Source organism: Nicotiana tabacum, chromosome 13 (assembly GCF_000715075.1).
Source record: "Nicotiana tabacum cultivar K326 chromosome 13, ASM71507v2, whole genome shotgun sequence".
Classification (NCBI taxonomy): Eukaryota; Viridiplantae; Streptophyta; class Magnoliopsida; order Solanales; family Solanaceae; genus Nicotiana; species Nicotiana tabacum.
In genome coordinates, this window is record NC_134092.1 from 22,671,012 (window position 1) to 22,743,100 (window position 72,089).

Genomic DNA, 72,089 nt, shown 5'->3' on the forward strand with positions numbered 1-72,089 from the left:
GTACGCGTGGTTGAAATTTAATTTCGGGAAGTTCGGAGTCGATTTGGGAAGAAAATTCTAAATTCGGAAGCTTTAAGTTAGAAGAATTGACTAAGGTGTGACTTTTGAGCAAACGACCTCGGAACGGGAATTTGATGGTTCAAAAAGGTTTGTATAATGATTTCAGAATTGGGCGTATGTTCGGGTGGAGTATCGGGTGGCTATGGAGTATATCAGCTCTTATTACTGAAGGTTGACACTACCAAAAAAAAAAAAAAAAACATTTTTAGTGGCAATTATTTAGTGTCAAAAAACTAATTGACGCTAATTCATTTTATAACGCTCAATGTTAGTGGCAATTAAACATTTGTTGGGAATGTCTTTACCGACAACAAAAGATAATGGCCACTAAAATCAATAATCTTTTACTACTATTATTTTAGATCTTTCCTTCATTTCCCCTTTAAAAAAATGTTTTCTTTAAAGAATACTTTATTTCTCTTTACAAACAATTTACTCAGTTCTTCATTTCTGCCAAAGATGTGATTAGGGCAGTTTTTCAGCCGACAAAGATTTTTTGCCCTAGCAAGCTAATCAATTCATTCCGACGTAAATTTGTGCGACATAGACCGTTTCTCCGTCAAGCACCCTATCTATTTCTCTGTTGAAAATGACCCGTAAGTATTTTTTTTATTTGGTATCCTCACTCTCTTTCTCGAAGCTATTGGTGTAGTATCTTCATCTTGTATGTGATATGACTGCTTGTGCATTTCCATTGGTTTCCTCATGTAAGTATTCTTTATTGTTTTCCAGATGAAAGGTTATTTATCATATTGGGTGAGAAATCTAAATTATAAGTTTTTAGGACTAATCATTTTATTACTTCTTTAAGGGCGTGTATTTCATTTAGTGTAACTCTTGATTGAACCTGATGTATCATGTTCTAACATTTATAATTTTACTATTTCTGATTTCCTATCGTTTGATTTTAGGTTTGGAATAGTTTTAATTTTTTTTAAACTTAAATTTGTTGTTTCTCTAGCTAGAATTCAACCGTACAATTTTAGGAGTAGTTACTTCTCTTACATGGTTTTTATAGAGATGCTGGATAGATCAATATATTTTTCGAGTTTTGAATACCGATTAAGAGTCAGATTTGAATGAAATTAGTATGGTTGAACTCGTAATTGAATAGGTTGTCGGATTTTGTGAGTTTCGTCGGGTTCCGAGACGTGGGTCCCACTCCTAACTTTTCGAGCGGTGTTGAGAATTTTTATAAATTGTTAAATTTCAAGCATTAGAGTATATTTTTGATTAATTTGCACGTTGTTTGACTAGTTTCGTATTGAACGGCACCAATTTGGGGCTTTAGAGCGAAATTATGGCCGGAAAGTGGGATTTGAGACGAGGTAAGTCTCTTGTCTAATCTTGTGAGGGAGAAATTACCCCATATGTGATTAAATTAAATAATTGTTGCTAATTGTGGGGGTTACATACGCACGAGGTGGCGAGAGTCGGTGCGTAGCTACTATTAATGCTAAAGTCCGAGTAGTTTAGGACTCAAAAGCATGAATTACTTGTGTAAATTTTAGTCTTTACTTAATTAAATTATTTGATATATTTATATATATGTTGTGAATTGTTAGATAAAAATATTAAAGGATGGAAATCTCATATGTTTGAATTTCTGTTTAAATTAATTAATTGTTAAGAGAAATTATTCTTCCTCCCGAATTTATCTTCTAATAAATATACTCTCATTCCGGAGGTACATAAGAAAATGTCCTCCTTTCTTGTGAAGCGGACCGAACGTCTCGGCAGGATAGATGCATCTATGGATCGTGCCGCACATCCCTCGGCAGTGTACACGATACTCTGGATCGGGCCGAACGACCTCGGCAGAAATCGTGCTTGATAATAATAATAATTACACGATACTGGGACAGTTTATTGCAGCTTGTAAAGCTATTTGATTAATTGAAAATTTATTGAAATTGAATTGCAGTTTGTAAAGCTATTTGATAAATTGGACGTTTTATTGAAATTGAAGGATTTAATTAATAGATTGGAAATTGTTGCATTTGAAGGATTTTTATTATTTCTGCTAATTGAATAAAATTATTGTTAACTCTGTGAATCATGCTGATTTGAATAATTATAATTTATTCCATTTATTATTGTTGACCCTTAGTGAGTGTCAAAGTCGGCCATCTCGTCTCTACCACTTCGAGATTAGGCTTGATACTTACTGGGTACACGCTGTTTATGTACTCATGCTGTACTTTTTGTGCAGGACCTGAGACAAGTACTAGTGGGGGACCTATCGTCTTCACCCACATTTTTCAGGGGCATAGTGGTGAGCTGCTTTCTGAGCCATCCTGCAGCTACCGGTGCCTCTTCTTGTATTTTTAATTCTGTCCATTTTCATTTCAGGCAGTATTTGGAGTTTTGTATAATCTACTAGATGCTCATACACTTGTGACACCAGGTCTTGGCACATACATTGGTAAACTTTGGTGTCTTATTATTTTTCTTGGATTTTAATTTTATCGATATATGTTTAATTTATTAGTTGGCTTGCCTAGCTATAGTGTTGGGCGCTATCACGACCTATAGGTGAAATTGGGTCGTGATATGGGGGGTTGGGAATTATGATTTCCATTTATTTTAGTTAGTGTGTCTTATTTAAATTGGGTGGGCGGGTTAAATTATCTTAAATAGGTGACTATATCTAAATTGGAAGAAAAAGAAATCCACATAGGCGCCATGTAGGAAAACAAAGGTGGGACATGGCGATCTAACGGATGAGGGAAAAATATGATCCTAAAGTATAATTGTAAAGATAAATATGTCAAGAAAGTATAACGAAGGGAAAATGTAACCCTTTTTGAAGAGTAGAGGGGTAAATATGATCCTAAAGTATAACGAAAGGCAAATGTAACCCTTTTTAATATTTAAGGGGTAAATATGAACCTAATGTATAACGGTAAGGATATTTTTAATAAAAAATTTAAACGGAGGGTAAATAAAACCTATTTATGATAGTAGAGGAGCAAATCAGACCCTTATCCGAAAGATTTATTAAGTCAGAATTAAGAGAAAGAATGCAATTACAAAATTAAAGAAGCATGACTGGACAAATTTCTAAAACCTACTTATTTTAAAAAATATTTTTTGTAAGAAGTGCTTTTAGAGAAAGTATTTTTGGATAGTAACAGTTTGTGTTTGATTAACCAATCTGAAAAATATTTTTAATAATATTAGATTTGTGCTTCACCAAAGTTCCACAAGCACTTTTGAGAAAAAATAAATTTATTCAATTTTTTAAAAATAACTTCTGCTCTCAAAAGTACTTTTTTTCCCTTAAAATTTTGATCAAACACTTGTTTGCAAGGAATTGCAGACTATTCATGGGTGAGTGAATTATGCTATTCTATCTTCACTGTAAAGTTGGACATGTAAATAGGGTGGGTTGTCATTTTTCAGTTCGGTATTTAAAGTGAAAAAATTAGCCGGATTTGTCACTCTTTGTGTCGGCTATTAGAATTAAGCCATATTTTTAATTGTAATAATAAAGTAGCTACAGATCATATTAAATTGACGTTTTTGCTTAAACTAAAATACGAAACACAACTTCAACAATCTGTATTGAAGTTCGAAACCCCTTAAACGCTTCCTATTTTTTTAGCCTTTACTAGTGTAAAATCCAGAAACGATTCCTGAAATTTAAAATAATTTGGTTCAAACCTTCATGGGTGAACCAATATAAAAATGATTCAAACCACTGTAATCGTTACCAGGTTTGAATTTATAAATATTTGAAACTCAATAATTGTTGCCGAAATTTGAAACTAAAATACCTGTGGTACCTCTTTCGAACTCAAGGATAATGTCTTGTAGTCTTGTGGAAGATAGAACTTTGTGATTATATCATGGAGTTCAAATTAAGGTAGTTTTGGATGAAACAATATGAGAAAGATTCAAACCCCAGTAATCATTGTTGAGGTTTGAAACCCAGTAATCATTGTTGGGTTTGAACCTATAAAGGTTTGAATCCTAGTATTTGTACTGGGGTTTGAACTCCAATACATTGTGCTAAAATTTTACCTTTAAAAGCTCTTGAAGTCTGATACCAAGCTGTCACGATCCAAAATTCACTGTAGGCCGTGATGGCACCTAACGCCGTCGTCAGGCAAGTCAACAGTAATTTATTAATTTAATTACCCATTTTAGTATTTTGAAATCATAATTTTCCTTAATTGAATAGTATAAAATAGAATTTACAGAATAATGAATATATTTACACGAACCGCAATGATGAACAACCTGAAGGAACTCCCAAAACCCGGTGTCACAAGTACATGAGCATTTTTTAAGAAGTACAACAACATTACAACATCTGCCGAGAATGTAAATAAGACAGGATAAAATAGTTAGTACGATGTAGACTCGGTGGACTGCGCTGCGTGGCCTGGGTTGCACCTCATATAAAGTCTGCTAAACAGATGTGCCTACGAGCCAAGATGATAATCCAATGAACCTGTCAGATCCTGCATATTTAGTATAGAAGTGCAGCAAAAGTATGTAAATCAACGCGTATCCAGTAAGTATCTAGCCTAACCTTGGAGAAGTAGTGATGAGGGGTCGACATCGATACTTACTATAGGTCCAAATAAATAACATGATAATTCATAACAGATATGAAGTGCACAACAATAGTGGAGTAAATCTGAAATTTATTTATTTTTTTAATTATTTCCTTTAAAGTATAAATTTCTCGATCTTGCAATATACCTTAATAGCTCAAAAAATGCCAAGTGTCAATACCAAATAACTAAGGAATATAATAAAAATGTCGGGCATCATGTCACGATCCAAACAAACCCCTGTTGTGATGGCGCCTATCGTAGAATTAGGCAAGCCGACTCATTTCCAAAACAAACCGATATTTTCATTTCAAAGATAATTTCAATGCTATTTAATATAAAAACCTTCGCAAAGGAGTTCAAATCAAAATAAAAGTGTGAAAAAGAAAAGCCCGAATAAGCTTCACATCAACCGAATGGCATACTCTTCAACAATAGCAGTATGGAGCCAATCAATCCGGATCGGTGTAGAATAAACATCCTAATTGAGCCTACCAATGGCCCGCAAATCAACTATGGTCAGCCACCAATAGATAAATAACCTCCGAAAGTCCACAATGACGAAATCATAGTACTTTCTATCATCTGGCTAGCACCGGCCAAAACTTCACAGTCCACAACCATGAAACAATCTGCTCCTGAGAACTCCCAATCTCCAATTCCATAGAACACATGAATCACCATATTTGATTCCACCTCCACCGCCCGAATGCCTAACACCTCTCTCATACACAATCATCCCACGAGAAATACTTAAAAAAAAAATCTTCAGTGCCACCTCGCAAAAATTTGAATATCAACAGTCGATCAACCAGGAGAGTGCCGCAATACCAGTGAAGTACCCATAAATTAAAATACATTGCCCCTTCTGAAATGTATACTCTCATCAAGCTATACCAGATAGTAATATCATTTACCTAGTCATCGGAAATCGTTCATGCTGCCTAAGAATTTATGTCCTTCCCTTCAAAACTGAACTGTGACCTTGTACATGTAAATCCTATTCCCACACAATACACCACATCTATTATGCCATCATGTGACAAGCATAAGAATTCCATTATCAACTCTGAGTCACTAGCAAATTACATACCTTATTAGTCAGAAACATCTTTCTCGCTTCTTTCTAGGAGAAAATCATAACACACAACACGCTACGTACATCGGTAGAAAATATCCGATTCAAACCATGGTAGAACCCATCATGAATACTTTGAAATCCATTTGCACATAACCAAGCTATCTAAACTGAATTTCTCTAACTCTACCAAGCAACACAGGTTGCCAAATTCGAGAGCATTGCCACGAAATACTTGTAGATACTAGCCACATCATAAGTACCCAAAGAACCGATCATACCTATTATTGTGCGAACCCAACCTACTACCAAGCTGTCCTATTTCTCCAAGTTCTTTCTAAATTGCCTTCAAATTACTACTTTTTCCTTGTTAGAACACTATTATCCTTAACTAAAACTTACCCCACGAACTCTAGCATAGAATCACACCGCCCTAAGGCTTATAAGCCGTTGTATTCCCTTTTTATGTATCCCAAAGGTTCCATAACCAAAAATGCTTACTCCGAAGAGACTTTATGTGAACCTAAAACTGTTTCCTTCACCTTCTTGATACTGAAATGCATAATTCACAATGATATAAGATGCCACGAGTCTCAACACCGTTCAATGCAACTCTCAGTTTTCTAGCCATATTTATAAATCTTGAATCCATTGGAACCATTCTCGAGAGTCATCCACTCTACTCAATTCTCGAATTAACCGACCAAACGAACCGAAATGACCTGTGCCCCATTAGTACACCAACACCCAAGGGAATAAAGAGTAACCCACACTCCTACGCAACCGAGCAAAATCCCGCTCCATGTACACTACATTCTCTGTGAATAACCACTCAATTATTTTATGGTCCTCCTATAACCATAGAGTATAATACAACCTGTGTCCAGAAATTTCTTTTCCCGAGTCATCCTCGATCTCGACCTCTGCAAGTCATAACTGATTCACCGGTATACCCCGAACCGAAACTAATACGACCCATAACCGTGCAATCAACTCGTCGATAGCAGACTCCCTAACTTAGCCTTAAGTTGCAATTATATAAAATTAGAACCCATAAGGATTCCTCCTTCTCAATTACTAAGGTCTCGCACCGTTAACCTGCCAGACTTCTCGAAGTCTTTTATTAAGCCTTTTATGAACATTCTGAATCTCCATCCAAAATCACATACGCGACCTCCTACCGGGTAGCAAGTAATATTCCTCTCAAAAGCTTCATCAACATCACGCCACCGCTAGGTGCACACAGGAGATAACCCACATGTGGAATTCCTTACCGACATCTTCCAATGACACTGCACTGAGTGCAACGACCACTAAATCCGTAAATTCTCCCGAGTTCATGCTCACCCACCATTTGTATAAGTCTGCACTTTCCCTATTGATATCAACTGTACGTCAACAATACCTTCCGAACTCAAGTCATATTGCACCCGACACGATAATCAAATCTTTACGCCTTTATTCATTTCAAACACACTCCTTTATGCCATATTCAATTTTCCTTTGTACACTAACCATCACTCCAAATAGAGTCTGCAGGCCGATTCACATATTAACATGATTCCAAACCATTCTACACTTTCTCAAGGCCACGACTACCCTACTAGTGAATTCATATGCTAATCTGCCACTCTTACTTCGGTTAAATCATCTCCTTTAAGAAACTTCTCAACCTCTACTTCTCCTACTTGACCTGCCAGTACTTCAACCACCGCAAAACACTTCCCGTCATGTCTTCCCTCATACTTTGCTACCCAACTTCTGCATCAAATCGAAATGTATCTCTGTCGCACCTGAACCAATAAAATGTTGCCGACTCTAAGTCTCTTCGAAGATCATCTCTCTCGAGCCATAAACATCAAAAATACCCATTCGCAAACACAATTACTACACAATCACTTACTCTTCTTGAGTCTAAACTCATTGACAAGACATGACAATTTAATTTGCCCCAAAATTTAACAACGTGAAAGACCCTTCAAAACATTCACACTCGAGACCGTACGTCACATCAAAACGAAAATCAAGCGCCCAATGGCCTTCCTTTACATCTCAAGGAAACACTTCTCATCATATTCAAATCGTCTTAACATATCCCGCAGTTACATCATACTCATCACAAAGCCATTCCATCTCTCATCGAGCCACGAATTCTACTCGTAGGGGCATTACCGGACATATGAGTCCAAATGTACATGTTACAACTGAAGCTACCAACGTGACTAAATTGGTCCTAGTTACTCTTCGGGGCGGAGTGGAAGAAGGGGGGGATTCTCGAACGCGGAAAGGATCCAATGAATTCGAAAGAATTGAACGAGGAGCCGTATGAGGTGAAAATCATTAAACCTGGCCTCAAGTCCTCCAGACTAGCCCATCACCAAAACACATAATATACATCTCGAACCTCGATCATAGAATCACAAGCCGGCAATGCACAACTGATACCGAGCGCTCATGTGTGCATACGAATGCGTGGAAGGAATTCAAAGAGTTATGTTTCAAGCTGAATCAATTTCGCACGATAGAATACAAGAAAGTGAAATTTTCCTAAGGGTTCTGCAGCCTCTTGAAGATAAGTACAGACGTCTCCGTACCAATACGCAAGACTCTAATAAACCCGCTTATGACTCATGAGACCTATGTAACCTAGGCTCTGATACCAATCTGTCACGACCCAAACAAACCCCTGTCGTGATGGCGCCTATCGTGGAACTAGGCAAGCCGACTAATTTCCAAAACAAACCGATATTTTCATTTCAAAGATAATTTCAATGCTATTTAACATAAAAACCTTCGCAAAGGAGTTCAAATTCAAAACAAAAATGCGGAAAAGAAAAGCCCGATATCGGGGTGTCACTAGTCATGAGCATCTACTACAATCTGTCTAACAATATCAAGGCTAACTCAGCCTGGAAAATAGCTAAATACAACTAGAGGAAGATAAGAGGGAGAAGAGCAGGGGCTTCGGTCGCCAAGCAGCTACCTTACTATCCCCAAGAAAATCTGCAACCAAAATAATCAACAACCGCTACCGTGTCCAGCTACACCTGGATCTGCACACAAGGTGCAGGGAGTAACGTGAGTACGCCAACTCAGTAAGTAACAACAATAAATAAAGACTGAGCAGTAGTGACGAGCAATAAAGCATATAACGTTCATATCGAGAAATTTCAGTAAAATACCACATGCTTTAAAAATTAGGATTTGAATCAAAACATCTCGTTTAAACCCAGTTCCAGTAAAAATCATTTAAAGATATTTTTCAACAGTTTTCAAACAGAGGAAAAATGCAAAGGTGAGCAAAAATGATGAAATCATAAATAGCCCCTCGGGCAAAACATCACTCATATACAGCCCCTCGGGCAAACCTCACAGTCACTCGTGCCACTCGGGCATACCTCACAATCACTCTTGCCACTCGAGCATACCTCACAATCACTCATGCCTCCCAGTCACTCAGCACTCGGCACTCGCACTCAATAGGTACCTGTGCTCACTGGAGGTGTGTACAGACTCCGAAGGGGCTCTTTCAGCCGAAGCGCTATATCAAGCCAAATCATGGCATAAATCACTCAGGCCCTCGGCCTATATCAAACATGCTGCGGCGTGCAGCCCGATCCCATAAATATGCAACATGCTGCGGCGTGCAGCCTGATCCCATAAATATCCTCACAAATCAGGCCCTCATCCTCACTCAGTCATAAACCTCTCAAGCCACTCGGGTATTTCAGTAAAAACAGGGTGCTCAGCCCAAAACAACATTTATATGCATCAAAATCGAGTAATAAAACTGAGTTATGCAGTAAACAGGTATAACCATGACTGAGTATAGATTTTCAATCGAAAACATTGAGAGGATAACAAAGTTAAAATAAAATAAAACCCCTAAGGGTCCAAACAGCACTGGCACAAGGCCCAAACATGGCATTCAACCCAATTTACAGAAACTCTTTCTAAAACATATAAGTATCATATAGTTTCAACAAAGTATGCAATTTTACAGTTACTACGGGACGAACCAAGTCACAATCCCCAACAGTACATGCCCACACGCCCGTCACCTAGCATGTGCGTCACTAAAAATAGTAGAATGATACAAAATTCGGGGTTTCATACCCTCAGGACTAGATTTACAATCGTTACTTACCTCAAACCGGCCAAATCTCTACCCCGAAATGCTCTTGTCTCTGGACTCGGCCTCCAAATGCTCCAAATCTATTTACAATCAGTACAATACCATCAATATACGCTAATGGAATGAATTCCACAAGAAAAACTATTAAATTAGACAAAACCCGAAATTGGCTCAAACCCGGCCCCCGAGCCCATGTATCGAAATCTGACAAAATTTACAAAACTAGAAAGCTCATTCACTCACAAGTCTAACCATACCAAATTCATCAAAATGCGACATCGTTTGGTCCTTCAAATCCATAAATTAAACTCTAAAACAACTCTTAACCCTAACCCCTCACTTTTACTAATTACAATAATTAAATAACGGAAAATCACCATGTATACAAGTATTAGGGCTCAAGCAACTTACCTCACTGATAGCCCTTGAATCACCTTTCGAAAATCACTCCAAAAGCTCCAAAAACCGACTTGAAAATGGTGGAAATGAACCAAAATTCGCGAAGTGCTATCTATACATTCTGCCTAGATTTTCGCACCTGCGACCTATTCCAAGCGCCTGCAGGACCGCACCCGCGGTCAAAAATCCTCGCACCTGCGAGAATCACTTAAACTCTCAGCCTCCGCACTTGCGCCCAGGTCTCGCACCTGCGGGCTCGCAGGTGCGTCCAAATCCTTCGCGCCTGCGCTCAAGCCTTGGCCTCCCATTTTTTGCATCTGCGCTTCAAATTCTCGCGCCTGCGGTAGCGCACCTGCGCATTTCTTTCCGCTTCTGCGAAGCCTGCCCAACGCCCACTTTTCTGCATCTGCGGACTCCCCTTGCGCACTAGCGACCTCGCACCTGCGACTCCTCTTTTCGCAGTTGCGAAAATAGTAGTAGCAGCAGCTTCAACTTCATTTTCCAACTTCGACAAATCCGTTAACCACTCGGAATCACTCCGAGGCCCTCGGGACCTCAACCAAAAATACCAACATGTCATATATCAATATACAAACTTAGTCGAACTTTTGAATCACTCAAAATAACATCAAATCACCAAATTACCGTCGGATTCAAGCTTAAGAACTTCTAAATTTCCAAATTCGGCAACCGATGCCGAAACCAACAAAACAACGTCCGAATGACCTCACATTTTGCACACACTTCACAATTGACGCTTCGAATCCATTTCAACTTCCGGAATTCCATTCCGACCCGGATATCAAAATTTTCACTGTCGACCAAAAATCGCCAAATTTCCAATTTCGCCAATTCAAGCCTAATTCTACCACGGACCTCCAAATCACATTCTGGATACACTCCTAAGTCCAAAATCACCTAACGGAGCTAACAGAATCATCAGAATTCAAATCCGAGATCGTTTACACATAGGTCAACATCCGGTTGACTTTTCCAACTTAAGGTTCTAAATAAGAGACTAAGTGTCTCATTCCACTCCGAAACCACTCCGGGCCCGAACCAACTAACCCGGTATATCATAATATAGCTTAAGAGCATAAAGGAAACAGAAATGGGGGAAATGAAGCTATAACTCCCGAAACGACCGGCCGGGTCGTTACACATCAGTGGGAGGTTTATCTCGTGAATATTCAGACTAATAGCGATAAAATGCACTATTCTGCCTAGGTCGTCCGGCCCGATCCAGAATAACATGTACATTGCCGAGGGACGTGCGACATGATCCATAGTGAATCTATATACTGCCGAGGCGTTCGACCCACTCCACAAGAAAAGGAAGGAGTTACCGAATTACGAGGCACGTGTTTACAATACAACATATGAGCACAAAATAAATTTAATCTTTACCATTTCTCAAATGACTCGCCCACAACTCAAAGTGTTAAGGCTTAGCCTAGTGCACATATATTTACTTCTAAATCAATTTCAATAATAACTTCAATTAATTAAGCCAGCAGAATGAGTTTAAATAATTCAAATATTACGTGATAAGATCCTAAGTCTACCCGGACATAACATGTTGTAGCTACGTACGGACTCTCGTCACCTCGTGCGTATGTAGCACCCACAACTAGTTGCACATAACAATAAATATCACCTAGGGGTAGTTTTCCCCTCACAAGGTTAGACAGGAGACTTACCTCGCTCCGAAATTCCATAACCAGCTCCAACATCACTCAACCACCTCAACCCGATGCTCGTCTCTTCAAAACTAGCCAAACAACGTGCGAACCATTCAAAATACCCATAATTAATAGTTCATAACAATCCCCAACTCCGCTCTAAAAGTCAATAAAGTCGACCCTCGGGCCCACGTGCCCGAATTCTAAAATTTTCCAAGATAAACTTTACCCATAACACCACGAATTAAAATATATAACCTATCCCAAATTTCATGTCCAATTTCGTGGTCAAAATCCAAAAATACCAAATTCTAGGTTTTCTACCAAAATCCCAAATTTCTACTAATTTCCATGTTTCAACCCATATATAAACTATATATTTAACTTGTAATAGGTGGGAGTCACTTACCTTGTGTTGCTTGATGAAAATCTCACCTTGAAGCTCTCCAAAATCTCCCCAGCCAAGTGAAAATGAGAGAAAATGGGTCAAATCCCGTTTTCAAAAGAACACCTCTACCCAAACGACTTTTCGCACCTGCAGAACACTAGCCATACCTGCGGCTCCACACCTACTGAAAAATCCATCGCAGGTGCGGTTCCCTCCAAGACAGGAAAAAATTCGCTTCTGCGGACCTATTTCCGCTCCTGCACGACCGCTTCTTCGGTCCCCCACACGCTCTTGCGCTTCCACACGTGCAGATATCCCTCCGCTTCTGCGACCCAGCTACCCCTCTCGTTTTCCTCTTCTGCGGAGTACCCTTCGTATCTGCAGGATCACAGATGCGGAAATAGCCTCGCATCTGCGGCCACCCCAGCTCAATATTATTGCCGCTTCTGCGGCCACAATGCCGCATCTGCGGCCCTTAACACGTAGGTGCGATTGCACCAGTAATTGGCCAACACCAGCATTCCTCAACTTTAAATTTTTGATCCGATTCTAATCCGAAACTCACCCGAGGCCCTCGGAACCTTAACTAAACATACCAACACATCCCAAAATATAATACGAACTTAGTGGAAGCCTTAAACCACGTCAAACCACATCAAAATCATGAATCGCGCCTCGAATCAAACTTATAACTTTTCGAATTTCCAAATTCTATATCTTGTGCCGAAACGTATCAAATCAATCCGGAATGACTTCAAATTTCGCACACGAGTCATAAATGACATAACAAGGTTATTCCAAAGCTCGTAACCCCAAACGGACATCGATAACATTAAAATCCACTTCAAGTCAAACTTAAGAATTTTTTAAACTTTTAAAATACCAACCTTCCATAGTAAGCGACGAAATGCTCCTGGGTGATCCAATACTCAACCCGAACATACGTCGAAGTCTAAAATCATCATACAAACCTATTGGAACCTTCGAATCCCGATTTCGAGGTCGTTTACTCTAAAGTCAAACCGGTCAATTCTTCCAACTTAAAGCTTACGAAATTAGAATTTTCTTTCCAAATCAATCCCGAACTTCCCGAAATTCAAATTCCGACCACACGTACAAGTCATATTACCTTAAGTGAAGCTACTCAAGGCCTCAAACCACTGAACGACGTGCTAGAGCTCAAAACGATCGGTCGGGTCGTTACATTCTCCCCCACTTAAACATACGTTAGTCCTCGAACGTGCTAAGAACTGTTCAGGATTTGTCCAAAATCACTCTTTAACACCTCGTGCACCTACCCGTGCCACCACATTCCAGTTGAACACACTAGCTCAAGCCAGACTGATAATCCTCCTTATAACCTTAGCTAACAAGCTTTAGAACCAAGTTCCAACTTCCGAATTTCTTTACAAGGCTTGATTCTAACACACGAACACCGTACCAATCACCACACAATGTACCAAAATATTATCATGCATCTATGCTGAAATCACACCATGCACCACATAAATCGGTTGCCCATAATAACATCCTTCGACCACAATAGCTATAATTTCACGAATCCACTGCCCGCAATATATCTCATGACGCATATAAATCCTGTCCCAACTCTCGCAATACTGCCATGACGAAAGAGATGTGTAGAAACTCATAACCACCTGCCAGATCAATAATTCATGGAGTCTCTCCTCCTAACAAGAACCATTACCTCATTCTGAATTGAATAACGATATTTTATCTTTAATGTACCTTATATAAATCAGATTGCACTAATTTCAGGTCCAATAATCTCGTCTCACCCAGTACAAGCTGCTCAGGCAATAAGCCGTCTCAGACACTACCAAAAATTCTTATTTGGCGCCCACAACGCGCCAACAAACTACAACTCGAATGCGATACATAAGGAAAACGAACTCTGGAGAAGGACTACCCAGCTCGCGTAACGAATGAATCGACCGAATAGATGTTGTGAACCTACCTCAAGGATGAAAACAAGGCACACAAAATATGTGTAAGGAGCTATACTCAGCCTTTCGTTGTTGCGGCATGCAACCCGATCCGACATGACATTATTGCGGCGTGCAACCCGATCCACATAACATGCCCATGGTGGCATGCCACCCGATCTGCACATAACAATCACGAAGAAAACACCCATATCAAGCGGTAACACTTGTACATATGAAATGCCCGAATATCGACCACAAGTACGCCAAATGCATAATACCAAATACTGGGGACACAGATAGCGCCATACGTTATGAACCCCAAGCACAACTAAGGTGCAATAAATGACCTGCATCTCAAGAGCCATCTTGCTCACATAACACCACAAGCTACACGGGACCTCAACACGTGTTCAAATAACCAAACCGTCTCACAACCCATATCGCACAATAGAGATTTATATGGAATAACTGACGATGGGAATATCATCCAATGCCCGACGACTCCTCCGTATGTAATGCTATGACGAATGAATACGTCCCACTTGATGTAGAGCACACATTCTCATTAGACCCATCAATGGGCCTCAAGCTAGTTCTGATCATACCATACTGGGATAATAACCTTCCAAAGATCCACAATAGCCCTATTCATGACACATAAGAACAACCGTCAAATCCGAAACAAACTCACACTGGCCATCACCCAAGGAATAGGGCGCCTCTCAGGCATAAGCTCTAGCATTTGCGATATTACCATAACCTTCATACTTGGTCTTAATTTTTAATAATCAAGTGACTAACATCCCACACTTATACAAATATCCCCGTGGGGTACGCTCCCATGACCTTCCGCTCAGGTAGCAAAGTCCGCACATCCATACCACCAACCATACTAATTCTTCAAGGCAAATCACAATTCGCCAATCAATACACAATGCCTCTTCCACAGAACACCATTATCAGGCGATACTAAGATAACTCCAACTCACTCTAAACATCTAATTCTTTCCTGCTCATCCGAGATCGCGACATTCTTATCAACACCGAACCGCAACCTTGATCCTCAACTTCTAATTTCCATGCCGCTCACTACACCTATTATGCCGCAATGCAAGAATACACAAATTCATCATAATCCCTGAACTACCAGTAGAATAACACTTTATTGGCTAGAAACCTTTCACTTAGCTCATCTCCGAAGAGCCCATGCAACACGCAACTGAATTACTAAACCGCATAAAATACAACCTCAAACCGTTATTTAAACCGTCATAACTCTTCCGGAATCCATTTACACAACAAACCATTTGAATCAAATACCCCCCAAATCAATCAAGTTATGGTGGTTGTCAACCCCGCACGTACAACCACAAACCACATGTATAACTTCACACACCGAAGGGACTGATCATTGCCACGATCATACTAATTCAACCATTACCAACCGACCCCACTTCTTTCAATTTACTCTTGATCTGACTTAGAAATATAATAGCTCTATTCACAACATAACGAACTCCACCCACACTCATCCCAGTGACACGAATCGCGAGACCACGTCATCTTAATACCCATTAATCCTCTCATACCTCTTTATGCGCACAATAGCATCTCCAACTGGTGCACCCATTTTGCGAGACCTTCCGCGCATCTGAAGCTATTTCTTCCTTTTCTCCAATACTGCACTGAATACCCGATGATAACATAGAACCTTCCAAGTCTTGTCCGCAATCCTCTGTGAAAACTCTATCCTTACCCACACAATGGACCCGAAATCCTTAGGCACTGCACTTCAGTTCATGAACCCACTAGAATCGTTGTTAAGAGTCACCCACTCTGACCTGATCCCGAATGTCACCAAAACTTCAACGCTTTGCTAGCACATGAACACACTCTCGAAGAAGCAACCAACTGAATTCTTTTCCTTGTACATTACATCCATATGAAGCATACACTCGGAGTCTTCCCAAATCCTGCACCTCAATCGATAAGGCAAAGTATAGCACACATTCATCGAGTTCCTTGTTCGACTTACTCCTGGAATTTTCTTTTCCTTAATCATAAATAATCCACCAATACACCGATAACCAGAAATCACACAAGCAGACAACCACGCGATCCAATCGTAGACGGTGGGGCTCCCCCACTTAGCTTTAAGCTACCATCACATACTGTAGAGCCCACAACGATTCCCCCTTCTCATTTACCATGATCCCGTACCGTTAACCCACCAATTTTTCTTAAAGTCCTTTGTTAAGATTTTTATGAACATTCCGAATCATCAGTTACAATCACATATTCGACCTCTTGTTGGGTAGCAAGTAGTATAATTCGCAGAAGTTTCATCAACATCACACAACCGCTAACCTACGCACAGGAGATAACCCACCTGTGGAATTCCTTACTGACATCCCCCAACGACGCTGCACTGGATATAACTGCCACTTAATCAGTAAACGCTTCTAAGCCCATGCTCGTCCACCAACTACACAAGTCCGTTCCTTCCCCGCTAACATCAACGGAAAGTTCAACAATACCTTCCAAACTCAAAGCTATGTTGCATCCATAACGATAATCAAATCTTCTCACCCCTCTTTATTGCAAGCAAACTCCTCTCTGCCATGTTCAATCTTCCTCCGCACAATAACCACCATTCCAATTATAATCCGTGGACCTAGTCACTCCCACCATGCCTCCCAAAATTGCTCTAATCTTCCTCGAGGTACGTGGCTATCCTACCACAGAATCCATACGCTACCCGACCACTCCCACTTTGGTCAAACCATCTCCTTTAAGCAACTTCTCGACCTCCGATTCTCGTACATGACCTGCTAGTAATTCACCCACCGCGAGACACCTCCCGCCATGTCCTTCCTCATACTTCGCTTCCCCAACGTTGCCTTAAACCAAATCCATACTTGTAGCACCGGAACTAATGAATTACTACCAACTCTAAACCTCCTATAAGATCATCTTTCTCGAGCCATCAACATTAGAATTACCAATTCTATTCGGAACCACTACACACCGCTATCTATGACAACCGACCCTCAGGCACCATTTCACAACACCCTGCCCCGAAGGAAAAATCAAGAAGACCATACCACCGGTGAACCTTAATGCATTCAAACAAAGAAGACGACACCGCATCACAATGAAAATTCCACCACGCTCGAAAATACCAAGTCTCTTTACTCCATCAACCAAAACCTGAACATCCATAGTCCAATTGCCTTTCCTTTGTTGGAATAAATGTTGAACCTTTAAATAATGCACTGAAAAACCCTTCTTTCAAGTCATTCACTGCCTCAACACATAAACGAGCACCCCATCATTACATTGATACTGTGCGACATCGTCGCATGAACATCATTGAAATCTGTGTATAGCCTCAACCCATAAAAGATACAACTACTGAGCTGAAATGACAGAACATCCTTCCACAAGGTGACGATAATAGCCTGCCTGAATATGCAGGGAGAGCATCATGCACCGCGTCTGTAGTATCAATACAACTCCTCGATGCCCAACTGATAACAAGCACTTCACGTTGCATACGATTGAGTAAGAAGGAGATAAAGGCACAAGCCTCATTGAAACGAACCGCACGATGAGAAATCAAGAAGGGAAGTGCTCCTAACAGCCTTGTAGCCTCTCGAAGAAAAGTATAGACGTCTCCGTACCGATCCTCAAGACTCTACTGGACTTGCTCATGACTCGTGAGACCAAAGTGAACCTAATGCTCTGATACCAAGCTGTCACGACCCAAAATCTACTATAGGCCGTGATGACACCTAACGTCGCCTTCAAGCAAGCCAACTGTGATTTACCAATTTAATTACCTATTTTAGTATTTTGAAATCATAATTTTCCTTAATTGAACATTATAAAATAGAATTTACAGAGTAATGAATATATTTACACGAACCACAATGATGAACAACCTGAAGGAACCCCCAAAATACGGTATCACAAGTGCATGAGAATTTTTTAAGAAGTACAACAACAATACAACATATGTCGAGAATGTAAATAAGACAGATAATATAGTTAGTACGATGGAGACTCGGTGGACTGCGCTGTGTGGCCTGGGTTGCATCTCATATAAAGTCTCCTCAACAGATGTGCCTACGAGCCAAGATGATCATCCAATGAACCTGCCAGATCCTGCACATTTAGTATAGAAGTGCAGCATGACTACGTAAATCAACGCGTACACAGTAAGAATCTAGCCTAACCTCGGAGAAGTAGTGACGATGGGTCGACATCGACACTTACTAGAGGTCTAAATAAATAACATGATTTTCATAACAGATATGAAGTGCACAACACTAGTGGAGTAAATCTGAAATTTCAAAATTTTCCAATTCTTTCCTTTAAAGTATAAATTTCTCGATCTTGCAATCTACCTTAATAGCTCAGAAAATGCCAAGTGTCAATACCAAATAAATAAGGAATGCCATAAAAATGTCGGGCATCAGTGGGAGGTTTATCTCGTGAATATTCGGACTAATAGCGATATAAAGCACGATTCCGTCGAGGTCATTCGACCCGATCCAGAATAACGTGTACATTGCCGAGGGACGTGCGACACGATCCATAGATGCATCTATATACTGCTGAGGCATTCAGCCCGCTCCACAAGAAAAGGAAGAAAGTTATCAAATTACGAGGCACGTGTTTACAATACAGCACATGAGCACAAAATGAATTTAATATTTACCATTACTCAAATAACTCACCCATAATTCAAAGTGTTAAGGCTTAGCCTAGTGTACATATATTTACTTCTAAATCAATTTTAATTATGAATTTAATTAATTAAGCCAGTAGAATGGGTTTAAATAATTCAAATATTACATGATAAAATTCTAAGTCTACCCGGACATAATATGTTATAGCTACGCACGGACTCTCGTCACCGCGTGCGTACGTAGAAACCACAATTAGTTGCACTTAACAATAAATATTACCTAAGGGTAGTTTCCCCCTCACAAGGTTAGACAGGAGACTTACCTTGCTCTAAAGTTTCATAACCGGCTCCAACGCCACTCAAACACCTCAACCTGATGCACGTCTCTTCAAAACTAGCCAAATAACGTGCAAACCAATCAAAATATACTCTAATACCCAACAACAACAACAACATACCCACTATTATCCCATACCGTTGAGTCTGGGGAGGGTAGTGTGTACGTAGACCTTACCCCTACCTTGTGAGGATAAAGAGGCTGTTTCCAATAGACCCTCGGCTCAGGCAAACAGAATACTCATAATTAATAATTCATAACAATCCCCAACTCCGCTCTAAAAGTCAATAAAGTCGACCCTCGGGCCCACGTGCCTGGATTCTAAATATTTTTGAAGATAAACTTTAACCATAAGACCACGAACTAAAATATATAACTTATTCCATATTGCATGTCCAATTTCGTGGTCAAAATCCAAAAATACCAAATTTTAGGTTTTCTACCAAAATCTCAAATTTCTACTAATTTCCATGTCTAAACCAATATATAAACTATGCATTTAACTTGTAATAGGTGGGACTCACTTACCTTGTGTTGCTTGATGAAAATCTCCCCTTGAAGCTCTCTAAAATCACCCCAACCAAGTAAAAATGAGAGAAAATGGGCCAAATCTCGCTTTTGAAAGAACACCTCTGTCCAGACGACTTTCCGCACCTGCGGAACACCAACCTCACCCGCGGCTCCGCACTTGCGGAAAAGTCCATCGCAGGTGTGGTTCCCTCCAAGCGAGGCAAAAATCTGCTTCTGCAGACCTATTTCCGCTCATGCGCGACCGTTTCTGCGGTCCCCCACACGCTCCTGCGCTTCCGCACGTGCAGATATCCCTCTGCTTCTGCGACCCAGCTGCCCCTCTCGTTTTCTGCTTCTACGGAGCACCCTTCGCTTCTGCGGGCTCGTAGATGCGGAAATAGCCTCGCATCTGCGGCCACCCCAACTCAGTCCAATTGCCGCTTCTGCGACCAAAACGCTGCACCTGCAGGCTCGTACCTGCGGCCCTTAACGCGCAGGTGCAATTGCACCAGCAATTGGCCAACACCAACTTTCCTCAACTTCAAATTTTCGATCCGAGTCTAATCTGAAACTCACCCGAGGTTCCCGGGACCTTAACCAAACATACCAACATATCCCAAAATACAATACGAACTTAGTCGAAGCCTTAAACCACGTCAAACACATCAAAATCATGAATCGCGCCTCGAATCAAACTTATAACTTTTTAAATTTCCAAATTCTATATCTTGTACCGAAACATATCAAATCAATCTGAAATGACTTCAAATTTCGCACACGAGTCATAAATGACATAATGAAGCTATTCCAAGGCTCGGAACCCAAATGGACATCGATAAAATTAAAATCCACTTCAAGTCAAACTTAAGACTTTCTTAAACTTTTAAAATACCAACCTTCCATAATAAGCGCTGAAATGCTCTCGGGTGATCCGATACTCAACCCGAATATACACTCAAGTTCGAAATCATCATACGAACCTATTGGAACTGTCGAATCCCGATTCCGAGGTCTCTTACTCAAAAGTCAAACCTTAGTCAATTCTTCCAACTTAAAGCTTCCGAAATTAGAATTTTCTTTCCAAATCAATCCCGAACTTCCCGAAATTCAAATTCCGACCACACGTACAAGTCATAATTACCTTAAATGAAGCTACTCAAGGCCTCAAACCTCTGAACGACGTGCTAGAGCTCAAAACGACCGGTAGAATCGTTACATACCATGTATTTGGGATTACATCTGTAGAGAGTTTTTAAAACTCTAATTTATTATCCTGGAGTTTCACTTGTACATTGTTTGAAATACAGTACTGATTGCTGAATTTCTTTCGTGTTTTAAATAGAGGTATTTTTGAGTGGTTACTTTGCCAATGCAATTGAAAAGGTGGCCAAACACTAATATATAGTCGACCCAAAAAGTGGCTATTTACCAATATTACACATTTAAAGTTCAGCTATTATTTTAGACATTGAGCAAAATGGCCAGCTTTCAGTTGCATAAGCATTAAAAACAGTTGCCCTTTTCTCTTCATCTATTTTAAATCTCGATTTTCTTAACCCATTAAGTATCTGTTAACGTGTTCACAATTCTTTTTGGTCATCGATGCTCCTAGTGACAATTTTCGCTAATACTTTGTTGCTACTGTTACTCTAGTCATAGACATGACCATTTGTCATGTATCTTTCACAAAATACTCATGTTATACACAATTTACTTTTGGTTATAGCCAATATGAAGTATTTGATAGGTACTAGAACTAATGTCTGCATTTATCCGAAGGTGAAATAGTAAAAATTTCAAAGGAGTAGAGATTTAGTGCTTCTATTTATGCTTTGTCGTCATTACTGGCCACTGCAACCATTGACACTCATGATCGGCAAATTAGGAATACTAATAATATGTCCTTTCAAGGATACAATCCTTAAATTTATTTTTAAAGAGGATCAAGAAAAAATGTTTAATTAAGGAAAACTAAACAAAGGATGTTGGAATTTGGGCTTATGTTAATTGTTTATCGTCTGAAAAGATAGTGACGTGTCTATTGGGTAAAATATATTCATATTTAATGATCGCATGAGAAAGCAACACGTGGAGCCGAAGACAGAATACAGTCAGGTCTGAAGACAACGATCTCGAAGAGAGTGTTATTCATAAAGACGAATTAAATATCTGCTACCCGATAGCATTTAATGAAGAATATTCTATAGAATTAAGTGCACGGTCCGTTACAGAGAATATGGAATTCACTGCCTACCATTACACATTCTTCAATGACCCTCATAATTGTTATTTAAGAGGGGCTTGATCCTAGGACCTTGTTCCCTAGGTGCTGCTATAAATAGTGAGCTCCCAAATCATTGTAAAGGACACGAATTTTCTAACAAGAATATACTATATTCTATCAAAAGCTCAATAATATTTTACTGTCTTGTTTATTCATATTGTTATTACTGCCTTCGAAAGTTCTGCTCCCGGAACCGAGATTTCTGCTGTTTTATCCCAACTTCAAGGCTAAGTTTTACATTTTTTGTATAATTTTTTTTTATCATTTTAGGATCAAATCGATTCACTTATCTATAAATCATGTATAAATTCAACTGTACTGTTTTACGAGTAAACAGTTTGGCGCCCACCGCGAGGCTTAGATAGTTGTGTAATTGAATTGATCCTTGCATCGATTACTAACTTGTTTGATTCTTTATTCTTAAAAAAATCATTAAAAATGGCAGATAACGATGTCAACATCACACACAACATTAAGGCCCAAGGAAATCAGCCTCAGCATGAAGATTTCATTAGTGATACCCACAACGAGAGGGATGAGGCTACGCCGGTGGGAAATATCCATGACATGTTCGAGAGGCAACTCCTGATGATGCTGAAGACGAGCACGTAGTTGAAACAGTAAGGATCCTGAGGGAGCAACAAAAGGCCTTTATGGGCCATCTCTCACGGCAGGGTCAAGTCATGACCGAATTAACGCAGACATTGTCAGGTGCTTCCAATAACGCGAATAGATGAGGTCCAGTTCTTCCGGGTGCTCCCGCAAATCAAACAACACAGAGGGTCGATAATAACACCCCGAGGGCCGAAGTCGGCTTTGACAGGGCCATGGGAAACAATAGCAGATCCAGAAACAACAATGAGAATGATTCCTTCAAAACCAAACTCATGCGGTTTATGAGGGAAGTAAACGCCCGAATGGATCTAATTTCGGGTGCACCACCAGTATTGAAAGGACCGGATTCAAAGAAGTACACCCAACTATCGTTCAAACCAAGCGCAATACCAGAGTTGATCTCGAAGTGGTTCAAAATGTCAGACGTGCTGAAGTATGATGGGACTTCAGATCCTCAAGAGCATATCACCACCTATACAACAGCGGTGAAGGAAAACAATTTGGCTCCACACAAGATTGAGTCAGTCTTATTGAAGAAATTCTGAGAGAACCTCACGAAGGGGGCCCTGACATGGTATTCACTCTTGCCCGAGCATTCCATAGATTCCTTCGAGATGCTCGCGTATTCTTTTATTAAGGCCCATGCCGGGGCCAGAAAGGTACATGCTCTAAAGGCCGACATATTCAGGATTGCATAAGGAGAGTCCGAATTATTGCGGGAGTTTGTGATCCGATTCCTGAAAGAAAGGATGCTGCTTCCGGCCATACCAGACGAATGGGCAGCAAAAGCATTTACTAAAGGGTTGAATATGAGAAGTTTCGATGCTTCACAACCAATACAAGTCAAAGATAAGAATTGAAGATGATCAGCTTGGCTTTCCGGCATAAGCCAAAGGCCGGTACTGGGAAAAGAATAAGGAGAAATTGAAGGATGATGTCGATACAGATCGACGGTCTTCAAGGGGTCAATTTTTACCGTATGAGCGGGCCAAAGGACACGGCAGAGATTTCCGGTCGGTGGATAGATTCGCTACCGATAGGAGAACTGATAGCAACGGGAATAATAGGTCATTGCAGGACAATGAGACATCGGGTTCTCAAAATTCTTTCTACCCCATGCTTTCCAAATACAACTTTAACGTCAGCGTAATGGAACTGGTGTCGACTTTGAGGAACATTAAAGAAGCGCGGTTCCCGAAGCCAATGAGATCTGATCCCAGCCAAAGGGATCCTAATTTGTGGTGTGATTACCATAGAACCAACGGTCACCGAACAGGGGACTGTCGGCATCTGCGTGAGGAGGAGGAGACATTGTTGAAAAACGACCATCTCAGAGAATTTTTAAGCGACCGAGCTAAAAACAACTACGGCCGCAATCGTGATAATGCAGAACCTTTAAAAGCAGGAGATAATCCCCTACGTTTGTCGATCAACATGATTTTCAGGGGGAACGAGATTAATGTGTGACATTTTCTGCGACAAAAAAGACGAAGGTGTCACTGATCCACAGTAAGAGGCTCCGGGAAGTCACTGAGGATGACATTACTTTCACGGAGGAAGACGCAGATGGACTGTTGCTTCCATACAACGATGCATTGGTAATTTCTTTAAATGTCTTAAATTTTAAAATTAAATGTATTTTGGTGGATCCAGGAAGTTTGGCCAATATCATCCAATGGAGAGTGTTGGAGCAAGCCAAGCTCAACGAAAGTATCATTCCGGCCACAAAACTCCTCGTCAGGTTCAACCTAGCGAGCGTGAAAACCCGATTAGAGATCCTGATGCCCACAAATGCCGAGGGGGTGATGAAGATGACCCTTTTCGAGGTGGTGGACAGCGATATGGGCTATAATATTATCATGGGGAGGCCGTGGTTGCACGAGATGAAGTTTGTGCCATCAACATATCATTAGTTGCTGAAATTCCCAACTCCTGAGGGAATTAAACAAATAAGAGGTAACCAACCGACAGCAAGGGAGATGAATGCAATCTCAATTTTCAGTAGCAAAAGGGGAGGAGTCATCGGAATCCTATCAAGTACCAAGATATTTTCAGGTACCAGAAGAAACGGATGCAACAAAATCCACATCAGAAGAACTTGAACAAGTCGCGTTGTTCGAAAAGCTCTTGGAGAGAAAGTTCCTCTTGGGGACAGGACTAAACCCCGAGCTCATGTCTAGATTAATTGAATTTCTTAAATTTAATGTCATTTATTTTGGGTGGTCACATGCGGATATGACAATTATCCCGCCAGAAGTGGCCGTGTACAAACTAAGCCTGGATCCCAACATCCCTCCGGTAAGACAGAAAAAACGTCATACTGCCAAGGTCGGAAACAAATTTGTCAAAGAAGAGGTAACTTGCTTACTTGATATCAGTTCAATCAGAGAGGGAAAGTATCTTGACTGGCTAGCTACCATAGTAGTAGTTCCAAAAAAGAATAATAAATATCGCATGTGCGTAGATTATAAGGATTTAAATAAGGCGTGCCCAAAAGATTCATTCCCATAGCCAAACATTGATCAACTTATTGATGTGACGGCCAAACATGAGTTAATGAGTTTCCTCAATGCATATTACGGGTACAACCAAATTAAGATGAACCCGGAAGATCAGGAAAAAACTTCGTTCATAACGAACTTCGGCACATATTGTTAAAATGTGATACCTTTCGGGCTAAAAAAATGCCGGAGCCACTTACCAGCGTCTTGTAAACAAAATGTTTGAGAAACAAAGAGGGAAAACTATGAAGGTTTACATAGATGATATGATGGTTAAGTCTTTGAATGCAGGTGATCATCTTAAACACCTGTAAGAAACCTTTGACATCTTAAGAAAACACAACATGAAGCTTAACCCCGAGAAGTGTGCATACGGGGTCAGCTCCAGTAAGTTCCTAGGATTCCTTGTGTCGCAAAGGGGGGATCAAAGATAATCCCGACAAAATTAAAGCCATCAAAGACATCCCGGACCAGCTATCAAGCGTAAAAGAGGTTCAAATGCTAACAGGGAGATTGGCCGCTCTGAACAGATTCATTTTCCAGTCATCGAAAAAATGCCATCATTTCTTTGCACTCCTAAAAAAGAAGAATAACTTCGAATGGACTCCAAAATGTCAACAGGCTTTGAATGATTTGAAAAGGTATTTGTCAAGTCCTCAATTACTGTCAAAATTGAAAGAAGGCGAACAACTGCTGATCTACTTAGCGGTCTCGGAGGTAGCGGTAAGTGTCGTTTTAGTTCGTGAGGATGAAGGTACGCAATCCCCTATCTATCGTGTACGTAAAATTTTGACGGGAGCATAAACTCACTACCCACATCTGAAAAAATTGGCCTTAGCCCTCGTAGTCGTCGCTCAAAAATTAAGGCCTTATTTCCAATTCCACCTGATAGTTGTGGTCCCCCCCCCCCCCACAGAGTTTTCTTCATAAACTCTCAGGTAGGCTGGCCATGTGAGAAGCCAAAATGAGTGAATTCGACATAGAATATAAACCTAGGACTGCGATTAAGTCACAAGTTTTGGCCGACTTTATGGCCGATTTCAGTTAGGGACTGGTAGCTTTGGCTACTAAAGAAGAAGTAATGGTGTCATAATCGACATCGGGTGTTTGGACCTTGTTCATGGATGGAGCTTCCAATGTGAAAGGGTCCGGGCTCGGCATATTGCTAACCACGCCGTCGGGACAAACCCTAAGGCAGGCCATAAGAACCGTTCCTCTAACTAACAATGAATCAGAGTATGAAGCTTTGATTGAAGGGCTCGATCTGGCCCGGGGACTGGACTCCGAGGTCATAGAAATCAAATGCGACTCCCAATTGGTAGTAAATCAGGTCTACGGTATCTTTGAAGCCAAAGAGGAACGCATGCAACAATACGTAATGAAAGTCTAGGCTCTGCTTGCTCGGTTCATGTAATGGTCAATTATGCACATCCCAAGGGAAGAGAATGCAGAAGCAGATGCACTTGCCAATCTTGGATCGTCTACGAAAATGAAGGGATCAGACTCCGGCACGGTCGTACAACTTATGCATTCTGTATTAGACGTGGATAGCTATTACGAGGTGAATGCAACCAATTTGGTCTGGGATTGGAGAAATGAGATCATTGACTATCTCGAGCATGGACAATTGCCTGAAGATCCTAAGGCATCTCTGGCGCTGCGCATTAAATCAACTCGATACAACTTCAAGGGAGGTCAATTGTACAGGATATCTTTCCAAGGCTCGTTGGCCCGATGTTTGGGAGCTTCCGAAGCTAACTGTGTTATGCGAGAAGTCCACGAAGGGATCTACGGAAATCACTCGGGCACGGATTCCTTATTGTTCTAATTAATTAGGGCAGGATACTACTGGCCCCGGATGGAACAAGACGCCAAGGCTTATGTTAAAAAATTTGATAAATATCAACGCTACGCACCGTTGGTACATCAACCGGCAGAGCTACTGCACTTAGTTTTGTCACCATAGTTATTTATGAAGTGGGGGATGGATATAGTCGGACTACTGCCACCAGCCTCGGTAAGGTAAGATTTCTTTTGATTTTAACTGACTATTTTTCTAAGTGGGTTGAAGTAGGTCCTTATCAGAAGAACGACGAACATGAAGCGGTATATTTCTTGTGGGAGAATATAATTTACAGATTTGGGATACCAAAAGAGATAGCCCCCGACAACAGGCCATAATCTATAGGTGCAAAGGTCATAAAGTTCCTTGAAGACTTAAAAATCAAAAGGATCACATCACCACCCTATCATCCGAGCGCAAACGGTCAAGCGGAATCAACAAACAAGGTGATTATACAAAATCTCAAAAAGAGATTAGAAGCGGCTAAAGGTAAATGGCCCGAAGAGCTACCAAGAGTGCTATGGGCATATCGGACAACGGCCAAGTCAAGCACGGGGAAAACTCCTTTCTCTCTTGTGTACGGAGCAGAAGCCCTGATCCTGGTGGAAGTAGGAGAGCCTACCCTGAGATACTTCCGGGCGGCCGAAGAAACAAACAATGAAGCAATGTTGGTCAAATTGGAGCTGCTCGATGAACGCAGGGACTTGGCGCATATAGGGATGGCGGCCCAAAAGTAGAGAATAGAACGATATTACAATCGAAGAGCCAACCTCCGTTATTTCAGAGTATGAGACTTGGTTTTAAGGAAAGTAACTCAGAACGCCTGGGAGCTCAATGTAGGGGAGCTAGGTTCGACATGGGAAAGCCCCTACCAGGTTTCAGCTGTCACCGGAAAAGGGTCATACGAGTTGGAAAATCAAGATGGAGAAAAGTTGCCGAACAACTGGAATGTGGCACACCTTAATAGATACTATTACTGATGAGCCTTACCTATACTGAAAGTATATGTTGCACTCTTTTTCCCTTCGTCCAATTTTTGTCCCAGCTGGGTTTTTCTGGCAAGGTTTTTAACGAGGCAGCAATGGAAAACATAGTACGAAGGAAGCTTCGTCAGCAGAAATAGGACCTTTAAATGACAAGGCACACAAGCAAAGAGCCACTACAGAGCGGTTAAATAGTCTTTTGCTCGGTAGCAAAGTTTCGACCGGGAAGTAAAGTTTGCTGTTGAACAAAGATTACTCGACCGTTCACAAGTGCAAGCCACTGGGGGATTGTTAGATAGTCTTTGGCTCGATAGCATAAATTCTTAAGGGGAAGTGAAGTTTGCTACCGAACTGAAGATTATCTAACCATTCACAAGTGGAATCCTCAAAAAGGTGCAAAACTTTCAGTGTTCGAATTCGCATGCTTCGCATTCGAACACTGGGGGGAATGTTATGAGGATACGGCAACAATGACTGCCACATCGACCGGAATACGAAACCCGGAAACAAAGTTGTATCATCAGGACCGGGGAATGCGCAGCTAGCCCCGTAGAATTAAGTTGTACAAGCTAGCCACAAGTAATGGCAATTTCTTTTTAGCACAATGAGTGCTTATGTACTTTTAAAAATGGAAGGAATAAAGTAAAGTCCTTTTATTTTTATCTTGTTTCTTGTCTGAACGATGAATTAATTTTATCATTTGAAAGTTAAACAATTACTTCAAATGCTAGTGTCGTAATGAACATAAGACGTACTCTTCAAGAGTACCGTAAACATAAGAGGGCCCTCTCTTATGAAAACCTCACGTTAAAGAGTTGATTTTGGAAGAACTTATGCCCGGAATCCAATTATTACCAGGGAAAAATACATCTGAAACTTCGCATATCTCAGCGCGGAATACTGGCGAGAATACTTAAGCAAAAAAAGAACGTAGAAAGAAAAACTTGCGCAATACTTAAACAGAAAGTACACAAAGAGAAAAACTTGCACGATACTTAAACGAAAATGATGCTTCTATTCACAACAAACGTGCCAAACGTCACAAGTACAAAGATACGGGAAAGAAAAGAAAGCAAAAACTAAGCTACTGCATCTCCGGAACCCCGAAGAAGAGAAGCATTTGCACCCCCAAGAGAAGTGGGTGGATCCACCGCCGGCTCAATATCTTGGCTTTCACCATTTTGGCCTTCAGCATCATCACCTTCCGGTTCTTCTTCAATTCCCGAAAATGCGAAACGAGACATAGAAGAGTCGGTAGTATCAGGTCGGATTGGGAGACCCTTTCGGGGAGTTGACTTCAGCTCGCGAGCCTTAGCGATTTCCGCATCAAAGTTAATGATATCCGCTTTGGCCTCTTCCAAGATTTTTCTCCTCATACTATGCATAGAATATATTTTTTCAACAATGAGGGAATCCGTTTGGTGCTGAAGTTCTTCTTTAAGTTGGTTAACCTCAACAGAAAGGTTGTCTTGCTCGGATCTAGTGGCCCGGAGACTGATATCAAGGTCACGGACAGCGGAGCTAAAAACCTTATTGTGCTTTATGACCCTCTTATGCCTCTTCTCCAATTGGGCATACTTCTCCTCGGCAGCAGTAACTTCTTCAGCTTTGGAATTTAAGGCTGCCTCCAAATTACTCATTCTTTCAGTAGAGGCAGCCTCGCGATTGGATGCAACAAGGGCGACATTATTAACTTCAACCCATTTGGACCTAGCTTCTTCAAATTGTTCCCTTAACGGGGCAATCTCTTTTCTAAGGGTCACTATCTCTTGCTTGCTTTGCTGAAATCGAGACCCTAATTCAGCAGCCTCAACAGCTCGTGCTTCATATTCCGGAAGGTGGGTAGCAATATGATCCCACTTGACCAATAATTGATCCCGCTTGGAGGTAAGTTCCTTCTTATCAACTCAAAACCTTGCCATAACAATGATAGAAGAAACAACAAAGGAAACAAAGATTATACCGCCACTGCGTTGTGCATAGCATTATTGAACAAACACTCTCCCGGGAGAGTTTGTGTTTTATTCCTATATTTTTCTGAAGCCAGAGGCTTCAGATAATTAGCAAGTTTCACTGATCGGGACAACAAATGGCATCCGGTAGAAATCTAGAGGGTGACGCTCCTCCTCCTCTGGGGATCTTCGGAGGGGGTAACATATTTTTTCCCCAAATTCCCATGATCTGGGGACTGGGGAAGAGGGATATCCTCCTTTCGGGAAACTGCGTCCGGTGGAGATGATGTAGCAGTTACTGGTGGTAAAGGCAGAGTTGGTGAAGAAGGAGATGAAGCTCATGGCGTTGTAGGTTGAGAAGCAGTTGTGGAAAATGCAGTGTTGATTATTGGTTACTCATCAACTAAAGACGGAAGGGACCCCGTACTCAGCCACACGGTACCGGGCACGGTGACTGGGACTCGGAAGCGAGAGTAAGCATTTTCCACCATATCATACTCCCCTCAGAGTGCCGAGGCATCGTCCTCGATTGGTGTAACTAGCTCAACAAATTGAGCATTTTGTTAAGCTGATGAAGGTCGTCGTTTTCTATGAAGAGAAGCCCATCATCACTAGCTTCTCCATCATCGTCGAGCACCAGGGTGTCTATGGCCGGTTTGGGCGCGGAGCTTATCACCACAACATTCGAGGATGGCTCGGGCGCTGCATTCTTTGCTTTTTTAGTTTTTTCCCTGGTTGCGGAGGAGCTTCGTCTTTTTTGTTGCTTGTTCTCCTGCCGGGGACTCCGAGAAGCAGCACTTGCACCGGATGCAGTATCGACTACACCCGTTCGGGAAAAGGCCTCCTATAACAGCCTCGTCGCATATGAAGGATCAACCAAAACATCCTCCTCGGGGATGACAATTAAGCCCTGGGGTAGACCTGAATTCAATAGGAGAAAAAGGTTAATCAGTTTTCTTATACGAAAGGTAAAAATAAGATGAGTTCAATCTACCATGATTATTGGCCTTCCACCCATATTTAAGGGCCAGTTCTTTTCATGTGCGGGTCTCGGGAGTAGTGACATAGAAAAGCTTTTGGACCTACTAGTCCAAGCCTTCAACCACCGGTGGAGTCCACCGAGTTGCTCATATAAGTGAAAGAAGAGGGATCGGTAACAACATGGGGTGATCTTTAACTAGAAGAAAAGACAAACGATGAACTTACAAGTAAGTTCCACAATTCCAGAAAGGATGAAGTCGTGGCCGGAATGATGTCTCTGGTGGCAACTGCAACTAATTGTTCCATCCACCCGCAGTCGTTGTCATCATCCATGCTGGTTAGTAGAGCATGGTGGTCACGTTTGCTAAAATGTATCATTCCCCTGCAGAAAATCTTGGGGGAATAAAGGTTTATTAATCGAGCCAGGGTTAGCTCTTCTCCCATCTCCTGGCACAGACGCCGAAGACAAGCAACTGTCCTCCACACAGAAGAGCTTACTTGTGCCAGGCATACCTGGTAACGGATGTAGAACTCTACGATAACGGAGTCAAGCTCCCCGCTGAAAGAGAACGACCCCAAAGGAAAGTGATAGGTATAAAAATACGTGAAACCCTTCTTGGATAAGGTTATCCACTCCGCTAGGTTAGGAGCGACGATATTTAAATCATGGCAATGGCAGTCTTCCTTCACAGCATGAATGCTGGAAGGACGGATGGAAGAAAGATATACACCAACAGCCCACGTGCGAGGGTTAGCAGAAGGATATTTCTCTTCGAAGTCCTTAGTTATGACAAGACTTCTTGGAATAATGATGCTCACCGTAAGAAGAGCATCATCATCAGCTTTACCTTTGTTCTTTGAGAAACTAAGGTTTCTGGAAGAAGAAGCCATTGTTATCAGAGGAAGAAAAGGGTTTTCTCTGAAGAAGAAGGTTAGAGAAAGTTGAAGACAAATACGTGTTGAGTAAAGAGAGTTCGAGAAAGTTTGTAAAATTATGAAGTGTAAATGAAGAAGTTTGATACGTGTAAGTAAAGGAATATGCGGCTAAAATGGTAGCCATAATTACCTCGATAACCAACAAAAGTGGTGCTGAATCGTGGGATGATGCGTATTCGGGACATTAAATGCGGAGAGATGTGTGTCTAATCAACCGTCAGAAACTTTTCAAAGGGGGTCAAAGAATTTCCCGCCAAAAAGGGTATCTCTACCAACTTCCTAGTGACACAAGGTTATGCCACCGGAAAGCAGGTGGATTATCTGTATAGGGTAAAATATATTCATATTTAATGATCGCATGAGAAAGCGATACGTGGAGCCGAAGACAGAAGACAGTCGGGTCTGAAGGCAATGATCTCAAAGAGAATGGTATTCATAAAGGCGAATTAAACACCTACCACCTGGTAGCATTTAATAAAGAATATTCTATAGCATTAAGTGCACGGTCTGTTACAGAGAATATGGCATTGACTGCCTACTGTTATACATTCTTCAATGGCCCTCATAATTATCATTTAAGAGGAGCTTGATCCTAGGATCTTGTTCCCTAGGTGCAGCTATAAATAGTGAGCTCCCTAACCATTGTAAATTACACGAATTTTCTGACAAGCATCACTATATTCTATCAAAAGCTCAATAATATTTTACTTTCTTTTTTATTCATATTGTTATTATTGCCTTCGAAAGCTCTGCTCCCGGAATCGAGATTTCTGCTCTTTTATCCCAACTTCAAGGCTAAGTCTTACATTTTTGTATAATTTCTTTATCATTTTAGGATCAAATCGATTCTCTTGTCTATAAACTACGTATAAATTCAAATGTACCGTTTTATGGGTAAACAACGTGGCCCAAGTGGTGGATAAATAAAAGGCCTAATATTAAGTATTTTGTGTGTGGATAAGTGATGCCCAATAACAATTGGCCTGTGATGGGTAGACACTTTTTATAAATAGAGGCAAACCTCCCTTTCCCTAGTTATTAGAAAACTCTAACGTATTATGTCTCTTGAATGCGTGGTAACGGTAGACATCCCATCACTCAAGTTCTCCGGATTGTAAGAGCAGGTAGCTAGTGGATTATGGAAGTTGGTCTCAGGCTTAATCATCGTTTGTTGTCGATGTTGAATCGATAGAGTTGAACAGTACGCTTTCTTAAACTCTAACTCTAGATTGATTGCATAATTGTGTGTTCATCTCTATTATGGTTGCGAATTAATTATCTTAAAGGTTGTATCAGAGCCACCATAGTTAGGGATTAAGATCAATAAAATTAATCTTGAATTTCGAAATATATACAGTACTGCTTTCAACTTTCGAACAGCAGTACAACACAATGAAATTTTGTTCACTATGCCATTGTTTTGGGTGATCTTCTCGTCGGCGGGTAGAGAAGTATCTACTATTTTTGTAACATGAATTTTAATATATTGTAGTTGAAATTAGAGTATTGGAATCGTCAATAAGTGACAGGGTTAGGAAGAGATAAATGGGTGGCGGCGGCAAAAGTGGGTTTAACCACTGGATTGACAAAACCAGAGAATCTTTTCTTTCCCTTGGTTAATTGTTGGATGAAACCAAGAAGACAACATTAAGATTGAGAGGGATTCTGGTGGGATTATGTTTTGAAATTGATCAATTCAATTTGAAAGAATTTATTAAAGCCCAAATGGGTTTTTGTTTACAGTTGCTGCAAAAAGCAGCATACCGTTCTCTTTATTTCTGTTTACATTTTATTAACCCACTTTGTCCCAAAATCCTTTCAATTGACCTTGCCGTTTGACCAAAGATTATAGATTTTGGTTCAAATAATTAAATTTATATAAACGAGGGTTAATATTAGCTAACAATAATATTGGTAAGATGGAGTTATTGACAAATCAACAGATACTATGTAGGTATAGCCGAACAGTGACGGTAGCATGCAATAAATATTCTAAGAATCAAAGGCAATAATGTAGCATTCAATATCAATAAATAGTAATAAATGACATTTAAGTAAATAGAATGAATGAGTCACCCAAGAAAGGATGGAGTAAGTGGATGTTCTTTCTGACAATGATTAATGATAGACAATCCCTTAAATATTTGAGTTATTCTCAGATCTAGTGAAAAAGCATAGACAAGAATCTCAGTGAAAATGTTATGTTTGTATCTTCGCAATGAGATCTGATTCTCTTTTTCAAGTCAAAGTGTGTTTTTTACAAATGAATATCGCATGTCCCCTATCAATGTGTCTTTTTCTATTTATACAGAATATGTTCCTAAGAAACTCTAATAGTACAAGTGCAGAGAATATCCACTAGAATATTCACTTTTATGTCCTATCTTGAAACTAGCTAGCCGTTATAACTCTGTCAAAAGTACTCGACCCCGGCCTCGACCTTTGTTGACTCCTCGACTTCGACCCTTGTTGACTCTTCGACTTTGGCCCTTGTCGACTCTTCGACCACAGACGTCGCAGCTTCTCGGGTCATTTCGACAAACGACATTCCCTATAAATAGAAAAAGACACAATGATAGGGGTCATATGATATTCATTTATAAAAACACATACTTTTACTTGAAAAAGAGAGTCGGATCTCATTGCGAAGATATAAATATTACCTTTTTACTGAAATTCTTGTCTATGTTTTTTCACTAGATCCGAGAATAACTCAAATATTCAAAGGATTGTCTATCATTCATCAGAAAGAACATCCACTTACTCTATCCTTTCTTGGGTGACTCATTCATTCTATTTACTTAAATGTTATTTATTGTTATTTATTGATATTGAATGCTACATTATTGCCTTTGATTCCTTGAATATTTATTGCATGCTATCGTCACTGCTATACCTACATAGTATCAGTTGCTTTTTCAAGAACTCTATCTTTGGGATATTATTGTTAGCTAAGATTAACCCTCATTTATATAAATTTAATTATTTGAACCAAAATATATATTTTTTTGATGGCTGCTGCTTTTACTATTTGGTTTGCCGGTGGATTAATTATTCTAATTCAAGATTACGTTTGTCACTTGTATGTCGAACGTCAAGTGTCAGAAGTTTTTGTTATGTACTTTTGCTGATGTAGTCAGAGAATGGATTTAAAATTACTATAATAAATAAATAGAAGGGTCTATGGGTGTTATTTTATAACATGTATTAACGTGTATAACTAAGAAAATGTGATTAATAAATAGTGTCACCAAAGTGGTATACTTATTTGGAGTCACAGAATTTTTTTTAATATTATATACATATAAGATCATTTAATATATGGATTGAGAATTATGATTAATAGATAATTTCCACCAAAGTGGTATATTTATTTGCGTTATTGAAATATTCTCAATGCACCATGTCTAAATTATCCTTTATAAGTGTACACTAGTGTTAGAGGTTTTTCTTTTAATACTAGTGACGCTAAATTAATTTATGAAATACGATATTATATTTCAACACAAAGGATGAAGCTTATATATATATATATATATATATATATATACGCTAAATTAATGCTAAGGATAAGTTATTGTAAGAGGAGGTTTTGTGTCTCTTACCTAAAGGAAGGACACAATGTATGCCTTGTACTCTTGGATAATAGGGGGAGGAGATTTATCTATTGCCTAAAGGTGAGGATGCAATGAGTGTCTTGGACTTCTTGATTTTTAAAGAGGGAGACAATTGCATCTTCCACCCAAAGGAAGGGTGTAATGAATGTCTTTGACTCTTTTGATTTATATATTCTTTCCCATAATTTTATCTAATTTTTGTGTTATTTGCTTATACAACTGTTAATAACATGGCTACTCAGTTGAATTCCATTGAGACTCTGACTAGTAGCAACTACAAGAAGTGGAAATAGGATGTTGAAGTAGTATAGATGGACCTGAACTTTGCATTGGCTTAACATAAACCTGTTGAACCTACAACTACTAGCACTGCTGATGAAAAGGCTAAGTATGAGAAATGGATAAAGGCTAACAAATGGAGCCTTAAGATCATGAAGAGATCCATTTCTGATCCCATAAAAGGTGCAATCAAGGATAATGAAAATGCAAAGGATTTCTTGAGTATCATTGGACAAAAATTCCTAGAATCTGATAAAGCCGAGATAGGTAGCCTAATTGATTCCCTGACTACCATAAAGTATGACCTTGTAGGTAGTGTCTGCGATCATATTATGAAAGTGGTTAACATTGCTACCAAACTGAATAATTTAGGTGTAACCATTACCGATGATTTTCTTGTTCATCATTCCCTAAGGTCCCTTCCTGAGCAGTTTAACCAACTTAAAATAACCTATAATGCACAAAACATAAGTGGAGTGTTAATGAGCTTATTACTGTTTGTATGGTAGATGAAGGGATGATCCAAAAGGAGAAAGTTGAGGGCGTAGTGAACCTTGTTAATTCGTCTAGATCAACTGATTATCCCTCTTATAAAAGAAAAAGTGGACCCAGATTTCATAAAAAGAAACATGGTCAGTCTCATTGTCCAAGTGGTAATATTGGTCATACTAATAAACCTGGTGTTAACTAAAGTTAGTCTCATAATCCTCCTGGTCCTCAAGTTGTAATTAAGAAAGAAATCAAGTGTTGGGATTACAAACAAGTAGGTCATAAGAAAACTGGTTGTCCTCTAAAAAAGAAACCAGGTAATATTTTGACTTTTGTCTGCTTTGAAATTAGTCTTGTTCATATTCCTTTAAATTCCTAGTGGTTGAATGGTGGTGTAACTCTTCATATAACCAATGACTTGTAGGATCTAGTAAGCAGATGGAAGCCAAAAGAGGATGAAGCTAGTGTTGTTCTGGAAAAGGACTCAAAGCAAAGGTAGAGTTTATAGGGACAACTATTTTACCTTTTAAAAATAATTCTGGCATTCGTTTATAAAATATTTTTTTTGTACTGTCTATGAGACCGAAATTAGTTTCGGTTTCCCTATTGGACAAAGCTAGTTATTCATTTCAACAAAATAATAGTATTATTAAAATTTTCTATGATTCACATGTTGTTGCTGATGCCTTTTTAAGTGATAGTCTATATCTCTTGAATGTGTTGAATGAAATATTTTTTCTGCAATGCATGTTGAAACTTTTGCCCACAAAAGGTCTACTATGAGTAAAACATCTTATCTGTTATGGCATAGGCATCTTGGTCATATTTTTAAAGAAAGAATTGAACAATTGGTAAAGGAAAATATTTTACATGTCCTTAATTCAAAAGATTTTGAAACTTGTGTGGATTGTATTAAGGATAAAATGACCAAGGTTAACAGAAATGGTTCCACTAAGAGCTCTAAACTCTTAGAAATAATTCAAACTGATATTAGTGGACCTTATGTACCTAGTTTGATCAATCATAAGTATTTTATTACTTTTATTGATGACTTTTCAAGATATTGTTATATATATCTTTTAAAAGAAAAATCTGAAGCACTTGATAAGTTCAAAATTTACAAGAGTGAAGTTGAAAAACAGCTTGAAAATTCCATTAAGATTGTGAGGTATAACCGTGGAGGTGAATATTATAAAAAATATGATGAGTCTGGTCAATGTATAAGGCCTTTTACTTTATTTTTACAAGAATGTGGGATAGTAGCATAATATACCATACCAGGTACTCCTGAGCAGAATGGTATGACTGAAAAACGAAATCGTACTCTCATGGAAATGGTGAGAAATATGACGTCAAGGACTAGCCTACCTGAGTCTCTTTTGGGGTGAAGCCTTAAAAATAGCTATATATATCCTGAATAGAGTTCCTATAAAATCAGTCTTGAAAACTCCCTTTGAACTATGGACAACCCAAAAATCTAGCTTGAATTATTTTCACATTTGGGAATGTCCAACTGAAGTTCGTATTTATTCATCCACAGAAAATAAAATTGATCCTAAAACTCCAGTTGTTTCTTTATAGGCTATCCCGATCACTCTAATGGTTTTAGTTTTTTCTGTCCTAAGTGTGGCACTAGAATCGTTGAGTCTGCTAATGCAAAATTTCTTGATCATGATGTTTGAGAATGTAATTGTTCATGTGGGAAGGAAATTATATTGAAAGAAAAGGAAGTCATTGTACAATATACATGTACCTATTGTACACGAAAATGTGGTAAACCATCCTATTCATGAGGGGGAGAATCAAGGGAACAATGACAAAAATCCCATGGTCCCTGAGCAAAATGAACACAGTGAACCACTTCGTAGGTCACAAAGAGAAAGAAGATCTGTCATCTCTGATGATTTTATCGTGTATGTGACTGAAAATTTTAGTGATACTAGAGGGCTGACTGATCCTTTATCATATGCTCAAACTATTTCCTCTCCATATATTGATAAATGACGTGAGGTAATGGAAGATGAAATATAGACCTTTATCATATGCTCAAACTATTTCCTATCTATGGAAGATGAAATGAGCTCCATAGAGTGTGGGAGTTAGTTGAATTGCCTGTATATTTTAGGCCTATTGGTTGCAAATGGGCATTTAAAACTAAAAGAGACTCCAAGGGAAATATAGACCATTATAAAGCAAGGTTGGTTGCTAAGGGTTACACTTAGAAAGAAGGTATTGATTATAAAGAAATATTTTCTCCTGTTTCATCTAAGGATGTGTTTAAAGTTGTGATGACTCTTGTGGCTTATTTTGATTTAGAGTTGCACGAGATGGATGCTAAAACTACTTTCCTGAATAGGAGTCTATTTGAAGAAGTTTATATGGTTCAACCTGAAGGATTTAAAAAAGCTGGTAAAGAACATTTAGTATGCAAACTTAACAAATCTATATATGGGCTTATACAAGCCTCCAGGCTTGATGAATGTGTTTATCTCAAAATAGCCAATGACAATTTTATTATTATGGTTCTCTATGTTGATGATATTCTGCTTGTCACAAATAATTTGAGTTTGATGAATGAGACCAAACAATTTTTGTCTAGGTCTTTTGATATGAAAGATGAGCTTGGTGAAGCCTATTTTGTTCTTGGGATAGAAATTAAAATAGATAGGTCATGTGGTTTGTTGGATTTATCACAATATTTCTATATTGAGAGTGTTCTTAAAACTTTTAATATGCAAGACTGTAGATCCGGTGTTGCACCTCTTGTGAAAGGGGATAAACTTAGCAAGGATCAATATCCGAAAAATGATGTTGAAAAGAGAATTATGAGAGATGAGCCATATGCAAGTGTTGTTGGTTGTTTGATGTACATACAAGTTTGTACAAGGCCTGATATTGCATTTGTTATTAACATGTTGGGAAGATTTTCTTTTAATCCTCGGTGGGCACATTGGGTGGCCGCAAAGAAAGTGATGAGATATCTACAATGCACTAAAGACTTCATGCTTGTATACAAAAGGGTTGATGATCTGGATCTTCTTGTATATTCAGATTCTAATTTTTCAGGTTGTCAAGACACTATGAAATCAACTTCTAGGTATATTTTTATGTTGGCCGGAGGTGCTTTTTCTTGGAAAAGTGAGAAATAGAGTATTACTGCTACATCCATAGTGGAAGCTGAGTTTATTGCCTGTTTTGAGACTGCTTCACATGCTGTATGGATGAAGAATTTCTTATTAAATTATGAATTGTGGATTTTATATCTAAGCCAGTGACTATTTCCTGTGACAACAGTGCAACTGTGTTCTTCTCTAAGAATAACAAGAGAACAAGAGACTCTACGCATGTTAACCTTAAGTTAAGGTTAGAGACATGGTAAAAGAAGGTGATATATATATATATATATATATATATTGAGCATATTAACATAGAATCTATGTTGGTTGATCGTTTGACTAAAGGTCTTAGGCTTGTAGTGTTTAATGAATATGCTCAAAATATGGGTATTTAAGAGTCTTTTTGTCACGACTCAAAAATCAACCGCCGTGATGGCGCCTATCGTAGTACTAGGCAAGCCACTACTCAACTATCTTAACACAGTAAAAGCTTTGAAATTATGGACGGAAGCAATTAATATTTAAGAAAAATCTTTTTGGAACAAAAATAAACTTGCAACACAATACAATTATCCCAGAACCGGAGTGTCATCGAGTACATGCGCATCTATAATAGGAACAATCTACTACAATATTTAAGGAATAAGAACTAAAATGCCAGTAAAGATGATGAAGGAGAGTCAAGGCCTGCGAACGCCATGCAGCTACCTCGACAGTCTCCGGGATCAGCTGCTTAAATATTAACACTCGCTATAACCATGAACACCTGGATCTGCACACGAAGTGCAGGGTGTAGCGTGAGTACAACCAACTCAGTAAGTAACAATAATAAATAAAGAATTGAAAGATAGTGATGAACTACACAGTTATAGTTCATTTCCAGTGATCTCAACAAGAAAGTAGACCTGCTTCCAAATCCGACAATTTAAGTCAAATCAGTTTATACATGTCAAGTTCAAGTAAAATCTGGATATAGTATCTATCAAAAGTTTCAAAACAATGACATATATCAGCTATGTGCAACAACAATGAAAGCAAATACTGCCTCTCAGGGCAAGAATCACTCAGTCTTTCTTAATAGCTCATCACTCGGCACTCAACCCTCAACACTCACACTCAATAGGTACCTGCGCTCACTGGGGTGTACAGACTCCGGAGGGACTCCTTCAGCCCAAGTGTTATATCGCTACAGCGTGCAGCCCGATCCCATATAAATAGCCATAAGGCTCGTTGCGACGTGTAACCCGATCTATATATATATATATATATATATATATATATATATATATATATATATATATATATATGGATCGGGTTGCACGCCTCTCTCTCTATATATATATAGCCCTAAGGCTCGTTGCTGCCTGCAACCCGATCCATAAACATACAGCCCTCAGGCCCGTTGCGGTGTGCAACCCGATCCATATATGTACATATATCGCACAGTTCGGCACTCATGCCCTAACTCAGTCATCAACCTCTCTAGTCTCTCGGGCTCTCAGAAGTCATAAAAATTAGCCCAAACAAAGATAATATCATATATCTACAAGAAACAAGAAGAGACTGAGATATGATACGCAAGTAAACCGTGTCTGAGTACAAAATAGCAATTAGCAAATAATTCAACAAGTGCACGACCTCTGCGGGTCCCAACAGTGTAATCACGTAGCCTAAGCATGACTCCTAACATGATTTGCAGTCAAATTTCTATAATACAAGGAGAGCATATAGCTAACAACAAGTTATTCAACTTTACAGTTCCACGGAATGGACCAAGTCACAATTCCTATGATGCACGCACACACGCCCGTCACCTAGCATGTGCGTCACCTCCAAAACAATCATATAACAACAAAATTCGGGGTTTCTTACCCTCAAGACCAGATTTAAAACTGTTACTTACCTCAATCCGAGCAAAATTCTACTCCAAAATGCCCTTGCCTCGCGAATCGGCCTCCAAATATCCCGAATCTAGCCACAAGCAATACAATACAATCAATACGGGCTAAAGGAATCAATTCCATAAGAAAAATATGAATTATAAGCCAAAATCCGAAATTGGCTGAAACCCGACCCTCGGACCCACGTCTCGAAATCCGACCCTCGGACCCACGAGTCTAACCATACCAAATTTATCAAAATCCGACATCAAATGGCCATTCAATTCCCCAAAATTAACTCTCCAAATCCCTAGCCTCAAACCCCCAAATTACACCTAAAAAATACACCAACTAGGTGAAAAAATCAGTGGGGAACATGATTATTGAAGAAACATGAACACAAGAAACTTACCTCAAGAATACCCTTGAAAATCCTCTCACAAACCTCCAAAATCCGAGCTCAAAATGTTAGAAAATGAAGAAAATCGCGAGCCCTTATGTTTATATGTTCTGCCCATTCAAACTGCACCTGCGGTCCCAAATCCGCTTCTGCGGTGCAAACTCCGCATCTGTGGAAGTCACTTAGCCCAGCTGCCTCCGCTTCTTTGTACGCAAAAGCCTAGCCTCACCGGGCTCAAACCAACCCACCAAAGATCTACACCGCCTCCCATACAAAGCCTCATACGGGACCATCTGGATGCTCGACTGATAACTGTTGTTGTAAGCAAACTCCGCGAGTGGCATAAACTGGTCCCATGTATCCCCAAATTCAATGACACACGCACGCAGCATATCCTCTAATATCTGAATAGTGTGCTGGGACTGCCCGTCCGTCTGATGGTGAAATGTTGTACTTAACTCCACCTGAGTGCCCAACTCTCGCTGCACGGCTCTCCAAAACTACGATGTAAACTGCGTGCCTCTATCTGAAATGATGGAAACCGGCACACCATGAAGGCGGTCAATCTCCCGGATGTAAACCTCAGCCAGCCGCTCTGAAGAATAAGTGGTGCCCACTGGAATGAAGTGTGGGAACTTGGTCAGCCGATCCACAATCACCCAAATAGCATCGAACTTCCTCAAAGTCCGTAGGAGCCCAACTACGAAATCCATGGTGATCCGCTCCCACTTCCACTCTAGAATCTCTAACCTCTGAAGCAAGCCACTCGGTCTCTGATGCTTATACTTTACCTACTGACAGTTAAGGCACCGAGCTACAAACCCACTATGTCCTTCTTCATCCTCCTCCAATAATAGTGCTGCCTCAAGTCCTGATACATCTTTGCGGCACCTGGATGAATGGAATACCGTGAACTGTGGGCCTCCTCAAGAATCAACTAACGTAGCCCATCCACATTGGGCACACAAATCTGACCCAGCATCCTCAATACCCCATCATCCCCAATAGTCACATCTCTGGCATCATCATGTTGAACCCTGTCCTTAAGGACAAGCAAATGAGGATCGTCATATTGGCTCTCTCTGATGCGATCAAATAAGGAAGACCGAGTAACCACACAAGCGAGAACCCGATTGGGCTCCGAAATCTCCAATCTCACGAACCGGTTGGCCAAAGCCTGAACATCAACTGCAAGAGGTCTCTCTCCAATGGGAAGAAAAGCAAGACTACCCATACTCACCGCCTTCCTACTCAAGGCATCGGCCACCACAATGGCCTTCCCTGAATGATACAGAATAGTGACGTCATAGTCCTTTAGTAGCTCCAATCATCTCCGCTGCCTCAAATTAAGATCCTTTTGTTTGAATAAGTGCTGGAGGCTCCGATGATCTGTAAATGCCTCACAAGACACACCATAGAGATAGTGCCTCCAAATCTTCAGCACATGAATAATGACAGCCAACTCTAAATCATGAACAAGGTAGTTCTTCTCATGGGGATTTAATTGGCGCGAAGTATAAACAATCACTCTACCCTCCTATATCAAAACACACTCAATACCGATCCAAGAAGTGTCACAATACACTGTATAAGATCCTGAAGCTGACGGCAAAACTAGAACTGGAGTTGTGGTCAAGGCAGTCTTAAGCTTCTGAAAGCTCTCCTCGCACTCCTCCGACCATCTGAAAGGTTCACCTTTTTGGGTCAATTTAGTTAAGGGCGATGCAATAGACAAAAATCCCTGCATGAAGCGACGGTAATAACCAGTCAAACCAAGAAAGCTCCGAATCTCCATAGCTGAGGACAGTCTGGGACAACTCTGAACTGCCTCTATCTTCTTCGGATCCACCTGAATACCCTCACTGGACACCACGTGCCCCAAGAATGCCACTAAGCTGAGCCAAAATTCACACTTGGAGAACTTGGCATAAAGCTCCTCCTCCCTTAACCGCTGCAACACAACCTTCAAATGCTGGGCGTGCTCCTCCTGGCTACGAGAGTACACTAGGATATCGTCAATGAACACAATAACAAACGAGTCGAGATAAGGCTGAAATACACTGTTCATTAGATGCATGAACGCTACTGGGGCATTGGTCAGCCCAAAAGACATCACAAGGAACTCATAATGACCATAACGAGTCCTGAAAGTTGTCTTATGAATATCCGAGTCCCGAATCTTCAACTGGTCATACCCAGACCTCAAATCAATCTTGGAGAACACCCTCGCTCCCTGAAGCTGGTTAAATAGGTCATCAATGCGCGGCAAAGGATAATTGTTCTTGATTGTGACCTTGTTCAACTGCCTATAATCAATGCACATTCTCATAATACCATCCTTCTTCTTCACAAACAGAATAGGTGCACCCCAAGGTGATACACTAGGCCTAATAAACCCCTTATCAAGGAGTTCCTGAAGCTGTTCTTTCAACTCCTTCAACTCAGCCGGTACCATACGGTACAGAAGAATAGATATGGGTTGAGTGCCCGGCACCAAGTCGATACCGAAATCAGTATCCCTGTCGGGCGGCATGCCCGACAGGTCTACAGGAAACACATTCGAAAACTCCCACACCACCGGAACAGAATCAATAGTGGGAGCATCAGTACTAACATCCCTCACAAGGGCCAAACAAGATAAACAACCCTTCTCAACCATCCGCTGAGCCTTCAAGTATGAAATCACTCTACTGGGAACATAGTCTAAAGAACCTCTCCACTCAATCCTTTGCAGCCCCAGCATCGCCAACGTCACGGTCTTAGCATGACAATCTAGAACAGCATGACATGGAGACAACTAATCCATACCCAAAATCGCGTCAAAGTCCACCATACTAAGCAGCAAAAGATCAACTCTGGTCTCCAATCCCTCAATAGTCACCACACAAGATCGATATACATTGTCCACAACGATAGTATCGCCCACTGGCGTAGATACATGAACAAATGAAATTAGAGATTCATGGGGCATATCCAGATAATGAGCAAAATACGATGACACATATGAATAAGTGGAACCAGGTTCAAATAATACAGAGGCATCCCTGTGGCAAACCGAGACAATACCTGTGATCACTACATCAGAAGTAATGGCATCTGGTCTGGTGGGAAGAGCATAAAATCGGGCCTGACCGCCACCTGATCGTCCTCCCCCTCTAGGGCGACCTCTAGCTGACTGGGCCCTACCCCGATCTGGCTGAGCGGGTTGTGAAGTAATTGGTGCTGAAGCCGTAGTCTAACTCCTCTGCTGAGACGGACCTCCCATAAGGCCGGGACAATATCTCCTGATATGGCCAAACTCTCTACACTCATAGCAACTCCCCGGTGCTGGTAGTGGGGACTGGAGGGAGCTCCGAGCACCGGGATAACTGGTAGAAGGACCTGGCATAGATGAGCCCTAAACCAATGGAGCACGGGACGAACTCTGAGCTGGAAGGGCACTGAGAGATGAGTGACCCTGCTGATAACTGTGTGAACCATGGCCAGATGATGCACCACGGTGAACTAGGCCAGCCCGTCTGAGCATGCCTGTAAGGACGACCCCTGTCGTGGTATAACTGACCCCCGGAAGGAATACCATTGAATTCGCCCTGTCCATGAGGCCTCTTGGCCTCCCTCTCAACCCGCTACTGGCTGCGGACCATCTCTACCTGACGAGCAATGTCGACAACCTCATCAAAAGTAGAACCAGACACCCTTTCTCTAGCCATAAGTAACCGCAGCTAAAGTGTGAGACCATCAATGAACCTCCTGACACTCTCTCTGTCTGTGGGAACTAACCAGACTGCATGACGGGCCAACTTAGAAAACCTCATCTAGTACTACATCAAAGACGTATCACCCTGACGAAGCTGGTCAAACTGCCTGCGCAGCTCCTCTCTGTGGGACTGAGGCACGAACTTCTCCAGGAAGAGAACGGAGAACTCCTGCCATATAAGGGGTGCTAATACGACCGGCCTACGCCTCTCATAAGCCTCCCACCAATTGAAGGCAGCCCCAGAGAACTAAAAAGTAGTGAACGAGACCTCACTGGTCTTTAGAATACCTGTTGTACGGAGAATCCTCCGACACCTGTCCAGGAAACCCTGGGCATCCTCCGCCTCTGTAGCACTGAAAGATGGAGGCTGGAGTCTCCCAAACCTCTCCAATCTCCGCTGCTCATCATCAGGCATAACATGAACCACATGGGCTTGAGCAGCTGCAACTGGTTGGGCTGGTAGTGACCCCGGTATCTGACGTCCCTGTACTACCTGATCTGGAGTACGGGCAACAGGGGTATGAGTATCTCCCCCGGCCTGAGAAGTGGCAGGTGTGGCCTGAGCCAAAACCACCTGAGCAAGACCAGTGCAAACTGTCAATACCTGTGCTAAAGCCTCCTGAAGGCTTGGAATCACAATGGGCACATGTGGTGCCTGAGCTGGTCCCACTGGCTCATCCACAACTGGAACCTGCTCATGAACTGGGGCAACTGGTGTATCTGCAGGTGCTGCCCTTGCTGCTGTGCGAGCTGCACCTCTTCCCCTACCACGACCTCTACCATGACCTCGGCCTCTCGCGGCCCTGACTGGTGGTACTGGTGGTTGTACATCCCGCCCAGTAGTACGTGTCCTCATCATCTATGTGTGAATATCCCCGCATGCGGCTCATGCCATTCGAGGTGGCCCAGCCCAGCATTCATTCGCAAATCCTATACTGAAATAGAGACTGCTCAACCTCCAAAGTTAATTCGCGTGTAGGAAAAGCCGGCTATCGTACCGTTGACTCTATCTATTCATGAAATATGCTTTATTTCATTATCTACTTTATATAAGACTGCTCCCCCTTTTTCTAAGAATTTATCTACTTTCCTTTACTCCATAGAGCCTTCTCTAACGGGGAAAATCCTTCCATGTCCATCAAATGACCGGCCTCCCCTGGCTCTTCCACCGTCATGCTCCTTTTCCTCCCTATGGTATTCTCTCCCGGCACAAGCCTACCACGCTTCACTCCTGTGGCATTTTTGTCAGACGGTCTTTGCCAGTAGTTCCATCCTCTCTGCTTGTTGTTCCATCTATGATTAATTTTGTTCATCGTGCGGGTACGTACACTAGGGAAATTGTGGGTTGTTGTTATGGTTTGCAGTAAATTTTATAACTTTGTTTGAGATAGGGGTAAATTTGACAAGATAGTATAACGGTAAATGTAATTTAGCGTGATAATATAATAAACGGTAAATTTAGGTAATATTCAAACATGTAGGGTTAAATTTGACACTTTTCCCTTAAAGTAACTAGGGTTTAACCAATGTCTTCCCTTTTCATGAACACAAAATACTCTCTAGCTATAAATGTCTCTTTGTCACCTACAACTATGGTGGCTATAACTATCTCTCTCTCACCTACAACTATGGCGAGAATATCAAGTGTATTACAAGAATTGGAGACAAGATTTAAGACTCTACAAGAAGAAGACTCGAGGTTATAATGTTAGGCTAGCCATGCATTTAAAATTGCGGTCACTATCGTAACCGTATTGTTTGCTATAAAGGCTACATTGATGGTCTTTGTTGTATGCAGGAAACCAACGTGTGCCGTGTTTTATTTTACTATATTTTGTGTGTTACTTGAAATGTTTGGATCCCTTATATGTGGCTGGTATGCTTATTTGCAAATAAACAAGGTAAAAATAAGGGTAGAAGATCTAACTGGCTAATAAAGTCTTTCCAGCAAGATATCAACGCGTTGATAACTGGAATATCTTTGCAACTATCGGTTAAAACTCAAAAGACTCAAGATAGATATTTTATGCGCAAAGATGAGCAGCTAAAGGTCGAATTGGAATGACGAAAGGAGAAGAGAATGCAGATGGTGGATGAAGATAATGAAGAAATCAAAGAAAATCTTAAGAGATATACAAATGATGAAGAGTAGGTTGACTCAAATGCCGTCTATTGACATGTATACTAGATTGTATACAAAATTACTCATATTTATGCCCTTTACTGCTATTGTGGCCGGTGCATTTTTTATCAGCTACTTCCTACATGTTATTCTGCCAGAGTCAAATGAATAGCAAATGAAGACCCCACTAGTGTTGTGGTAGTTAGTATCTAGTCTATTTAAAAATGCTAAGTAATACTCACTCTTCGCCAATGATCAGAACTGAACTACAACGATTAAACTTCATAACATAGTTTTAAAATTCGAACTCTGTCAGTCAAATTTCACAACACACAGTTCAAACTTCAAGCTTGTTGGTGAGTTCAAACGGCAAGACACATGCCTAAATAAATTTTATAATAATTGGCATGAGATAATACACTTGCAATGCACATATGTAGAGATTTGCATTTTTTTTGAGTATATGCGAGTAAAATTTTGTCACGGTTAGTATATAGAATAACACTTATGATCTAACGTGGTCGAATTATATAACTGGATAGTTATGATCAGGAGATTGTGCAGACAAACTCACAAAGAATCCTTATGTTTGCAGAAACGTTTAAAACATTAATATAAAACTTCGAAATATTATAGTAACGTGCTTTATTGTGCGTGAGTTTTGCAATTATTCTTGTCTAAAACGCTTTTAAGAAAAATAAAATTGATTACTCATTGATGTGTTTGAAGGCCCTTTTCTAGTAACCGAAATTTTGCGGAAAACGGATTAGCAGCCACTTTTCAGATCACAAATCAACATTGATCTACCATTTTAAAATTATTCAAACTTTTGCCATTTTTGAATAAGAAAATAAAATTTGCAAAAGCACGTTATGGAACTTTATTTGTATAAGTTGGAGTCTTAACTTTAAGTTTTTTAATGGTTAATTTCAAAGTTGATCCCTACGAAATTTATATGATAATTTCATAGGTGGTATTGGAGAAAATAATTAGATAATTTCAATTCAAAATGTACAAAGAAAACTATAATAGAAAAAATTCATGGATGATACTTATATAAAAGGGAACCTCCAGGACATTGTCATGGAATTTGAGCTTACAATTAAAACTCCACTCCACAGTTTGAAGCAATTTCACATACAAAAGTCTCGAAACTATAGTATATTATGCTAGAGTTTCATGTTTAAAGTTTCAAGCTCCATGACACTGTTCTAATGTTTGAAAAAAGTGATGACGATGAAGATGCAGGTCTCTGTCACTTTCAAATGAACACTACTAGAAATTCAGCAAAAACCGACCAACTTTGGTCGGTCAAAAAACCGACCAAAATATCAATCAAAGTTGTTCGATTTTTCAAAATATTTTTTTTTTAATTTTTTTTTTTTTTACGAAACTGACCAACTTTAGTCAGTTTTCTTTGGCGCAAAAATGCGGGAAACTATTTTTGAGTCCCGCAAAATTTATGTTTCAAGAAACCGACCAACTTTGGTCGGTTTTTTAATTAAAATAAATAAAAATTAATATTAAAAAAACCGACCAAAACTGTCGGTTAATTCGGCGGATCATTTAAAAAAACCGACCAACTTTGGTTGGTTATTTTCGTGCGAAAATACAATTAAAGAATATAAATCAAATAAAAGACAGTCTTAAAACAAAATGTACCAATGGTCTAGTGGTAGAATAGTATCCTGCCACAAGTACAGACCCCGGTTCGATTCCCAGATGGTGAATCTTTTTATTACATAATTAAAATACCGACCAACTTTGGTCGGAAAAAACCGACCAACTTTGGTCGGTTTTTTTTGCAATATTTTTTTTTTTGAATTTAATTGACCGACCAAAGTTGGTGGGTAATTTCCGACCAACTTTGGTCGGTATTCCTTTGCGACCACAAAAATACCGTCCACACGTAAATGGTCGCGTTTTGGTCGGTTTTTGGCTATTACCGACCAACATTGGTCGGTTTTTATCGGATTTTTAGTAGTGGAAGAAGATAAGGGTATAAATTGGTCAGCAACTTTTCGGTTCTGCTATTAGAGTTTAATCATCTTTTTAAATGCATTAGTAAAGTAGCTAATGGTTCGACTAAATTGACGTTTTCGCCCCCAACTAAAATACGGAACACGACTCCAACAATTGGTACTGGAGTTTGAAGCCACATGAATGATTCCTTATTTTTTAGCCTTTACTAGTGTAAAATCGAGGAATGATTTCTGGTTTCACCTAAAAGGATTATTTTACCCATGGTATCTCTTTTGAACTCAAGAATAATATCCTGAAATTTTAACCGGGAGAAGTTAGAACTCCATGATTGTATCCTGGAGTGCAAAATAAGGTATCATAGGTAAAATAATGTGAAAAGGATTTAAATCTCACTAATCGTTGCTGGGTTTGAACCTATAAAAACTTGAACATTGTTGGGGTTTGAACCGATAAAGGTTTAAATAATATCCTGGAATTCAAAATAAGGCATCATGGGTAAAACAATATGAAAAGGATTCAAACTCTAGTAATCTTTGGTGGGGTTTGAATCTATAAAGCTTTGAACTCAGTACAATGTGCTGAATTACCTTTAAAAGCTTTGAAGTTTAGTACCATCAACCATGTATTTGGGATTTCACACGTAGAGAGTTTTTCGAACTCTAGTATATTATACTAAAGTTTATTTGTAAAATGTTTGAAATCTAACACTGATTACTGGAGTATTTTTCGCGTTTTAGACATGGGTATTTTGTCCGAAAATGTATTTCCCCATTAACGAGTGTCTACTTTACCAATTTAATTTAAAATACAGTCAAATTTTAAAAACCTACACGAAAAGTGGCTATTTACCAAATTGATCCAAGATAAGGGCAAGAGGTCTTTGTAATAGTAGACGGTTTTTCAATTAAATTCGCCAGTGGCTGAACATTTAAAATCGGACCAAAAAGTGACCAGACCTTGTCATTTGTACCCAAAATTTCTAACATACCAAATAACCTTGGGCTTCGTTTTGAAAGGGATCTTTACACAAATAGCAGGCCATATTCACTATTTATTTTTCGTAGCTATATACATAGATTATACACTAATTATATATAATTATACATATATAATACAGAAATTATACATATGTTATACCTTCATCGTCTATTTTTAGTTTAAGTGGTTGGATGAACGGCTATTATACATAATTATACATATATAATACATATAATACATGATATGGGCCTTAGTAACGTAAAGAAGGTGGGCAATTAAGCATGATTGGGTTGGTCCAGTAGAATATTGGCTTGAGGAGCCCCCTTTAATTTGCGAAACCAAAAAAAAAAACAAAAAAAAACATTTGTAGAAATCCTATTTCAGAAATGGATGTGATCTAAGTAATACATTCTTGTATACCAACAAATATTATAGTATTTCATTTAGTGAAAAATAAGTTTGAAGTAGACGTGATATAACAGATCTTCCGCCAAGTCCCGCATCACCATTTCTTGAAGAAAGAAAATGAAAAAGTAGGAAAGGAAAAAAAAATCAAATTGTTGAAATCTTTGTGAAATTAAAGGGGATCTTAACATATATAGCCTGCTAGCTAAAAAAATTCAGCGCTCTAGTCCACAACAAAAAATAACTTTTATCTTTAGTTTTTATTAATTTTAGCTAGTATACAATTTATTGTCAATATATACTCACTATATAATTTGTGTACAAGCAGTGTGTATACTTTATAATACGATTATAAATTTGTTATATACTTATTATACGTTGAGTACACACCGGCGAGATTACAGGCTATTTAAGAGCCCCTTTAATTTCTCAGAGATTTCAACAACAACAAAAAAAAAAAAAAAAAAAAAAAAAAAAAAAAAACTTCCCTACTTTTTTCTTCAAGAAATGGGAATGAGGGTCTTGGCAGAAGTATCTGTTATATCTTGTCTACTTAATTCAAACTTATTTTTCACTAAATGAATTACTATAATTTTTGTTGGTATACAAGAATGTAATAGGACTTAGATCACATCCATTTCTGAAATAGGATTTCTACAAATGTTTTTTTTTGTTTTTTTTTAGTGTAAAGAATTATTACACCATTTTTTCTCCAATTGTTTCTAAAGGAAAGGTCATCTGGAGTTGACATACGTGATTGTGTTATGGTAGTTCCAGAATCTTAGCAACACATTCTCCGAGTTATCAAATTTGGCCCTAAAAGAAAAAAAAAAAAAAAAGATGTTAAATCTTATTTTTCCCCTTTTCTTTTTAAAAACAAAAATAACGAAACAAAGATACACAACCTAATTTTCCTCATTTTACCGAATTGAAGAAAAGAAGTTTCATTTGTTAGAACATTGAAGCTTTCATTATCTGGCACGAACTAAGTCGTTACTAAGTATGGTTTGGCCGAATCTCGTATCTTTAGTCTAAATCTTATATTTATATTAATAAATTTACTAGATATGTACATAAATTAAATTCAAAACTCAATTATTAATATTTACTATCGCAATTTTAAAATTTAGAACCCATAAAATTAAATTCTGATTCCGTTTCTGCAAGCTGAAGAGATGATTTATTAGCGTAGGATTGCATATGATATGATAAGTTATGTGTCTTTATTTTGATGATTTACCAAACTTCATGAGAGAACCAGATAGGGAACCTGATACAATTGGTCCCTCAGCGTTCAGAGCAACGAGTCAAATGTCTGGTTCAATTCTCAATGAAAACAGATAAGAGAACAGCAGAGGGAACAAATAGAGATCAGTTCCTCCTGCCACAGTACAAGTCAACTCTAACAGTTGTTAAAGTTGTTGCACTACACACGCAACAGTACAACAACACTGTTGAAGCATGTTGTATATCGGACACTCCCTTACATCATCTTTGATGACCTCACTCATATATTATCAATATGAGGCAAGGGTTTTCACACTCTCTTGCAAAAACCTAAACATTGATTTCTCTCTCAAGTGTACAGCCGCATTCATTGTCTCCACGGCGTTGACAAAGCAGCAACATAACAAAGGACCAGATCCCAGCATTGATTATGTCGTGTGTCCTTTAGTATTATTGTGTCTTTGTATCTTGTCATTAAATTGTAATTCCTATAGGGTTTTTTCAGAATCATTCATAGGACACGTGTTAAACCATTACTCTTATGGTTGTTGTGACTAGATTTAGTCAAGTGGTAGTTTTGTAATAGAGTTATTACAAAGAGGCCTACAATATAGTTATTGTGAGCAGGTGAGGGATTAAGAGTTTAAATTCTATATTATAATAGGTTGTAATCTAAAGCTTGCTCGGTTATAAGTTTAAATCCTGCTAGTGTAGGTCGTGATTTTTAATCCCGTGAGCTGAGAGTTTTCCACGTAAATATCATTATGTTCTTTACTTAATGTTGTGTACTGTGAGAATTGATAAAGAACCATGTTCTCTATACAGTTTGGTAGATTCTTAGTTTATATCAATTAGTATCAGAGCAGGTTCTTTCTATAAGGCTAACACCTAGAGAGGATCAACATGGCTGCTCCACCAAACTTCGAAGAAGAACAATCAACCTACATACCACCAAGATTCAATGGTATGCTGGTGGAAGACAAGAATGCATGATTTTATCATGGTAGAAGATTCAGAGCTCTAGGATATTATCTGTGATAGACCTTTCGTCCCTACAAAGACCGTTGGCGAGGGAACAGTTACAGTTCCAAAGACTAAGAAGGAATATAATGATGATGATCGGAAGGCCATCGAGAAAAACTTCAGGGCAAAGAAGATCCACGTTTGTGGCATTGGACCAGACGAGTACAACCGTATCTCAGTCTGTCAATCTGCTAAGAAGATCTGGGAGGCTCTCCAAACTGCACATTAGGGAACCACTCAAGTCAAGCAGATAAAAATTGACATGCTCACTATTGAGTATGAACTCTTCAAGATGAAGGAAGATGAGTCTATTCAGGACATACATAATCGTTTTACTTCCATCATCAATGAGCTTCACTCCTTTGGAGAAATTATCCCATGGAAAAAACATGTTAGAAACATACTCAGTGTGTTACCATGTTCTTGGGAGAGAAAAGTCAATGCTATCACGGAAGCCAAGGATCTACAGAAGTTGACGATTGACGAACTCATTGAAAATCTGAAAACCTATGAGATGAAAAAGAAGAAGGATCATGAAAGTAGACACCCCAAAAAGGAGAAGAACATGGTCCTCAAGGCGGACAACAGTGACTCAAGTGGTGATGATGCTGACATAACTTATCTTACTCGGAGATTTCATAAAATAGTTTTTAGAAATAGAGGTATTCCCAAGAAGGGCAGATCTAGCAGAAATACTAAAGGATATGATTATTGTCACAAGTGCGGAAATCTAGGACATTTCATCAAAGATTGTCCTCTCCACAAGAAGAACTATTACAAACACAATGCGGACAAGACGGTTAGGGGAAATCTGGTCCCCGACAGGAAATGTAAGAGAAAAGATGTCGCTGATAATGTTGTGAAGCAAACTATGGCTGCTTGGGGAGATTCCTCTAGTGAATCAGAGGGTGATGATGAACAAGGAGACACCTCCATGATGGCCGTTGAAAGTGAAGCTGCAGAATATGACTCCACATTTGCACTGATGGCACAATCTGATGATGATGAATAAAATAATGACGATGAGGTAAACTTTCTAGACATTCAAAGAAATTTGATGTCTTTCTCCCAAAAGAAGCTAGTATATTTAGCTAATGTTTTAATTGATGTTTATCACAATATCATTAATGATAAAAATACTTTAATTGAGGAAATCAGAGATATAGAACATGAGAGAGATGATTTGGTGATTATAGTTGTTGATCTGAAGGAAATATTGGAGGAAATAAAAAAAGAAAATATCCTCTTAAAAAATTAATGGAAAAAGGCACGAACTCCTCTAAAGTAAAGGAAGTGGCAAGTGAGACACATCTTAAGCTTGAAAATGAACTCAAAAATGTAAAATTGAGTCTTGTTGCTGAACTTGAAAAAAATAGACAACTTCAGGAAGATTTAACCATGGTTAAAATGATCTAGATAAATATCTGAAGTAGACATGGTCCTCTGATACAATCACTTTACGTATAAAAGTAATGAGGGGAACAGGCAAGAAATCAGGTTCCACAAAGAAAAGGCCCCATTTAGCCCACATAGGAAGTATGTTATTGTGCATGATAACTGGCTTTGTGCTCATTGTGGTAAAATTGATCATTTCAAAGATTCCTGTAAAGCAAAGTTTCAGTCCCGACAGAAAAATAAAGTTTTTGCTGAAAAAGTATCTACTGCTAAGGAACCTAGTTCTCTAAAAATGAAATGTGTGATTATAATGCCTACTAGGACAAAAAGAAGTTTGATTTGCTTTTTCCTTCATTATAAGGGACCCAAACTTGTTTGGGTTCCTAAGTCTAATCTCTGATTCTCTTGTGCAAGCAGTAGTGAGGGAAAGCAGTCAAAAATAGTACATGGATAGTGACTGCTCTAAACACATGACTGGAATAATAGATGATTTCCTTTCACTCAAAGTCCTGCAAGGTGGGAGTGTATCCTTTGGAAATGGCAAAAAGGGATATATTCTGGGAGTTGAAAAGATTGGAAAAACACTCTCTCACTCAATTGAGAATGCATATTATATGAATGGCTTGAAATATAGCCTACTTAGTGTCTATCAAATCAATGAAAAAGGAAACAAAGAGTTCTTGTCAAAGTCTTGCACTCTCACCAATCTTATAACTGGTGAAATGGTTCTGATTGAAAAAAGGTTCAAAACATTTATGTTGCATTGATTCTCTGAATGGTGGTGATCTTACATGTCTGAGTGCCATTGATGATGATGCTAAACTATGGCACCGAAGATTGGGACATGCAAGCTTTTCTCTGTTGAACAAGCTGATCAAGAAGGACCTGGTTCGTGGGTAACCAAAGTCAAAATTCAAAGATCACAAAGTGTATGATGCATATGTAAAAGGGAAGCAAGTCAGGTCCTCATTCAAACCAAAGAAAGAAGTAAGTACCTCAAGGCCATTGGATCTCCTTCGTATAGATCTGTGTGGACCTATGAGAATGTCTAGCAGAGGAGGAAAGAAGTACATCTTCATTATTGTTGATGACTATTCCAGATTCACATGGACTTTATTTCTCAGGGCCAAGGATGAAACCCTTCCAATTTTTACTGCTTTTGTGAAGCAGATTAATGTGAAGATGGGCTATAATGTTGTGAGTATTAGATCTGATAACGGCACCAAGTTTGACAATGCCAAATGTGACGAATTCTATGCTGAAAAATGGTATTAGTCATAATGTTTTTGCTCCCAGAACACCCCAACAATATGGTGTTGTGAAAAGGAAAAATAGGACTCTTGAAGATATGGCAAGGACGATGTTGATTGACAGTGTTATGTCAAAGGGTTTCTGGGTTGAAGCAATGAACACTACTTGTTATTTGATTAATAGGTGCATGATCAGGTCCTTGCTTGACAAGACCCCGTATGAATTACTTAATGGGAGAAAACCAAAGCTGACTTACCTAAGAACATTTGGATGCAAATGTTTTGTTCTCAATAATAGTAAGGAAGCATTGGGAAAGCCCGATGCAAAAGTGAAGAAGGAATTTTTCTTGTCTGCTCTTCACAAAGAAAAGCACACAAGGTTTACAACAAAAGAACTCAATGTGTAGAGGAAAGTATACACGTGATCTTTGATGAATTTCACTACTCAAGTAGGAAAGATTTACATGATAAGGATGATCAAGATGAAGATTATTTAAAGGTCCCTGGAGAGGTTATTGATATGGTAAACGGGAAGACATATCTAATGAGTCAAGTCAAGGAGCCCAGTGAAGAAGATGCAGTAGAACTTCCAGCTGATTTGGAGGAACCTGGTCCCTCCATCACAGCAACTGAAGGTGACAATAGAGTTGTTGATGTTGTATTAGGCACTCTTGATGCAGAGCAAAAAAGTGGTATTCATACTTCCATCGATGCCAATGATGAGTCACACATAGAGGAACCTGGTCCCTCTCATCCTGAAACCCAGGTGTCTAATTGGAAGCACAAGAGCTCACATCCTCTTCAAAATGTTATCACTCCTTTGGACTCTAGAATTCAGACTAGATCCAAGGCAAGAAACATGTTTGCTTTCTCAGCCTTCTTGTCTCAAATTGAGCCAAAAAATATCAAGGAAGCATTGAAAGATGCTGACTGGATTAAAGCTATGCAATAGGAGCCTCATCAATTTGAGAGTAACAAAGTGTGGCACCTGGTTCCTCGGCCCTCAGATAGAATATTCATTGGAATCATGTGGGTATTCAGAAATAAGCTTGATGAGTTTGTCAATACAACAAGAAATAAAGCCAGGTTGGTGATCCAAGGCTATAATCAAGAATAAGGAATTGATTATGATGAAACTTTTGCTCCAGTTGCAAGAATGGAATACTTATTGTCTTTGCATTTTATATGGAATTCAAATTGTTCCAAATAGATGTTAAGAGTGCAATTCTGAATGGATATCTGAAGGAGGGTATTTTTGTCAAACAACCACCTGGTTTTGAATGCCATGAACTGTAACGATCCGGCCGGTCGTTTTGAGTATTATAACCTCGTTCCCCCATGTTCTTCTCAATTTATGCCTTAAGGTTGTTATGTGACTTGCCGGGGTGATTAGTTCGGGTCTGGTGAGGTTTTAGAATGAATTGAAATACTTAGTTCTAAGGTTTAAAGTTTAAGTTGAAATAGTGATCGGATGTCGACTTATGTATAAACAACCCCGGAATAGAGTTTTGATAATTCCAGTATCTCCGTATGATGATTTTGGACTTAGAAGTATATCCGAAAGATTATTCAAAAGTTTGTAGTGGAATTTGGCTTGAAATGGCGAAAAGTTAAATTTTGGGAAGTTTGACCGGAGAGTTGACTTTTTTATATCCGGGTCGGAATCCAATTCTGAAAATTTTTATAGCTTCGTTATATCATTTATGACTTGTGTGCAAAATTTGAGGTCAATCGGAATTGATTTGATTAGTTTCAGCATCGAATGTGAAAGTTGAAAATATTTAAGTTTCATTAAGCTTGAATTAGGGTATGATTCGTGGTTATAGAGTTGTTTGATGTGATTTGGAATTTTGACTAAGTTCGTATAATGTTTTAGGACTTGTTGGTGTATTTAGTTAAGGTCCCGAGGGCCTCGGGTAAGTTTCGGATGGTTAACGGATCAAAATTTGGACTTAAACAGTTGCTGGAATTTTTCTGATGTCTGTATCTGGTTTCCTTCATCTGTCAAAATCAAAGAAATGATCAATGGCACGATCAAAGTCAGGATCGAGGGCATGATCGAAGCCTGGATCGAGGGCAGGATCGAAGCCAGGATCGAGAACAGCGACCGAGGGCAGGATCGAGGGCAGCGATCGGGGGCAGCAACCAGGGGTAAGCCTGGACAGAAACTTTAAGTTATAAAAAGGGGACTTATTGGAGCTTGGGGATAGGCGATTTTTGAGAGATTTTCAAGGAAAAATATCGGGGTAAGTAATTCTAACTCGGATTTGGAATACACGAATATATCATTATTTTCATCATTTAAGTAGTGTTTTGAGATGGAATTTTGGGGCAAACTATAGAAATCTCATAAAATGATTTTTTTGAGATTTCAATGTTGATTCGGAGTCGGATTTGAGTAAAACTAGTATGGTTGGACTCATAATTGAATGGTTTGTCGGGTTTTGTTAGTTTCATTAGATTCCAAGATGTGGGTCCCATAGGCGGTTTTTGGGTTAAATTTTGGATTTTTTTTTAGAAAATTTGTATTTTCTTATGAAATTTATTCCTATAATTTGAATTGAGTGAATCGAATTAATTATGATTAGATTTGAGCTGATCGGAGTCGGAAAATCGAGGAAAAGACATACTACTTGACTGATTTAGCGTGGTTTGATGTAAGTGACTTGTCTAACTTTGTGTGGGAGAAATTCTCCTTAGGATTGGTATTGATATGAAAATTTTGATGTGTTAAAAGTCGTATACACAAGGTGACGAGTGTGTATACGGGCTAAATATGGAAGATTATGTCTTTAAATTATGTAGATCATTGTTGCATATTAATTAAGTTATTTTATTCTGCTATATTCATCATCATTAATATATTTTCGTATTTTAAATTTGCCTGACCTGTTCCTGCTAGGTGTTTTTACATGTTTAGTTGAAACTCTGTTTCTTTGTTCTGTGCATTATTTGAATGTTGGATTTCTTAATTTAAATATTATTAAAATAAAGTATTTTACATTTAAAATTTTGATATTAAGGCAAGGTGTTAAGTTTGTGAAATATTATTTTTGCTGAGTTATTCATTCCTGAATATTTTGTGAGATTTTGTACTCATTGTGATTGAGCCGTGAGCTCCTTATTGTGGAAAATATTGTTGTTGTTGATTTATTTTGGCAAGTTGAAATATTTGAGCACTTGAGGTGCAAAATTATGATATATTGTGATATTAATACGCATGCGGTGGTATAAGGTCTAGGTGTTGAAACGAATGCGGTGAGATAAGGGGGGTTTGATATGCGTGGCTAGTAGGGGAACTACTAGAAGTCATGCGGTGTGATAAGGGTGGCTAAAACGCGGGATGCTATTTCGTAAAAAATGATTTCTTTAAAATTTAATGTGAAGGTTCCCGCGGTGATATAAGAAAATGATATATTGTGAATTTATTTATGATCTGGGACTACAAGGCGGTACCTCGGTAGTGCCCTTATTGATATTTTTCTTATGGTTGCATTGCCTTTGGTTATTTTGGTGTTTTCCTTAAAGTTGTAAATTTTTGTTTCCTTCCGCGAGGTGTTATTTGCCCTTATTCTGTGTAGTTAAATTGTTACATACTACTTACTTGATTCATCCCCATTGTCATTATTATTATTATATTGTTAAACTTTTCTGCCTGTCTTTTATTATTCCAGTAGGGTCTAACCTGACCTCGTGACTACTCTATCGAGGTTAGGCTTGGAACTTACTAGGTACCGCTGTGGTGTACTCATACTACGCTTCTGCACATATTTTTGTGCAGATCCAGGTACTTCCTACCAGTCCAGATATCAGTGAGCTACTTGTGTATGGAGACTTCGAGGTATATCTGTCAGCGTCCGCAGACTCCGGAGTCCCCTTATATCCTTATTATGTTGTTTTCTTATTTATTTTAGACTCTGATGTATAGAGACATTGAGGATAAATTCTTAGAAGCTTGTGACTTATTCCTACCGGGTTTTGAGAGTTGAATTTGTTAAATTTGCAGTTCTTATTTGTTCAACTATTAAGGATTAAATTTTCAGTTTATATTTAGTTATTCTGCATTGATAGGCTTACCTAGTCTTAGAGACTAGGTGCCATTACGACATGCCACGGAGGGAATTTGGGGTCGTGACAAGTTGGTATCAGAGCTCTAGGTTCATAGGTGATATGAGTCACAAGCAAGTTTAGTGGAGTCTCGTGGATCGGTGCGGAGACACCTGTACTTATCTTCGGGAGGCTATGGAACTGTTAGGAAAAATGTTCACTTCTTTGATTCCTTATCGTGCGCATTTGTTGACTTCAAAATTCAAAACTCTTGTCCTTTTATTCTCTCACAGATGGTGAGGACACGCACAACTGGATCCGTTGATCAGACACCCACGCCCCCTGTTGGAGCCGCAAGAGGCCGGGGTCGGCGCAGAGGCCGAGCCAGAGGCCTAGGAAGACCACATGGTGTAGTCAGATCACCTGCACAAGCTGCTGCAGAGGAGCCACCAGTAGCTCCAGTTGGAGAGCATGCACCTGAGACACATGTTACTACACCCGCACTTCAGGAGACTCTTTCCCATTTTTTTAGCATGTTTGGCACTCTAGCTCAGGCAGGGCTAATTCCACTTGCTCCTGCCACATCTCAGTCCGGGGGAAGGGGGAGCACAGACTCCCGCCGCTTGTACCCCAGAGCCATGGGCCCAGGTTGACCATGCCCCAGAGGTTATACCAGTGCAACCAATTCTCCCAGTTCGGCCCGAGGTTAGGGCAGCAGTTTCAGAGGGGGAGCAGCTTAGACTCGAGAGGTACAAAAAGTACCACCCTCTCATATTGAGCGGTTTAGCTTCAGAGGATGCTCAGGGTTTTCTTGTGGAATGTCACCGTATTCTCCGTACTATGGGTATTGTGGATTCCAATGGGGTTTCTTTCACGGCATTCCAGCTTAGAGGAGCGGCCTACCAGTAGTGACAAGCATATGAATTGGATAGTCCGGCTAAGGCAGTTTCACTCACTTGGACTCAGATTTGTTCTTGAGGGAGTATGTTCCTCAGAGTCTTAGAGATGCATGGCGCGCAGAGTTTGAGCAGTTGTGCTAGGGTTCTATGACCGTGTCAGAGTATGCGGTCCGATTCAATGATTTGGCTAGGCATGCACCAGCCTTGGTTGCTACTGTTCGAGGGCGGGTTCGACGATTTATTGAGGGGCTCCACCCTAGTATCAGATTCAGTATGGCCCGAGAGCTGAAGATGGACATCACATACCCATAGGTGGTGTCAATTGCTGGGAGATTGGAAGGTATGCGAATCCGGGAGAGAGAAGAGAGGGAAGCTAAGAGACCCCGAGATTCTTGCACGTACAACAGTTCTAGTGCCCCAGCTGTAGCCCGTCATGGTAGAGGCTATGTGAGTCATCCTATTCATTCAGCACTTCCAGCTTCCAGTGCTATTCCGGCTACTCCCAAACCTCAGGTTCCATATTATGCACTGCCAGTGTCTACTGTACCTCCTGTACGGGGTGCTTTCAGCGGTCAGTCCAGTCGATCAGGCCCAAGCCAGTCCCAGCATCCACATCCTCCGAGGGCTTGTTTTGAGTGTGGTGACACTCGTCATATAATGAGGGATTGCCCCAGATTTAGGAGGGGTGCACCTCCACAGATTTCTTAGGCCCCACCCATTCCACAGGGCCCTCATGCTTCTTAGGCTATGATTACTGCACCATACACATCCAGCTAGAGGTGGAGGTCGGACAGGTAGAGGTCTCCTTAGAGGGGGGAGGCCAAGCCAGATATTATGCCATTCCTGCTAAGACGGAGGCAGTTGCATCCGATTATGTTATCACAAGTATTGTTCCGGTCTGTCATAAAGATGCATCAGTCTTTTTTGATCCAGGCTCCACTTATTCTTATGTGTCATCTTATTTTACCCCGTATTTAGGCGTATCCCGTGATTCTTTGAGTTCATCTGTTTATGTATCTACACTCGTGGGTGATTCTATTATTGTTGACCGCGTGTATCGGTCATGTTTAATTATTATCAGTGGTTTTGAGACCATAGCCGATTTATTATTGCTCAATATGGTGGATTTCGATATTATTTTGGGCATGGACTGGTTGTCACCATATCACGCTATCCTTTATTGTTACGCCAAAATGGTGATATTGGTTATGCCAGGTCTATCGCGGCTAAAGTGGAGAGGTATCTTGGATTATGTTCCTAGCAGGGTTGTTTCATTTCTTAAGGCTCAACGAATGGTTGAGAAGGGGTGTGATACGTATCTGGCATATGTGAGAGATGCTAGTGTTGATACTCCTACCGTGGGGTCATTTATGTAGTAAGGGATTTTCCTGATGTATTACCAGTGGATCTTCCAGGTATGCCACCCGACAGGGATATTGACTTTGGCATTGGTTTGTTAACGGGCACGCAACCCATTTATATTCCACCATATCGTATGGCCCCAACAGAATTGAAAGAATTAAAACAGCTATTATAGGAACTGCTTGATAAGGGTTTTGTTCGGCCAGTGTACCACCTTGGGGTGCTCATGTCTTATTTGTGAAGAAGAAGGATGGTTCTATACGGATGTGTATTGATTACCGCCAGTTGAATAAGGTTACAGTGAAGAAAATGTATCCATTGCCATATATTGATGACCTATTTGATCAGCTTCAGGGTGCCAGAGTGTTCTCGAAAATTGATTTGCGGTCAGGATATCATCAGTTGAAGATTCGGGAACCAGATATTCCAAAGACTGCCTTCAGGACTCGGTATGGTCATTACGAGTTCCTTGTAATGTCATTTGGGCTGACCAACGTCCTAGCAACATTTATGCATTTGATGAATAGTGTATTTCAGCCCTATCTTGATTGATTCGTCATTGTGTTTATTGACGACATTCTGGTGTACTCCCGGAGGCGGGAAGATCATGAGCAACACCTGAGGACTGTGCTTCAGACTTTGAGAGAAAAGAAGTTGTATGAAAAAATTTCAAAGTGTGAATGTTGGCTTGATTCAGTAGGATTTTTGGATCATGTGGTAATGAACAAAGGGATCCACGTAGATCTGAAGAAAATTGAAGCAGTGCAGAGTTGGCCCAGACAGTCATCAGCTACTGAGATCCGGAGTTTTCTTGGCTTGGTAGGGTATTATCACCGATTTGTAGAAGGTTTCTCTTCTATTGTTGCACTTATGACCAAATTGACTCTGAAGGGTGCTCCGTTCAGGTGGACCGAGGAATGTAAGGAGAGCTTTCAAAAGCTCAAGATATCTTTGACTACCGACCTAGTATTAGTGTTGCCTACAGGCTCAAGGTCTTATACTGTATATTGTGATGCGTCGCGTATTGGTCTCGGCGCAGTGTTGATGCAAGACGGTAGGGTGATTGCCTATGTGTCCAGATAGTTAAAGGTATATAAGAAGAATTATCCGGTCTACGACCTTGAGTTAGCAGCTATTGTTCATGCCTTGAAGATTTGGCGGCATTATTTGTACGGTGTCCATTGTGAGGTTTATACCGATCACCGGAGTCTACAACATCTGTTTAAATAGAAGGATCTTAATTTGCGGTAGCGGAGATGGTTGGAGTTGCTTAAGGATTATAATATCACCATTCTCTATCACCCTAGGAAGGCCAATGTAGTGGATGATGCCTTGAGTCATAAGGCGGAGAGTTTGGGCAGCTTAGCTTATTTACCGGTAGCAGAGAGGCCTTTAGCCTTGGATGTTCAGGCCTTTGGCCAACCAATTTTTTATATTGGATGTTTCCGAGCCGAGCCGAGTTTTGGCTTATGTGGTTTCTCTGTATTTTCTTTATGATCGTATCAGAGAACGTCAGTATGATGACGCTCATCTGCTCATCCTTAAGGACACGGCTCAGCACGGTGATGCCAAGGAAGTCAGTATTGGGGATGACGTTGTATTATAGATACAGGGTAGGCTATGTGTGCCTAATGTAAATGGTTTGAGTGAGTTGATTCTCCAGGAGGCTCGCAATTCACGGTACTCCATTTATCCAGGTGCCACGAAGATGTATCAGGATTTGAGGCAGCACTATTGGTGAAGGCAAATGAAGAAAGATATAGTTGGGTTTGTAGCTTGGTGTTTAAATTGTCAACATGTGAAGTACGAGCATCAGAGACCGGGCGAATTACTTCAGAGACTTAAAATTTCGGAGTGGAAGTGGGAGCGTATTACCATGGACTTCGTAGTTGAGCTCCCATGGACTTTGAGAAAGCTTGATGTTGTTTGGGTGATTGTAGATCGGTTGACCAAGTCCGTGCATTTTATTCCAGTTGGTACTACTTATTCTTCGGAGCGGTTGGCTGAGATTTATATCCGCGAGGTTGTTCGCCTACACGGTGTGCCAGTGTCTATCATTTCAGATCGAGGCACGCAGTTTACATCACAGTTTTGGAGAGAAGTACAGTGAGAATTAGGTACACAGGTTCAGTTGAGTACATCATTTCACCCTCAGACGGACGAACAGTCCGACCGCACTATTCAGGTATTGGAAGATATTCTACGTGCTTGTGTTATAGATTTTAGGGGTTCTTGGGATCAATTTCTGCCACTGGCAGAGATTGCTTACAATAATAGCTACCAATCGAGCATTCAATTGGCTTTGTATGAGGCTTTATATGGGAGATAGTGTCGGCCTCCGGTGGGATGGTTTGAGCCAGGTGAGACTAGGCTATTGGGTACTGATTTGGTTCAGGATGCTTTGGAGAAGGTTAAATTGATTCAGGAACGGCTTCGCACGGCGCAGTTTACACATAAGAGTTATGCCGACCGGAAGGTCCGTGATGTTGCTTACATGATTGGGGAGAAGGTTCTGCTCAAGATTTCACCCATGAAAGGTGTGTTGAGGTTCGAAAAGCAGGGCAAGTTGAGCCCTCGGTATATTGGGTCGTTTGAGGTGCTTAAAAATATTTGAGAGGTGGCTTATGAACTTGCATTGCCGCCTAATCTTTCGGGTGTTCATCTAGTATTTCATGTATCTATGCTCCGTAAGTATGTCGGAGATCCGTCTCATGTTTTGGATTTCAGCACAGTGAAGTTGGATAGTAATTTGACTTATGATGTGGAGCCGGTATCCATTTTAGACCGTAGGTTCAAAAATTGATATCAAAGAACATAGCTTTATTAAAATTGCAGTGGAGAGGCCAGTCAGTCGGAGAAGCTACTTGGGATACTAAGCGGGAGATGCGGAGAAAATATCCACACCTATTTGAGACTCCAGGTATAATTCTAAACCCGTTCGAGGATGAATGTTTGTTTAAGAGGGGGAGAATGTAACGACCCGGCCGGTCATTTTGAGTAGTACAACCTCGTTCCCTCATTTACTGCTCAATTTATGCCTTATAATTGTTATGTGACTTGCCGGGGTGATTAGTTCGGGTTTGGTGAGGTTTTAGAATGAATTGGAACACTTAGTTCCAAGGTTTAAAGTTAAAGTTGAAATAGTGACCGGATTTCGACTTATGTGTAAACGACCCCGGAATAGAGTTTTGATGATTCCAATAGCTCCGTATGGTAGTTTTGGACTTAGGAGCGTGTCCGAGGGCAGCAATTGGGGGCAGCAACCAGGGGTAGGCCTCGACAGAAACTTTAAGTTATAAAAATGGGACTTCGTCCCATTTTCTATTTTTGACAAATTGGAGCTTGGGGAGAGACGATATTTGAGAGATTTTCAAGGAAAAATATCGGGGGTAAGTGATTCTAACTCGGATTTGGTCAATATACACGAATATATCATTTTTCATCATTTAATTAGTGTTTTGAGATGGAATTTAGGGAAAAATTGTAGAAATCTCATAAAACAAATTTTTGAGATTTTGATGTCGATTCGGAGTCGGATTTGAGTGAAACTAGTATGGTTGGACTTATAATTGAATGGGTTGTCGGATTTTGTAAGTTTCGTCGGATTCCGAGACATGGACCCCACAAGCGATTTTTGGGTTAAATTTCGGGATTGTTTTTAAAAAATTTGTATTTTCTTATGGAATTTATTCCTATAATTTGTATTGATTGAATCGAATTAATTATGATTAGATTCGAGCCGATCAGAGTCAGAAAATCGAGGAAAAGGCATACTACTTGACTGATTGAGTGTGGTTTGAGGTGAGTGACTTGTCTAACTTTGTGTGGGGAAATTTTCTTAGGATTGGTATTGATATAAAAATTTTGATGTGTTGAAAGTCGTGTACACGAGGTGACAAGTGTGTACACGGGCTAAATATGGAAGATTATATCTTTAAATTGTGTAGATCACTGTTGCATATTAATTAAGTTATTTTATTCTGCTATATTCATCATCATTAATATATTTTCGTATTTTAAATTTGCCTGACCTGTTCCTGCTAGGTGTTTTTACTTATTTAGTTGAAACTCTGTTTCTTTATTCTGTGCATTATTTGAAGGTTGGATTTCTTAATTTAAATATTATTAAAATAAAGTATTTTACATTTAAAAATTTGATATTAAGGCAAGGTGTTAAATTTGTGAAATATTATTTTTGCTGAGTTATTCATTCCTGAATATTTTGTGATATTTTGTACTTATTGTGATTGAGCCGTGAGCTCCTTATTGTGAAAAATATTATTGTTGTTGATTTATTTTGGCAAGTTAAAATATTTGAGCACTTGAGGTGCAAATTGTGATATATTGTGATATTGATACACATGTGGTGGTATAAGATCTGCGTGTTGAAACGCATGCAGTGAGATAAGGGTGGCTTGATACGCGTGGCTAGTAGAGGAACTACTAGAAGTAATGCGGTGTGATAAGGGTGGCTAAAACGCGGGATGCTATTTCGGAAAAAATAATTTCTTTAAAATTTAATGTGAAGGCTCCCGCGGTGATATAAGAAAATGAAATATTATGAATTTATTTATGATTTGGGACTACGAGGCGGTACCTCGGGAGTGCCCTTGTTGATATTTTTTTTTTATGGCTGCATTGCCTTTGGTTATTTTGGTGTTTTCCTTAAAATTGTAAATTTTTGTTTTCTTTCCGCGAGGTGTTATTTGCTCTTATTCTGTGTAGTTAACTTGTGACTTACTACTTACTTGATTCATTCCCATTGTCATTATTATTATTATATTGTTTAACTTTTCTCCCTGTCTTTTATTCTTCCATTAGGGTCTGTCCTTACCTCGTCACTACTCTACCGAGGTTAGGCTTGGCACTTACTGGGTACCGTTGTGGTGTACTCATACTACGCTTCTGCACATCTTTTTGTGCAGATCCAGATACTTCTTACCAGCTCAGATATCAGTGAGCTACCTGTGTATGGAGACTTCGAGGTATATCTGCCAGCGTCCGCAGACTCCGGAGTCCCCTTCTATCCTTATTATGTTGTTTCCTTATTTTCTTTAGACTCTGATGTATAGAGACATTGAGGATAAATTCTTAAAAGCTAGTGACTTATTCCTACCGGGTTTTGGGAGTTGAATTTGTTAAATTTGCACTTCTTATTTGTTCAACTGTTAAGGATTAAATTTTTAGTTTATATTCAGTTATTCTGCATTGATAGGCTTACCTAGTCTTAGAGACTAGGTGTCATTATGATATCCTACAGAGGGAATTTAGGGTTGTGACTTGAACATCCTAAACATGTCTTCAATCTTGGAAAGGCTTTATGTGATTTGAAGCAGGCCCCTCGTGCATGGTATGAATGATTGACCAGGTTCCTTCTAGAGAATGGCTTTACTAGAGGTAAAATTGACAACACTCTATTTCTGAAGAAACGAGGAGGAATCTGCTGATTGCGCAAGTCTATGTTGATGACATCATTTTTGGTGCAACAAATGATTCCTTGTGTGAGGAGTTTGCAAAGCTTATGGGAAGCGAGTTTGAGATGAGCATTATGGGAGAACTGAACTTATTGGGCTACAAGTTAAGAAAACCTCTAAGGGAACTATGATAAGTCAGCAGAAGTACATTAAGGAGCTTCTGAAAAGATTTGAGATGAAAAGCTCAAAAACCATTGATACTCCCATTGCTACAACCACTCGTCTAGACATGGATGAACCTGGTTCCTTTGTAAATAAAATCATGTATCGGGGTATCATTGAATTACTTTTGCACCTAATAGCCAATAGACCTGACATTGTGTTTAGTGTTGGGTTATGTGCTAGATTCCAATCAAGTCCTAAAAAATCTCATTTGAAAGTTGCCAAAAGAATTCTGAGGTATCTCAAAGGAACATAGGACATGGTCCTCTATTATCCCTCAGGAGATAATTTTGACTTAATTGTGTACGTTGATGCTGATTATGCTGGTTGTCTGGTGGATAGAAAGAATACATCTGGAATGGCACATTTTCTGGGGCCATGCTTGATTTCATGGGATACAAAGAAACAAAACTTTGTAGCTCTTTCTGCTGTAGAAGCTGAATATGGGGCAGCTGCTTCCTTTTGTATCCAACTGTTGTGGATCAAGCAAATACTAGAAGATTTTAATGTATTCTCTGATTGTGTGTCACTTTTGTGTGACAATACAAGTGCTCTTAATATGGAAAGAACCCAGTTCAGCATAAGAGGACAAAGCACATTGATGTACGACATCATTTCCTGAGGGACAATTTTGAAAAAAGACTCATCTGTATGAACTTTTGCAAAACAGAGGACCGGGTAGCACATATCTTCACCAAAGTTCTGAGTAGAGAGCATTTTTAAAGAAGTCGTCTGGTGTTGGGCTTGATTAAGCTAAACTGAGAACCCAGTCCCTCGATGATTGGCTTTGAAATGATGCTAAGGTGAATTGCTAAAAAGTATTTTCTGGTAACTTCTAATTCAATTTTATACCATTACAGGTAAACACGCATGGAAACTATAAGACAAACAAGTGGCTAATGACATTGCAACTTTTTGGATTGATGATGCTCATATTTTTCTAAATGTATCAGGTAACCTGGTTCCCATGAATCAGGTTAGTAGTTTATCTTACACTCATATACATTTTGAACTGCTAGTGTGTCACATCATTAATTTCCTCTGCCTCTTCCCATACCTCTTAAACCGAAACTACACACCCGTTATAAACCGACTCGTCTATTCATCTCTTTTAACACACCTAATTATAATTTGTCCCTTTGTTCCCTCTAAATACCCCCAAAGGAGTCTCTCTCTCCCAACTGTCTACATCTAACATATTTCTTCTCCAAAACCCTCTTTCTGTGTCCTTTTCTCTCAAAATCAACCATGTCTCCACCACAATCCGAGTCTCCAAAAGCCACTAACAACATCCATGTTGTGTCTCCGTCTCTTGAAGCACAGCCATCCAGATCGAAGCCCGAATATTCTCCCACTGAAGCCCCAATTTCCAACCAACCACCATCGACAATCTCCCCCCTACACCATCTAGTTGTGGTTCCTATCGCTCCAGAAAAAGCCAATATCCAAAAAATATTGTTGCCTCTCCCTCACCGTCTACTACAACAGAGAAAGAGGAATCAGAAGGACCTACGTCTATGTCTCGCTTTCTCCAAAGCACAAAAGAAATAAAAGAAGGGGGTGAGGGAGTAGAAGTTTCCAGTCAGCGAGTTGAGGAAAGACTTGTGACTGAAATGATGACTTCTGGCTTTGGATGAGGGTGTGCCTGCCTCTGGTTGTTCTGAAAATTTACATGCTCAGGGCATTGATCTGAATATTTCATCGACATCAGGTAATGCTTCACTTTCTTCTCCTGGTGTTGCATTGTTGGGTAATAAGGGTGATACAGGCTCTCCCTCCTTTGTAAGAGAGCATGTTGTTGCTATGACAAGTTTAGTGGGAGATTCTGTGTCAAGTGATGTTGTTGCTGGGACTCGGGGGGAAGAACGAGGGAATGGGGACCAGGTGCCTCAAAGTAACCAGGCACCAGTCAGTACTATAAGGGAGCCTACAGAGGGACCTAGTCCCTTTGACCAAGAGAAGTTCTCTGCTCCTACTTGGGATGAAACTCTAAGATCTACTAAATAGCCTCTGGACAGTGTTGACCCTACTCCCTTTCCTTACCCTTTTATAGTCCCTTTAGATGTTGTATATCCTGAGAAGAAGGTTGTGTGTGAGGGAGATTCTGGTGACAGTGAGAAGGATCTAGACAATCTGTCTGTAGCCAAAATTATTGTTGCTAGGAGTGGTGGGAATGCCAAAGCAGAGTCTATTCCTAAACGGCTCACCACAAGGTAGCAGAAAAAGATTGCTCTTGATAGTGCAATGAATGAGAATAAGGAGAAAAATAAAAGGAGAAGGCTAGTGAAAAGTAGACTTGTTGATGAGGAGGATGTGCCTCCGACTGATGTTGTAGAAGTTGAGGATAAGGAGACGGCTCAGGAACATGCTCCCCTTGTCAAGAAAACATCTAAAAAGCAGTTGTTGTGAAACAAAAGAAGGTTCTATCTACAAAGGATGATGAAGTTGGTGGAGAAGAAAGAGTTGAGAAGGAGAAGGAGCAAACTGTTGAGAAGAAAAATCCTCTCAGAAAGAGGCCAAGCAGCAGTGAGGAACCTGGTTTCTCAAAGAACGCCATAGTGGAATTGTCTAAGGCTGAAAGGAGGGCTAACTTGAAAAAATAGAAAGAACTGTGAGGAAGAGTGTTTGACACTGAGATTGTTGATCGATCTGGAATGAGGCAGTTGGTAGAAATCTGTGACTTCGAGAAGTGGTCTCATCTCTTTACCATCTAGAGTCCCAAAGTGTATGAGGAGGAGGTCCGCAATTTTTATGTTGATTTGTTTACAGTGGAGGATGACACCATTTGTTTGAAGATCAATAGGGTAGATTTCGTGATGGATAAGTCTGTGCTTGGGGAGATTCTTGGGGTGCCCATTGAAGGTTTCTCAACTGTGGAGGAAACATGTTCCCCCGAGTTTAGAAAGATAATGCTCAAGCCTCAAGTCGTTCAATAAGGGGAACGAGTGCATTACAAGAAAGCACTGCTTCCAGAATACCAACTATTATTTGAGTTGGTGAACAAGGTCTTGCTACCAATGGCTGAGAGGAGATCCATTGCCTCTATAGCAGAATTGGTTCTTCTCGAGGCATTGGACACCTACACTCCTATCAATCTGTCTGGAATTTTGATTGAGCATATGGAGAAAGTGGCAGACTTCACGGATGGAAATCATGAATTGCCATATGGGTTCTTGCTCACCAAAGTACTTGAACGATTTGAAGTTCTCTTGGGGTGACATCAGTGGGAACCCGCAAACAAATGTTCACCATGACCACTTTAGAGAAATATGAGTGGGTGGACAAGAAAGGGGATATTGGAAGCAGTTCCACCATCTCTCAGCTTATTGATGCTCAGAATGCTGCAAATGAGGAAATCATACGGTTGAAGGTGTAGAATGCTATTCTTGAGTCCAAGCTCACTCAAGCCAGCAAGCAACCTAGTTCCATCAAGGCTCAGAGAGAATAGGTTGCCCGCCTGAAAGCTGAAAATACGGAGTTGTGGAACTAAGTGGAGCACCTGAATGAGTAGTCAATCAACGATCAAAGGGATGCTAATGCACACATTGATAGTCTCCTCAATGCACTTTATCCCTAGTCTTTCAGTTCCCCGTCCAGTGTCATCTATCTTACCATTCTGTCAGCTTCTCTTTAATCCTACCGCATCTTTTTGTTATCCTCTCCTATTAATTGTGGTACTCTTTTAAATTGTGTATGTTTATAATTATGGTAATGTTACAATGTTTCTTTTTTCTAACTTAATGAGCATCATCGTCTATTAATGCATGTTATACTCTGCGTTCTATTTTTAGCTATGTTGTGTGCACACAAGTGGCATGAGTTAACTTTGCTAGATTTCTTTTGGCATTTGTTTGTCAGATCTTTTTTATGATACCAAAAGGGGGAAGAAAATTGAAAGGGAGAAAACAAGTTCTTAGGGGGAATATGGCAAATTTATAGGGGGACAATGTGGAGATCTGGTTCTCGGGGAGAATATCAATTCTAAGTTTGTCATCATCAAAAAGGGAAAAAATGATAAGTTATATATCTTTTGTTTTGATGATTTAATAAACTTCATGAGAGAACGGGATAGAGAACCTGATACACTTTGTTCCTCAGCATTCAGAGCAACAATTCAAATGTCTAGTTCAATTCTCAATAAAATCATATAATGGAACAGCAGAGGGAACAAATAGAGATCAGTTCCTCCTGTCAAATTACAAGTCAACTCTAACAGCTTTTAAAGGTTTTGCACTGCACACGCAATAGTACATCACCAATGTTAAGCATGCCATGTACCAGACACTCCCTTGCATTATCTTTGATGACCTCACTCATATATTATTAACATGAG

At 39.8% G+C, this 72,089-nt stretch overlaps 1 long non-coding RNA gene across 2 annotated transcripts; it reads left to right on the forward strand.

Annotated features, from left to right (window-relative positions):
- Window positions 1-363: 363 nt before the first annotated feature.
- Window positions 364-36,970, forward strand: LOC142168389 (uncharacterized). Of its 2 annotated transcripts, XR_012698253.1 has the most exons (3): window positions 383-656; window positions 2,273-2,485; window positions 36,701-36,970. It is a non-coding gene; the product is annotated as an uncharacterized LOC142168389 (long non-coding RNA). The 2 variants fall into 2 exon arrangements; XR_012698252.1 differs by lacking the exon at window positions 36,701-36,970 and having other exon boundaries at window positions 364-656; window positions 2,273-2,534.
- Window positions 36,971-72,089: the final 35,119 nt, after the last annotated feature.